At 40.8% G+C, this 61,943-nt stretch overlaps 3 protein-coding genes across 4 annotated transcripts; all 3 read right to left on the bottom strand.

The window, feature by feature from the left end:
- Nucleotides 1–1,203: 1,203 nt before the first annotated feature.
- Nucleotides 1,204–28,969, bottom strand: sntb1 (syntrophin, basic 1). 2 transcript variants are annotated; one of them, XM_037453890.2, is made up of 8 exons: nt 28,231–28,969; nt 19,713–19,968; nt 14,061–14,178; nt 13,840–13,929; nt 12,678–12,814; nt 11,599–11,795; nt 4,527–4,756; nt 1,204–2,485 (listed from the first exon to the last, which is right to left on the bottom strand). In XM_037453890.2, the coding sequence occupies exons 1-8, from the start codon at nt 28,775–28,777 to the stop codon at nt 2,393–2,395; spliced, it is 1,668 nt and encodes a 555-aa protein (XP_037309787.1). In that variant the 5' UTR covers nt 28,778–28,969; the 3' UTR covers nt 1,204–2,392. The 2 variants fall into 2 exon arrangements, with proteins under 2 accessions (XP_037309787.1, XP_037309788.1); XM_037453891.2 differs by having other exon boundaries at nt 13,840–13,926.
- A 3,513-nt stretch (nt 28,970–32,482) lies between these two features.
- Nucleotides 32,483–35,411, bottom strand: LOC119197749 (CCN family member 3-like). The gene is made up of 5 exons (XM_037454333.2): nt 35,251–35,411; nt 34,723–34,951; nt 34,328–34,582; nt 33,781–34,004; nt 32,483–33,613 (listed from the first exon to the last, which is right to left on the bottom strand). The coding sequence occupies exons 1-5, from the start codon at nt 35,296–35,298 to the stop codon at nt 33,320–33,322; spliced, it is 1,050 nt and encodes a 349-aa protein (XP_037310230.1). The 5' UTR covers nt 35,299–35,411; the 3' UTR covers nt 32,483–33,319.
- An 8,280-nt stretch (nt 35,412–43,691) lies between these two features.
- Nucleotides 43,692–55,076, bottom strand: LOC119198223 (secretagogin-like). The gene is made up of 11 exons (XM_037455170.2): nt 54,922–55,076; nt 54,620–54,690; nt 52,790–52,882; nt 50,694–50,783; nt 49,972–50,028; nt 49,688–49,765; nt 48,523–48,578; nt 48,134–48,179; nt 47,952–48,011; nt 46,210–46,278; nt 43,692–45,775 (listed from the first exon to the last, which is right to left on the bottom strand). Exons 1-11 carry the CDS (start codon nt 54,989–54,991, stop codon nt 45,644–45,646), a joined length of 822 nt encoding a protein of 273 aa, XP_037311067.1. The 5' UTR covers nt 54,992–55,076; the 3' UTR covers nt 43,692–45,643.
- Between the last annotated feature and the right edge of the window lie 6,867 nt (nt 55,077–61,943).

Below are 61,943 nucleotides of genomic sequence, written 5' to 3'. Positions count from 1 at the left end.
TTTCTGTCCATCTCAGTGGGAAAGGTGACCTGGAGAGTGCGGTATGTGTGTTTTTCTTTCACATGACGCAACAATTGCTATCATTAAGTGTCCTACAGAGACTCAAAAGAAAATAATTCTGCTAGTAAAAAATGTCAACTGGTGGACAATCTCAAGTGTGTGTGTGTGTGTGTGTGTGCGTGCCAGCTCACATTACCTCGGAGCCAAGTAAACAATGCCAAAGAGTTACGATTGTGTTGAGCGCTGCCTACAACTCAATTATTCTCAGGGTCTCAAAGACACATGAATTCTTCCTGCTGAGCAGATCAATAAAACACTTCCCAAATCAGCTCACTAATAGGCAGTATATTAGTATACCACCTCTCCTCCTCACTGTCCCAGGATACAGCGCTGAGGTGTTTACAACAGGGTTCATTTGAATTATTTTATGAAAGTTAAAGAAAGGGATTAGCACAATATCCTACTACTAAAAACAAGTGTTGGAAAACACTTTAGAATTTACATTTTAATGGGGTTTGTGTGAAATTTCAACATTTTCCAGACTTCTCTTGGTTTCTGTATGAATTTCTCAGCAACAGCAATCAACTGAAGACAATAAAAACAAACTCATATTGCTTTTGTTAAATTCATGATTTATGTGCACAGTTTGAGTTAAAAACTAGGCTTCATCATTCTGAGTGGCAGTAAAGTAGCTGCCAAAGGCATCAGAGTATTCTACATATCAAAGCAACCTTCACTCAAAGAGCTTCTCTTCACTTGCGGTTATCAGTAAGTGCTGCCAACACAAAAGTGTTACGACGATTTTAGTATCAACAAAACAAAGGATGTGTCTTCTTGAGAGTGCTGCAATTACAGTGTGTAAATCATTGTTCACAGTGAGTTTTTTTTTTATTATACATGGTCATTTGAAATGTGTCTTTATTCCGAACAAGAGTAAACACAAAATATCTGCTATTTAAGTATTTTTGTGCTCATAACCATGATAGAAGTAACCCTTGATCCATCCGTTGACCTTAATCTTACTTTCCTTTCAAATAGAAATGTCTTCGTCTTCATCATCTCAAGGCACTAGGAAAGACCCAGCAGCCGGCGATGTGCAGTGTATAGATTTCAATCTGCTGCCAAACATCCTGTACGTGCTGCTCCAGAATCTAAAAAGGACTGAAGACTCCTATCATGTTTCTACGGCTATAATTAAAAACAAATAATACTTGATGTGAATATCGTAGCATCTTTTGATTAAGTTTCAGGCTACGAAATGAGTATTATAAGTACTCATGGCAAAGAAGATCTGTTCCCTTAGATTTTAACGATTCCACTTGATTGATCAGATATAATTAATCTCAATCCACTATGAAATAAATGAGAAAGGATTAAGACTGCAGCCCCTTTGAGGAATAGTTTTGGGAAATAGATCAGTAGATAAATATCTCTCTCATATCTGTCAATTAAATATACTGTAAGGCCATAAGCAGGAGCTTGAGATCTTATCTTACAGGAAACAAACAGTGTCCAAAGGGGAAGTAACAAAATCCACCCTCTAGCACCTCTAAAGCGTTCTGATTAACGAGCTAGCTTATAGCGAGTGGTTTTCAACCCCGCCATTCAAGAAGAAACTGGCTGCAGCTCATCAAACTCTTGGCGAGAAAGTGAAAAGGCTTATTTTCCTAAAAAGAACAAACATACATTTACCAGAGTATTCAGCACATTATCTTATCGTTTGGTTATGAAACTATTTGGGGGCAAATTACATGCATCTATATGTCTTTATAAGAATGCGGGTATATTTTGAATTTGATTCAGTTGTGACATTGTTGGACTGTGCAGGCGTTCGTCCCAACCAGTTTAAATGATTAATGATGACATCGCTAACAAGACCAATCAGTGGACGCTAACAAAGACAAATGCCTGACGTTTTTTCCAAGTGTTTGGTGAAGAAAAATGACAGAGTGAAATGAGTGTCCTTTTAGAGCTAATGGTGAATAAATTATATATTTGGTAAATGGAAGGCCATTCGCTATAACATTTTGATTGAATTAAAAGGGAATTCATCTCAATAGTGTCCAATCCTCCTAATCCTGGACGTGACAGTGATGCTGTGTCCATCCGTCTGTATACACAATCCCGCTCCCTCCAGTCCATGGTTTCTTCTGTGGTTCTTCAAGGGAGGGCTTATCCCCCCAAAAACAGTCACTCAAAGCAAGTCCTACCTGGATTGGGTTCTCCAGTGTTTCATTAACTTTGAGTTGGAGGTCCAGAAAGAGGCTACATTCAACTCCGCTTCAGTACTCGACCGGAGTTTGACGCGGTGTACTACTGCTGCAGGCGGGCTGGAGAAACAAGGTGGGTTTCTTTTTCTAAAAAAACCCCCCAAAATGTCCCTTTAGAGCGCTCAGGCCACCAGACCCAGACGGTAGATCTTAGCAGAGAGGAAGGAGTGGAGGATGAAGACAATCGGCTTTGGACAAGAGTGGAGGTCCAGTTGCTGGAAGAAGATGGAAAAAAGAACAGAGTTTAAAAACAAAAACAGACTAATGCAAATATCACTAAAGGGGAGAGAACACAATTAAAATATGTTGGGGGGAGGGGAGGGGTTTGTAAAGCACATAGAAGTATATTCAGAACTATCTACACAGGCAACAGTCCCCTAAAGGCAAGTATCATACAGACTGGAATTGAGCACCGCTCACAGATGCCACATCACTGCCAACAAAGCTTTGTTCACAGCCTGAATTAACGGCACTGCAATGAATCGCATCCTGGTCCTCAGGCCTAACAGGAGCTTTCACCTATAAATTCACACTTAGACTAGTGCTTCGGTATTCATATTCAACACTGAACATTTAAATGGCAATGCCATTCAGCATCTCAAGGAATGAAATATGAGTAGACCATCATCATCATCACTGGACCACAGCAATGCGGCGTTTTAGCATAGTTTCTTAGGAACAATTTGGTGGTGGAAATGTAGTGGAGGCCCAGCTCACAGTCATAGTTAACATGTGGTTAAAAATGTTGATTCAAACTAAAAAGTTGTAGGTTTCGCCAACAAAAACATCTATAAATAAAGTTTGATATAAATAGGCCCTGCCAAAAGTGACGAAAAAGGAAAAAATAATGGCTGATTCTACCTTCAAATGTTGAGCAAATGAGCTGCGAGCCACATCCGTAAATGCCTTGTTTGGTTTTTTATAAGCCTTGTGTAAGACTGTGTCGGGATTTAGAAATGCAACAGACACCAAAATCTGTTCATCTAATGTTGCCAACGGAGGGTTTTTGAATCAAAGCTCCAATTTCTTTGCTTATTTTCCTTCCAGCAGTATCTGAGCCGTGAAACATGAGTGCATCTGACAGAAGTTTTATACGGCGCTGTATGTGGAATGTTGTTTGGCACATTGAAATCTAATCAATTTCACATTGTTTAATCCCGAAAACTTTAAGTGACTTTACATTCTAGCATAAATCTTCCAAGAGCTCATCCTCCTGACACAAACATTAATAATAATTATATTGGCATTGTCAAATAACATCCAGGAAGTTAACAACCGAAAAACAGAAGTAATAAATATATTGAGTAGTGATGCATGTGTACTTTAAGGTACACACACATCAATAACTTTGAAGGTGGCTACTGAATCACAACATAGGGAGCTGTCAAGTGATGTAAACAGATTAAAACTCTAACAGTTGGTGGCGGGGAGGCTATTTTTACAAGGAAAAGACCCACATATGTGTGAGCTTCTTTATTTTACGTTGAAGTGCTGCAATCAACTCTCAGCTGCACCACTTTCACTCAACCGGTCTCGTCTACTCGTTGCTGTTGTTATTTAGCTTCATTTTTCAGAAGGCCTCCTTCAACCCCCCCCAGAGTAGCAACCTAGGTATCAAAGTCTGCTGGATATTGAAGATCATTTTTAGCTGCGACCAGCCGTTTAAGAGTTAATTTGGTGGGTTCAGAAAAAGGAGCCCACCCACGCATTTCACTGAAATTGACATGGCTGCCATTCTGATACAAAGAGTTTGCATGTGGCAAAATATTTAATTATCCATCTGTAACAATGTGTTCAAATAGAAATTTCTGACCCGTTGAATCCTATTTGCTCCGTCACTAAATTAAGCTGATGCACTTGTTTCAAAAGTATAATGGATAAAACTGGCAAGCCATGCTAAAGGGACAAACATGACAATTAAACTGCCTAAGATAAGATTTTACACAATAGGCCGTGAATGTTTGAAACAAAGCGATGGTCTATTTTAGGTTTAGGATTGGCGCAACGTGGGTTCAAATAAATTCAAACCACAAACTTACATTCTGGCCTTTTGAAGAGACTGAACAATCAGCCTAATCTCTGCTGGTTCCCCCCCCCCCCCCCTTTACTTCACACCATTTCACATCACCAGTCTGACTATTTATACATAAGACTAAATGGAGTTTCAGTAGAACGTCAACAAAGGAGTTCCTATTGGACCACATTTTGCACACAGTGTCTGTCGAAACACAACGCTTTAAAAACAGAAACACTCACAATCTCCCCTTCCTCGCCTCCAAAGTCGAGGAAGAGCATGCGAACGCCATCATCCGAGGACATCTTTAGTTGTTCGTAGGGGTAGGACAGGAGCACCTGAGGCCTGGTGGGTGTGTGAGCCCCTCCCTCCTCCCTATTTTCACCTTCTCCCAGTTTGGGGTCAGCCAGCACGGAGAATCCCTGCTCGTAGTGAATCACCAGCCGGCACTCCTGGCTCTGGTATAGACAACCTGGAATATTAAATAGATACAATATGTTTAACGTTTTATGGTTAGCTAACAAGATGTTCACAGAAAATAAATCATCTCATTTTCCTTGTATCAATAATGTTTGGATTACAGAAATAAAAGTCAGAATTTGAATCCCTTAGTAGAAGGATTCATTACTATGAGAGGCAAAAGGTGGTAGCAATATATGTTTAAATTGATATTGCAGAGTTCATATTTCATTGGAAAACACTCTCCACAAGTTTTATTGGGTAATGACTTGTGTTTAGTGTTGGTTTGTATTGGCAGGGAAATTCAGCATGATTAATGTGTTAGTATGTTACTCAGTTGGATTTTAGTACAAGATGTTAATTGACTATTCATATAAAAGAAAAGATGAATGACATCAATACATTCTCGTTTTCAGCTAATTCAAGTGACATTCAGCTCTTCTCAGGAAAAACAAAGTCAATTACTTGTTTTATTCCATTTTAAATTAAAGTTTGCTCAAAAGCATGCAGCATGCATTTTGAAACATATGATGCATCATGATGCATACATGGTGAATATCGACAGCCCTATTATTACTACTATCATTAATACTGTCTCACTTTTTCCATTGAAAATGCTTAAAAGAACAACAGTTACTGTTATTGTGATGGTTTTTAGCTACATTTCCCTTGCTGTTACAGTTCAGAAGGCATTTACTTTATCTTTTTCGTTTAGCTAGCTGATCTGGTATCTGGGTGTAGATTTAGGCCTTTTGTATTAAAATATATTGGAGAGCTTTGTCAAGTTGTCAAAGCCGGACTCAGGTTTACCAAAATTTACGTGATAGACTAGTCTCTTCTTTACGTGTTACGACCTACTTGCTGATGCACAACATTTCTCCTCACCGTCTTTCCTTCTTCGCAGCATGTGTCCGGCTGAAAGCGTCTATGTAAATTTACTCTCACAATTTAAGTATCACTTTTCTCTGCTTCAAAGACAATCCTGTCACGTCTCCACACAGTGTGATCTAGCTGCATTTAGCACACCCCCCCCCCTCCCTCCCCCAATCTATCAGGTGCCGTTTGTGTGACAAAGAGGCGGGCGGAGTTGATATCTTTCCATTGTTTGCTGACAGCCTGTGCAGGATGTGTGTGTGTATGTGTGAGAGAGAACGTGTTCCAAGTGCAGAGAAGTGTGTATGTGTTTGCACTTGTGTAAATATGTGACAGTGAGTGTGTGAAATGCCTCTAAGCTGGTGATCTCTCCGCGGTGTGGATGAGACATGGAGATGCACATATGAGTGGGTCTCGTTTCTCACTGTTGGTAATAGAATGGCTTTGCATGTGTGTCACATATATATATGTGCACTCTCTGTGGCTTGTGTCAGCCTCTTTTGTCCACTTGTCGGATCCTGTGATTACTTAACCAAGTTGTCAGTCAAGTTCCCCCCCCCCACCCTGTCTCTTTAGCTAAAGGGGATTATGAAACCAAGGTTGGCAAATATGTACACGGTAACACACACACCAGACTATGAAAGGTATGAAACAGTATTGTGAGCTTAATTTATCCTGCACAGAGTAGCAGTTTGGGTTATAATGCAGAATGATGGAACCAAGCCTTAAGATTTTTTGCTAAATTCAGGTTTTTTGTTTTAGTTGGCATCTCGATAGGTTCTGCACAAATGCAGACACATTACCTGGTCATAGGAGTCATTTCCACTCTATGAGAGTTTAAAATACAATACAAGACCCCTGGTATAGAGTCAGATAACAAACTATAGGTGCAATGATGAAATAAAACTGCAGATATATTAATTTGGTCAACTCATGGTTGTGGCAGAGCACTGAAGCAATCAGCGGCTTATGAAGCTGACTAGTAATGTCCAATCATATTCATGCAGTGCAGCCATTACACTTAGAGGGCACTTTATTAGTTACAATATAGTAAAATCAAGTACAAATTTTTATTGCCCATAATGCTCAGTTTGTATCACACGGTCAAAGATGTGTTCATTAAAATGGATGCTCAGGATTGAGATTATAGTTGGTGGTGATTTCTTTGGGACGTCATACTATTGAGAGCCGTTTTCTAATATAAATGGGTTTCATTTAGATAAAAACAGAGGCCAAAAAACTAGAATCGCTGCTCAATATAATGTAGTTCAATACAATATTCAAGAAACTACAATTTCAATGATAACCATATTGTAGTGCTTTGATTTTGCAGAGTTTACAGCGCATGCTATATTACTGCAAAGTAACACGTTTCATTCCAGAGTTGTGACCTCTGTGGCATGTCATACCGCTTTCTCTTTCCCAAATTCTATTCTCGGTCTCTAAAACTGTTTAATGGAAGGCAAAACGCTCTCTAAAAAGATGTATTTACAAGCACTTTTTGTATTTTCACATCTCCAAAAATGTCTACATAAACGTAACATTCAAAACTCTGCAAGGTACAATTCATTAAAGGGCTGCTGAATCGAATTGCATTAGACTGCACAGGTGTATACACTGATGACTTTTAATTTAATGCAAACACATCTTACTCTGCCACCACTACTGTCACTTAGAGAGTGTGCTAGAGTTTTGATTTAATTTTAGTCTATCTGATAAGTAAGTAGGGGATTAAGGGCCTTCATATAATGGGTGCACTTTATCCAATAGTTTATATACATTGGAACAGCTTTACTTGAAAGTGGAGTGGAAAATCTTTCTATTGTGATATAGAATATTCTTCATATTTATAGATAGTAATACCACAGCAGCAATGTTGACTGATCAGGTGAGGTGAAGGAACACAGTGAACAACAAAGGTGCCTTAATTACAACCTCAGAAAGCACTGTTGATAAAGATACTGTGATTCAAATAGAAAAATGAGGCACACACACAAATAAGCACAGACTAATAAACCGTAATACCTCCAGAACCCTGAAGATATCCCATTCATGATGAAAAATTAGTGTCATAATGTGTAACATTATTCTAATGGTGAATAAATAATCTGAATGGTACAACGGTTTTAAATGGGGCAAAGAGTGCCTGGTCTCTAGTGTGTCGGTGTGTTCAGGAGTGGAAATTAGACCTGAAACTCTACTCTCTAACCTGAGAGCCTTGATCCTCGAGGCAAGCAGGGTTTCCCACCCACACACACATTCAGGCTGAAACAAAAGCCTTTCTTGTGACTGGAGAAGAGGGGCAGTAAATGATAACACAGACACAAAGAGTTCGGTGCACATAGTTAAGGAGCTTTAGGAAGGCAGATTTAGTTACTTTTGGATGGAGCCAGGCCAGCAGTTTCTCTGTTTACAGTCTTTATTGAGAGACAAGGAAAGGTGCTAAGATAAGTCTCTCAGTTACGTATGTGACCTTCGTTCCCTGAAGGGAACGAGGCGCTGCGTAAAAACGCTGTGGGAACACCTCTGCATGAAGCATGTGTGAAATCTAACCAATGGCGAGCTGGTACGTCATAGGCGGGGGACGCCGGGACCAGGGCGCTATAAAGGGACCTGAAGGGCAGGACCATTCATCTCTGAAAGGCCGAATCGAATCGAACGAAGGTTACATATGTAACCGAGAGACGTTCCCTCTCAGGGAACTCGAGCTGCGTAAAAACGCTGTGGGAACCCAATACCCACTCACCATATGAGCAAGTGACCGTGGTGCGAAGTTGACGCACACTTAGACCAGCACTTGTGCTCCAGGTGTAGCGTTAAGGCCAAGGTGGTAAGGGCTAGGCCGAACGAAGAGCCCAATATTGGTAAGCTTTGTCCCCAAAAGCGAACCTCAGGAACTTCCTGTCGTGGGAGGATGGAAAATAAGCGTCCTGGAGATCTACCGTGACAAACCAGTCCTCGGACCTGATCTGTGCCGCGATCTGTTTGAGAGTGAGCATCTTGAAGCTCAACTCCGCAACAGCGGTGGAGATCTAGTATCTCTTCTCCCTTTCGGACGCAAACCCCCATCCTCCTTTGGAACGGTGAAGTAGCGGCTGTAGTAGCCAGACTCTCTGTCTGTCTGAAGGGAGAACTCGTTCCGAGGCTCCCATCCGCAGCATGGTCTGTACTTCTCGCTCCGATATCCGCGCCTGCTGGGGGTCTACCAAAGTGGGTAGTGCCCTGCGAAATCGAGGGTGACGCCCTAGCCCCTCCGGTGGGGATACTCTCCGGGCCCTGACTCCTTAAGGCGTCAGGGCCTGCCGACACCTCAGCGTGGACGTCCGGGAAGAAAGGCAAGCACCGGCGCGGAGGTACTCTACGGGAAGGCAGAAACCGTTCATGCAGCTTACCGGAAGCAGCAGGCTGTTGTTTACCCGCCGGCCAGCTGATATGGAACCTGTCAGCGGCTCGGTGAGGACCTCCAGCAGTTCTTCTTCTTTTCTTTTCCTTCGGCGGCAGCGGGGGAATGAGTCGCCTCGGCGTCAGCCTCCGCTGCCTCTACGCTCACCACGTCCAGCTCCTCGGAGCCGGAAGAACGTGAGAGTTGCGTCTTGTCCGGGGTGGAGGAAGCCGCGGAGCGTGCCTCCGACGCCGAGCGTCTGGATCCCGCGGTGAAGGGCCGGGAAAAGGCCTCATCCGTCCCGGAATCCTCCGCGAGATCCATTGGTGATCCCCATGAAGACATCCGGCGCTCTGCCTCGGCACAAGCTGGACCGGAGCCGCGGGGAGCACGCCTCATCAAGCCGCTCCTCAGTGAAGAGAGCTCGACGGGAAAGACGAGATTGCCCCTCAAGGGGCTAGCTGAGCGTGCTCCACGCCTAGGCAGACAACACACAAGGCGTGCGAGTCACTTCCCGTAATAAAACGGGTGCAAGGGGGGACACACTGGACAAACCGCTCAGCCATTACTAGGTGGAAAAACTTCACTACTGCACTAGATGAAGGCACAGAGATGAATGGTCCTGCCCTTCGGGTCCCTTTATAGCGCCCTGGTCCCGGCGTCCCCCGCCTATGACGCACCAGCTTGCCATTGGTTAGATTTCACACATGCTTCATGACGCGGTCACGCAGAGGCGTTCCCACAGCGTTTTTATGCAGCACGAGTTCCCTGAGAGGGAACAAAGCTGGTTATAGCTTCATGTTCATGTGCAGAGGTAAAAGTGACACCTATCCTCTCATTTTATTCTCTGTAGGAAAGCTAATTGGAGTTTTCAAAATGCAAACCTTTTAAAAAGATTTACGGACATGCATTTGCATGTCCTTAAATTAAGGGCCTTTATATTAAGGGTGTACTTCAAGTATTGACAACTGGACAAACTTTCTGATAGATTACGATGCTCTGCACAGGATTGTCATTGTTGATTCCTCGTGGGTTGATTAAGACTCAGACAGTGAAGACCAGCAACAGAAGAACCGTGGGACTACATAATAGGCAGTGCCTTACCCTGCTAATTTCTCAAAATAGCCATATAACCTCTGAAAAGTCTTAAAAGTCACCTTGGAGCCGGACAAATTAATTTCTTCTTTAAAGTCGCTCTGCTCATCAAGTGATGGAGAGTTAATCTATCCAGCCTTGACGGTGGATAAACCATCACAATGATTTATCAGAATGTAACAGTTGAAAAGCTGATAAGGTCAGCGCGATGACTCCTCAGGTGGCAACTGCTGAAAAATGAGCCAATGCACTTTGTATGTATCATCACACTGCTTCTTGGGGATGTGTAAATTACTTTTCTTGCGTAACAAGAAAGAGAGGGCTTGGCGGTAACATCAATCTGTTCCAGAAAAGTTATGGGATCCATTTCAGATAGAAATTCAATGGAGAACAATACAGATTTAAAGTTTTTTTTTGTCTTTTGGCCTAGGTCTCCAACCCGCATCCTAAATCGGTATTGCCCTTCTACATTTCAGCCAATAAATATTTTCACCCAATTGTACCGGCAGTAAATCAGTTAATTTCTATTTATCCAGCTGATTAGACATCTGCTCAGGTGGAAGGTTGGCAGAGAACAACATGCGGTCAGAGTATGCGACGCGCTGAGGTGAATAGGGAAGATGTTAATCAAACAGTGTAAAACCCAAAACACACTCCTGGGAAGAGCCATGTCATCCTAGGCGAAATCATCCATGTATTGTTCTGTATCTGTTAATTTAAGCTACAGCACGTCAATACTGACAGCTTCTTTTAGTCTAGACAGCTCTTTGTTATAGGATTGGATAAGATGTCCATTTTAACGAAACGCAAAATGCGATTATTTTTTAAACTAAGGAATTTGAATTGAGCTTCGCAGGCAAGCAAGCAGTGCGGTGTGAATCATGGCGCGATACCTGCATCAGTGGGTGAAGACAATTTTAACAATGACGGGGTGTTGAGGTCTTGTATCATTTGCTGCTGGAAACAAGCCGTTTCATAAATGAGTCTGAAGTGAAACTTCATTTGGCATAGCGTTCATAAACTCAGAGTGGAGGGGGACCCAGGGGAGAAGTGGAGTTCCCAGGACATTTTGTGCTTTGAAAGGAGGGGAGGCAAAGAGAGGGGAGGGGGAGGGGGATGTGTATTTTTTTGGATTTTCCTGGTTGGCCCAAGCCAAATGCCGAATAGTGCACACAGCATTCTTTGCTATAAATAGCAAATGCTTTGTCCACATCTTCCATATGGCTGTCACAAAAATCAAAAGCCCTCCCACTGTATGGGTGAACTTTTAGTCTGTGTTTACATTTTTCTTCATGCACTGGATTTACGGAGTGTATTTCAGGCTCTGAAGCCCTCCGGCAGCTGAGACTCTCTGGATACGTTTTGTTGCAGCGTGCCTGAACACGTCGGAAGATCCAGCACAGCGACCTGTGTTCCACTTCCGTCTCTAAATCTAATTTATCGATTACTTTCTTACTTTAAGTTGCCTCAAACTAAATTTTCACGTCTTGCATATCGGTACTCACTTGTCGTGACTTCTTTGATCATCTCAGCTGACGCGTGACATCCGTTGACTAGTTGTCTGGTCCACAGGGACAGATCCTTGGAGGTCTCCGCCCGGAACAGATGAGTCTCGATGCCGAGTCTTGTGCCAGTCCGAGTGGCAAAGAAAAGCTCTGTGCCGGAGTGTGGCGACCCCCGGTCAGGGCCTGAGTGGACCAAACTGGAGGAACACATAAACTATCATGTTGTATAATGAAGGAAGAAGGCATTTTCATTCTTATGGAACCTTGTGGTGAATCTGATCAGATGTTATTTTCGATTTAGATAGAATACAGCTCTCAAATTAGTTTCAATGATATTGATGTATTGTTTAGTGAAACATTCTTTAAGACTGGGTTAAGTGGTGAGAAGATTGTAAGTGGGCCGCCACAGTCACATGATATTGCGGACTCTGGTCACAGAGTGGCAGCATTGAGTAATAATATTATTATCCCACCCAGAGCATCGCGTCTTTTACAAATAACGTAAAGTACGATATGTGTCAAAATGTGACAGAATGACTTGATTTAGTTACTACTGGAACTTTGGGGACTAGTCGTAGGCTGATGTTAGCATGCGTAAAGCTAAACAGTGCTGTTGGACTTTGAAACTGAACAGGTTTGACATTGATTTTAACTCTCAACACGTGTATGTGAGTTGTGCAACGTCTGGCAGCGAAGGTCAGGTGAAGCTTGTTGGAATGCAACAGGGAGTGAGAGAGGACAACCGAGGGCTGTGATTCTAGTTTAATTTGTGATAATTTGGTTAAATTCATTGCCACGTGCCATTTTGCCGTTTTCCATGCTACTGCTCTCATATTTGTTTTCTCTGCGTCCAGGCTTTTGTAGAAGTTAAAATAACGTTAAAATAACTTTCCAGAGCTCCAGTTTGCATGCTAGCTTCACTGTGGGCGATTAACGCTTGCATGGCTGTAGACTCACTCTTGTTGTGCTTAATAATTAACATTGTAGGTTAGCGCGTTAAGATTATTTGCAATAATTCAATTGGTAAACAGCACAAGGTGGAATAAAATAATATCTGCAGAAATTTGGGGTGGACATACCGGGTTGCTAAAAGTGGATACTGGTGTGCAGGGCTCTGCCATGCTTCCTTGCCTCGTGGTAGACTCTCATACAGCAGTAGGTCTTTCTCTGTCACCACCACCAGCAGCGGCTTCCAGCATTGCTTCTCACTCTCTGTCTGCAGCACAATAAACCAGGAGACAGGAAAGATTGTATCCATCATCTCTTTTGGGGATTTATTGTATTTAGTTGAATAACATTTAAACAAAAAGGCTGAATTATCTGGAGTATTACAATATTTTGTTAAGTGCATTAATTGCTGTGCACTTATTACTAAGGTACTAACTAAGGTAATAACCTTAAAATGATTATCGAATTTGCAGCAGCAAATGTTTCATTTATGTAAAAAATAAATATTGGCAGTTGTTCCAATGTCCTCTTAAATTTGTGACAAATACTGAATGATAAAAGCAGGTATTTCATTCTTAATATCAATGGTTGTTTGGAGAATTAGCTATAAATAAAAAAGGTGGCTGCAGGTGCTCTCTTGTCTTTGCTCTGCCCCCACGCCTACCAATCCCTCCTAAAACGTACTGCTTTACCCTTCAGAACACACTGTTAATCTCTTCACTTAGAGCGTGCACACACAGCCCCGTGTTTCATTTCACAATGTTCCATGACTATTCTCATTATGAGCGCTTATCTGCAGCCCAGCCATGGAATCCTAAACTGCTCTTTCATGTTCTGCCTCAGCCAACCATATTGTGAGATTTAAAGGGTCATGGCTCAGCTTTTTAACAAAATGAAAATGTTGCTAAGTAACAGTATTGTTGTGAAGCATTTGAAGGATCAACTATCGGCAAATTCATGAGGAATAAATTATCGATGCATATGTGTTTCTGTGCGTTTTGGTGTGGATATGTCTGCATTGGTAATGGTGCCTTTGTGTGAGAGAGTGAAGCTCTATCTGCTTATGAATTTCAAAGAGATCTGCACATGTGTCAACATTAATGGAAAAAATATAAATGCAAACACAGATATTTCTAATTTCTAAATTTTCAAAAAAGCGTCCATCCTTTTGAGAGGTAAAATGCAAACTGGTCCTCTCAAAGATAGAAGTACAGACACCCACATATAGTCACAAAAAGGTAATAAGAGAAAATTGACTCCGTTAAAATGTGTACATCTAGAAGAATGGGCTACCTTCCCTGCCAGCCATCCCAGGTGCCGTATCTCTTTGCTGCCAGCTACATCCGTCCTGGTTGTGCTGTGGATGACCTCTGATAGTGCCTGCTGGGGTGGGATGATGATGATTCAGGGCACAATAAATTCAAAGCAGCTCTGAGGAGCCACATCGCAGCCACAGTATGGAATTTTGAACTATCTCGTTAGAAACTACTGGTAAAATGAAATCGAATACAGACCTTTGCCAGTTTGGATGTGACAGAATGCATGGCAGAGAACCAGGATAGGGCAGACGGCTGGTCCGGGCACCTCAGCACCACGGTGTGCCTGGCGTCTGGGGAGTGCAGCTCCAGTTGTCTGGGGGTGAAGATAAGAAAAGTTTCAACAGATCTAACCTTTCTGTGATCGTTCAACGGGTTCTAAGTCTTTTATTCACATCCCCTGATGAATAAATTCCCTTTCATTATATCTTATCCGGCAGACCCGATTGGACTTGATCTTAATTTTAGAAACCAAATGCAATCCATTTAGGCTGCAGCTTCAATGGATGCTTGTTTGTCTCATCCATTTGAAAATGGGCACTCACAACAATGGAATGAAGTGCATTGAAATTTGAGTGTATTCAAGTCAATTTAAATTATAAAACAGGCATTGCTCATGCTTCCTCTGTGGGCCATATGACAGTGCTGTCTGAATTTCCATAGCTAATCTCCTTGAATCATATGGGAGTATTTCGGGCCTCCAGAAAAACTAAGATGCTTCTCCATCTTGTGGAACAACATTGCAGCCTGTATAAATACAGATAGTGTTCATCTCTCTTAAGCAAAGGAGGACCAAGCATGGTAAACAACTCTCCGTTGCCGGCCTCATGCTGGGATTTGGAGTTTACCACCTAGTCTGAATCTATCTAACGTCTCCATTCACACAGCACTCCACTGTCCAGGTGCTACCTGTGGTTTAAAATAGAAAACTACTTAAAAACCAGTGTGGTGCCATCTCTGCAAACATGCTTTCTTTGCAGCTTTTCTTGTTCATAACAGTACACACCGTGGACCCGGAAAAAGTCCCAGAAAATGTGATGAATCTGCTCATCCATTAAATCTCAGAGAAGCGGGAGAGACCACCCAGATCAGCTGTAGGTGTTAAAACTAGAAACGCTGCCTGTAGAAGGCAAGTTGATTAAGGACTGGGGGGAGGAAGTGGAGAGACTCCAGGGCCAGATGTGCAATCAAAAGAGGAAGTTCTTTAAAGATGGTGTTTATTTAATGCCAATTTCTGGCCAAGATGTGGGGTGGCTTTGGGGCTGAATTACCCATCTGTTTCATGCATGACTAAATTAATTAACATGGGGAATCACTTGAAGGACAGCAGATAGATCAGATGACCCGTAGATGGACTTGAGTGTTTGGATTTATATAGGTCCTGACTGAATGAAGATCAATGTCTCACTTGACCAAAGGATAGTTGTTCACACAGGGCAAAATATATAGCAAATATGTATTCAAGCTCAGTACTGTAGGTTCCTACTTTTACATCTCTGAGGTTCTAAAATCATTAGAATTGTGTGGTTGTCCGATTTTTTCAAAATATCCTCCCACCAGTTTTATGTTTTAAGTGCTTAGTTCGTAGTAACCTTGGGTTATTAGGTACACCTGTCCAACTGCTCGTTAACACTTAATTTCTAAGCAGCCAATCACATGGCGGCAACTCAGTGCATTTAGCCATGTAGACATTGTCAAGACAATCTCCTGCAGTTCAAACCGAGCATCAGTATGGGGAAGAAAGGTGATTTGAGTGACTTTGAACGTGGCATGATTGTTGGTGCCAGAAGGGCTGGTCTGAGTATTTCAGAAACTGCTAATCTACTGGGATTTTCACGCACAACCATCTCTAGGGTTTACAGAGAATGGTCCGAAAAAGAAAAAACATCCAGTGAGCGGCAGTTCTGTGGGCGGAAATGCCTTGTTGATGCCAGAGGTCAGAGGAGAATGGCCTGACTGGTTCGAGCTGATAGAAGGGCAACAGTGACTCAAATAACCACCCGTTACAACCAAGGTGGGCATAAGAGCATCTCTGAACGCACAGTACGTCGAACTTTGAGGCAGATGGGCTACAGCAGCAGAAGACCACACCGGGTGCCACTCCTTTCAGCTAAGAACAGGAAACTGAGGCTACAATTTACACAAGCTCATCGAAATTGGACAATAGAAGATTGGAAAAACGTTGCCTGGTCTGATGAGTCTCGATTTCTGCTGCGACATTCGGATGGTAGGGTCAGAATTTGGCGTCTACAACATGAAAGCATGGATCCATCCTGCCTTGTATCAACGGTTCAGGCTGGTGGTGGTGGTGTCATGGTGTGGGGAATATTTTCTTGGCACTCTTTGGGCCCCTTGGTACCAATTGAGCATCGTTGCAACGCCACAGCCTACCTGAGTATTGTTGCTGACCATGTCCATCCCTTTATAACCACAATGTACCCAACTTCTGATGGCTACTTTCAGCAGGATAATGCGGCATGTCATAAAGCTGGAATCATCTCAGACTGGTTTCTTGAACATGACAATGAGTTCGCTGTACTCAAATGGCCTCCACAATCACCAGATCTCAATCCAATAGAGCATCTTTGGGATGTGGTGGAACGGGAGATTCGCATCATGGATGTGCAGCCGACAAATCTGCGGCAACTGTGTGATGCCATCATGTCAATATGGACCAAACTCCCTGAGGAATGCTTCCAGCACCTTGTTGAATCTATGCCACGAAGAATTGAGGCAGTTCTGAAGGCAAAAGGGGGTCCAACCCGTTACTAGCATGGGGTACCTAATAAAGTGGCCGGTGAGTATTTCTGTGGTTTAAAGGAATCTGCAGCCTTGTTCTTTGACATTTATACACTCATTGCTCGAATGCTGCTCTTCAGTCGGTCCTGCAGCTCTGATTCAGAATGTCTCAGTTTCATTTAGATGTTTTTGAATCGCCTACATAGTTTCCCTTTACAGATCTTGCATGTGCCTTCCTTCGCTTAAGCTGCTATTAAAGCCTGCAAATGACCTGATACGATGTGGATAAATGCTGCATGGACAGGGCCAACAGGTGAACTTACTCTTGGCTGCTTGAAGTGCAGGATGTTGAGGTAAATTATAAAGTAATATATGGAATATGAATTTGGCTTTAAACCAATGATACTAGAGAAAGCTTAAGAGATCAGTAGAACGGATGTGAGCTGTGAGGAACTGTGTTGGGTCTGCCAGAAGTTATTTCCTCACTTTATACGGCCATTCTTTTGAATATTAGTCTCTTGCATTAACACTGAAGGGTTTTCTAGTATGTTGTCTCAGTAATAACACAAATTATTAATGAAATGAAAAAAAGAGTCACATAACATATTAATCCACAGTGAATAAGTAATTTGTTTTATTTAGGGCTGTCAAATGATTAAAAATTTTAATCAAATTAATCAGAATTTTCAGTGGATTAATCAGGATTGATCACTATTTGCAATTACACCTGAATCCTAACCATTTTTTCTTTCTGAAATGCATACCAAAGATAAATAACAGGACACACAATAATTATCATTATTATTTTTTACATAAATACATGTTATTGATATTTGACTTGGTTTAATTCATTCCAGAAAATAATCAATCAATGTTATTTGAAGTTACAGACTGATTTCCCAGACTGCAGTTTATCCCACTCTTCTGCGGTCGGCAAAACGAGTTTGTGCTCCTGATGGTCCAGGGCTGCGATGACCAGACATGTCAACCCTCCGATATTTCCAGGAGACTCCCGAATTTCAAAGCCCCTCCCGAAAGTTACACCATATCCTTCCCTCTTGTCTGTCCAAGCTTATACACAGTTTAAACAGCATCTGCTGAAATGAAGAGCGAAACCCTCAATGCAGTCTCGTATAAAATAAAGATAACCCAGACTTCTCTGTCACTTAATACAAAGCCTTTTAAACTATTTTATCCCTGAACCCACAATATGAAAAACAGAATAGGATTCAATATTGCCATGCAATCTTTATCTGATTGAATACCACATTAAACTTTTCAGTTTAAACGTGGATTTTATGAAAAAAAGAAACCATATTCATCCTTGTTTCCCCCCACATTTAAACATTTACTTGTGAATCAAGGGGGAATTTACCCTGGATGTTAGAATAAGAAAGTACCTTCATGCAAAAAAACAAGCTGGTCAAAGTAAATTTGTCAAGCTTTTACAAAACACCGTTATCTGTGGACGGCAAAAACTCAACTTGTCACTAAGAGTCATTGACCCCAAATCCTGGCTGACCAATAAAGTCTGACTCATGACCAACAGTCAATGTTCAACTCTAGTGTGCTCTTAAAAGTTTAATACTTAAACCGAGATATGTACAAGTTGAGCAGAAATTGTCACTGGATGGTGGGTCCTCCTTCGCTACCTGACCAAATCGAGCTCACAACAAGTAGTTTGACATTTTGAGGATTTTCACTTATTTTATTATCATAAAAGGTTGGAATAGAAGAGACCCAGCTACGAGCAGCAGCAGCTGGACCTGCTCATCCATTCCATCTACTATTTGTACAGGCTCATTACATAAACAGCACATTTTGATCAGGAATCTCAAACTCCAAGAGTCACTATAGTGCTTATGCTGCCACAGAAAAAGGCTCATGGATACAAATCTCTGAGGAAGAGACACAGTCCCAGTGTGTACATGACAACTACATTTCCTTAAATACACATCTTATTATATACAGTGGCCAGCCAACAGAGAACCATCAGTAGAAGGTGCTCTCATTTTTTGTTTAATTTAGGGGGATTTTCTTTTTATTGATTTGACATGTTCCAGTCGCAGCGTTGAGGTGCCTAACAACGTCTATACAGACAGAGGAAAGTCACTGCTCACTGCTAGGACTTGACCTTAATGATGCCTCAATTGTCTGAGGCTTTGAAGTTCAGTGAGGTTTAACCATGTTATATTTTTAAAGCCACAGAGGGTTTTGGTTCGATGGAGAAACAATGAGCGCTGTCAAGCCAGAAAAAAGCAAATAAATCAAGAGAGACAATACCTGGAAGTGGAAGGAGATAGAAGGGCAGAATTGATTACAGATAACGGAGGCAGTCGGAGCGAGATTGTGACAATAAAGAAAGGTAGAAAGCACAGAAAAAACGAAACAAGTAGGAAAGAGTGATGAGAGAGTGGCACAACAAACAAAAAGACAAGCAGCAGAAAAACATGGTTAGAAGAGACAAATGGAGGGAGAGACAAAAAGCGCACATGCTGTTTGATTGGGCCTTTGTCATATAACTAACCAATTAACTAACGACACCGCCTACCAGAACAACCCCCCCCCCCCCCCCCCCGGCTGACACACCGAAATATCAAAGTTCTGCTACAAATGTCTGTTTTGAAGAAGACAGAAAGCCGAGACTAGAGTATTGGATAATCCCTTCATGAAGGCGCCTATTCTTTTTCTGTCAAACTGTTAAGCAAAGGGGAGCAGAAGGACTGAATAACCTTCGGTTCATTAAGGTAATCATCTTTTGGGGGTGTGAAAGTTGAACTTTGGAGCATTTGCGAGTGACAACATTGAAGCAAAGCCTCTGTGTGGAGCACATCCTTGTCATAGTAGCTGTGGGAATTATATATTAACGGATACACCAAGGATACAGCACGTTGGTTGCCATGAAGACACCTGAGCTGGATTGCTGAACTGTGTGAACTGATTAACTAACTATTAGTCACTAGTTAGTGTATCTAAAGCCCAAGAGGAGCAGACGGATCATATTTTAAAAAGATGCATAAAATGGCAGTAACTACAGAGAACTGCCTTCAGCACAAGAATGAGGATGCAGGCATTTTCGATGGTGTGTGTTTGTGTGTGTGTTTCACTTACCTGTTCTCAGGGTCTGGTGTGGTCATGGCTCGAGTTACACAACACATCTTGAGTGGTATGCACCTCCTGTCCCCCTGGAGGGACAGAGAGGGCATGGAAGGAGAGCTGGGAGAGTCAGATGGGCAGAAGGAGGAGGAAGAGGAGAAGATGGTCGGGCTGCCGAGGCGAGGAGACTCCGGAGGTGGGGTTTCCCAGCCGATCTCTGACACTGGGGAGCCTTTTTTGACGTATGGCGTGGCCTCACGCATGTACTTCACTGGGCAGGAAAGGAAGAGAGATGATTCCAGTAAACTGTGAGATATGTTACAGACGGTTTAACTAGGAAACTGAAGTAGAACATTTTGAGATTTAAATGCTGTGGAGATCAAACTGGGGAATTCATCTCAAAAGGTAAAGAGCAAGTTTTCCCAGGCACTACACCTGTATGACACAAATTACCCCAAAGAAGTTCAAAATTCTACATAATGCTGCTTTACTTGACCCTGAAGTCACTTGGGGATACCAAGGTTTAGATAGAAGACATAACATTTAATTGCGGAACAAGTTTTAAAGAATGTCACAGGGAATCAGATAGAAAGAAAACTTTTGGCAATATATTGTGCATAAATTATGCTATAACTAAGAAAATGTCTAGGAACTGTTGTCTATAATGGAACTGTTCCATGGCTTGTTCAGGTTTTGCATGAAAGGGTGGAATTTCTTCAAAGTAGATCTAGATCCATATTTTGAATATGAAAATAAATTGGTGTGAAACTTGTTATTCTACCATGCAAATAAGACTGGTTCTTCCTTGTTGCACAGACAGCGGCAAGCTCAGTTGGACAAAAAATTACCTCCAAATGAGCTGACACAGTTGGCCCTCTCTGCTGTCAATTTGAAATGAAACAGCAAATGTTGAATTTCTGATAGCCAAAGCAGACTCAGGTGTTATGTATTCACGCCGTTAACTGAACTTATGATTCACACCTGCTGTCCCTCCAAAGCCGCCAATACTCCCTGATAGGTCAGTAACGATGTATGCACCAAATAGAAGAAACCTTAAACATAGAGCCTAATGGAACAGTAAAACTTTAAAAAACGTTTTTAACTTTTTAGAGTTTTTCAGGTTTTTGAGAAGGGGAGAAGAAAAAAGAAGACAGGACACATGTTTCAGTGGAGAAAAGAAATACTCAGATATAAAATTGGTGCCAACTACGCTTTCTTTGCCCTGAATGTTCTTGACATGCCCTGGATGTTTAATTGGCACGTCGTACTGTACGTGCCGCTTATAATTGGCATATGGCTGGTGGCATTTGTAATCCAGCAAAGTGAACTATTTTTGTAAGAAGCACTGTGGACCCTGTGAGACGGTGTAACAAGACTAACTGCCGACCTGTGGAGGAGAGACGACAGGCTGACACATGAATCAGAGGAGACTGTGCGACGATGTCACAAATTTAACATTTACATTTTTAAAATGTAGGTAATAGATCAAAGATACACATACTAACGCAAATGCCTCATTGTCTTTGTGCGTCTGCTGGGCTTTGGAAATGACTTACACACACAGTCACTTCTAGGCATTTAATTAGACTCAGTCTCTGTCATTTTGTGACAGTGGCAAACTGTAGTCAAGTGAGCGACCTTGTGCCTAAATGTTGATTGAGCTTAATTGAGATTTGTATAGTGATCATTAATGTTTGGAAAAATAATTAATTATGACACAACCTTACAGTCTGGTCATTTACAGTCCACTTTCTGAGCTGACTTAATTAAAACAAATCTAATTCACCTTTAAAGCAGACATAATGTTAAGTGGGTGATTAGTCTTAACATTTACAACGGCAGTCTGGAGTAAAGATACATGAACTCATGGGCCAGCATCCCGAGGCCAGGAATAGAGCTGTAACCGTTTCCAGGGGAGGGGAAAACAAATGGGGTGGAGTCCATGTGATCTTTACACTGGAAGTGTTTGAATGTGTGTGCACTCCCCTGGGATGTGTTTCTATTTCATATCAGCACCAACACAGCCAACTCAGCACAACAACCTCAGTCGCAAGATAAGAAAATCCAAACGTCTGATTTTAGTTTCCATTCTCCTGGCTTGTGCTTTAGTCAAAGTGAGAGCAGGAACATACACACACATGAGAATATCTTTTGCAGTATGACTCCTACTCTCCACTTCATTTGGAAACAATAGCTGGCTGTTTCAGGAGTCGTGATGCAGATGTGTGAAATGGCGATGCTTTACGAGACCAGCTGCCCAATCCTCCATTAAAAAAAAGCCACTTCCACTTATGATATTTAAATGTCATTCACTTAATTCTATAACCGCACTCAACCCCATTCCCTTAAACACACACACACACAGGTTTAATTATTATGCCAGCCTCACTGTGTTTTTTTCCATTTAATGTTCCTTAACAGTATTGAATGGGGTCCCAAGTCATTGGACTTTATTCCATATGCTTCATTTTTTTCTTTTTCATTTGAGAAACTTTGCCAAAGGACAAAGAACCCTCCTCTCATTAAGCCCGTGGGAGAGTAAGTCGGTTCAACACTGGTAGGAGCTGCAGGGAGAACCGCACGTGGCAAAGAAGTGGAGTAGAGGATAAAAGGCTCCTTCTCCTTGTCGGCAGCAGGTAGCTGGAGACCACAGTGGCACAAAAGGCCTTTACAAATCCACCAGCAAGACTTTCCCTAAAATTTGGACCCATATCTTTAAGAGTTGAACTGAGCAATGAACAGTAACAGAGTTGGAGTGCACCATTTTGAAAGGCAGAATTAGTAACTGACATTGAACTCTGAACTTGAAATCAAACTGTAACAATTTGGAGGAACACATCGGTCAAAATGTATTCTCAAATGCCTCTTCTGGTTTAAATTACCTTGAAAACTAGGTACTTGAAGTAAAGTGAAACAATCTAGTTCTACACGTTGTCGCTGAACTCCAGACTCCAAACTTGCATCTCAATTTACGAAAGGGGCTGTAAACAATAAGCAGCACACAAGGAAGGATCGGCCCAGATCTCTGCTGGCTACGCCAAAACCCCGGAAATACAGGCCCCCTGAGGACCATGTGTCATTAGACTGATAGCTGATGGGTTGAGAGATTATGAGATGGCACATTATTTTGGAACTAAAGTAGATTAAAGTCCCAAATCCCAAGTCGTGTGTATGAAAAGTTGATCATACTATTGACCTTCATTCTGGAAGGAACTAACTATCCTAAGTATGGCATTTATTATGGGAATGTGGAAATTTGAGTGACAGAAGAACAGTGAATTCTGTACACAGACAGTTGAGAGAAGCAACGGTGGTGATCGAGAGCCCATTTACAAAAAGTGAAGCAGATACGAATACAGTAGAAAGAAAGGACGCATTATGTGTGACATCTCCATCTACTATATAACAATAATCTTACTATTTAATGAGAATATAGTATGAATAAATATCTGTTAAATCACAGTAAACTTGTGTTATGTGCCGTACGGGCTCACTTTATGCTTATTTACTGCATTTGATCTCGAAGGACTCATGCGCTACGTTCCATGTCTCAAAAGACGTCAGGCCTCAAAAGCGTTAAGTGCGTCATCTATATTTAACCTTTAAACCACTCTATCAAGGAATTTCCTATAAACGTTGGCTCACCGGAAGCAAAATGCGCAGTGGCAACTACATGCCTAATGCAACAACAATAAAAACTATTTAAAAGTGAGATTTCACTGTACATTATATTTATCAACAGCTTCAAACAATAAAGCTGTATATTACAGGTTACATGGTTTCTGTAGTTGGCAACACAAGTGCAAACATTGTGGTTACTCACAACCACAACCACAGAAAGTGTGAACATATGGGGGTGGGAACAGCAGGCTGCTGCCTGGTCTTCATGTGATGACGATTCAACAGAAGTCTGTAAAAGCTCAATATCAAGTCCTTATTATGGGTCGTTTTTGGTCACAATCTTAAATGTCTTTCAAACTCTCAATTTAAGTCAAGTATTAAGCCACGCTGGAGGTTACTTCTATGACGACAATAGCGAGAAAGCCGGAACAAAAACAAGCAAAATATTGGCAACAGAAACAGCCTGCTTACTACGGGAGGGAAAAGGACTCAGCTTTTGTTTTGGCTGCACAAACGTTCACAGGAGGACTGAATGATTCCATCTATCGTCGTTGTCCCAACGTTAATGCGGGGTTGTTATCATCATCACCATCGCCTGCTCTGAGTCGGATTCCAGAGACAACAGAGGAGATGAGAGTTTGTCTCATGACATAAACAGGCAGCTATACCTGCATATTTTGCACACTCAACCAACTATATCGACTGGAGCATCAGACCAGACAAGACATCAGGCGCTGATGACAAAACTAGATTACACACATGCATGTAGACAAGTTGCTACTCACACTGCTGACAGCAGCACACATAAACACACTCACAGAACAACCCCTCCAGATGTGAGGAGATGACAGCTACAGCGTGTAAGGAGTTTACAGGATACTGACTCATGTTGTGTCTGCTAAATTGTGCAAGGTGTTCTTTATTGGTTTCTGACTTTTTACTTCCTCATTTATTTTGCATTTATGTTTCACGCTCTATGGAGTTATCTTGATGTTTACAAATAAGACTAAGAGTCGAGGCGGTGTGCCTGCACTGAAAAATTCCCGATATATTTTCTTGTAATGAGGAACTTAAAATTGTCACACAGTAGCTTAGCAACCGTACCTCTGGATTCCTGCACATGTAGATGAATACTCATAATTCTGGAGGGTTGTGTCTTTTTAATTAGCCTCCATAAACCAAAACAGCAGCAATGCAACCAATTGATTAAAAAATGTTAACCTTGCAGGTTTATTTCCTATGTTGATAACTTATGATTTTTTTTATGGTTATGCTTGTTATATGCTATAGCTATTTTAGCATAGCCACCTTGTGCAAATTACCTCTTTTACATGGTTTATCTTTTTTTAAGTTGGAAACAAATCTATTTAGACTCTAGTAAGTCAACCATGGAAAGTGTTTGTTCCATTTGACTAGACAACTAATCACCCAGGAACAATTGGCATAACATAAATGTTCCGTAATAAATTGTGGGAAATCTCCTTGTGTGGGCTAATCTTTCTGGCACTAAAACACTTTGTAATCGAAATATTGAAATATCTTTTATAATGCGAGATGATCCAGTTTTAATTATATACACAAGTGAATTGAGCTGAACAATCCTCTAAAGGAAATTCTCATCTCAAACTACTCGTTTGTAGTTTAATCAAATTGCTCTTTGTGCCAAGTGGAAAACAAACTTAACTCCTACATGGTTGGACTTTGAATAATCAATGCGTAAAACAACAATTGAAAAAATTAAAAACGGTGGAAGAAAAATAAAACGAGGTAAACAGGAAGACAGCTGTGAACATTTAAGAGTAGCGATCCTCGTATGAGCGCCTCTTGTCTGACCCTTGTAAAGCGCTCTCATACCTCCACCAGGGACTTATGAAGCCGTTTACCACCAGAAGGTAAAGGGGTCGTGATGTTGCCACCCACAGCATCTCACCGATTACCTTGGCAAGTGAATCTGCTGGCTGAACAGCGCCTTTTTGAGAGAGAGAAGTCCAAATCTCCAAATCAAAGTTCAAATCATCTGCGCCTTTTCTGACAAGTAAAAATGTCTGCTGTGAAAAAGGCCAATAAATGATACTTTTCAGTTTGGAAAAGATGTATGCACCCGCTTCTAATTGTAACATCATAAAAGTATCTCATTTATTTTGAACCGTTCTGAGATGAATTCCAGCCATTTTTATTTTCATTACCTACACCACTGCTTTTTCAATCGTGACAGGTCACAATGTCTTCTGTGAAAAAAGGCCTATTTGCCACACAATCACCTACCAATGGTGTGACATGGCCACTATTCAAGGCTTCAGAGAGGCCGCACTGAGTGGTCACTGCCTATTCTAGCAGAATTTGTTTTCCATCTTCCTAATGAGTTTCCAAGATGGCTTGGAGTAGCACTACAGTTAAAAAGTCTCTTGCATGCACACTGAACAAAATCCGTACATGTTTATCTGTGTCTACAAAGACACACACTCATCTCCCATGAGACGTGTACCATCTCTCTTAAGAACGAATCCAATGTTTCCTCCCAATTTCCTTTCTCGTGTAACACACTCTTAGTCTTTCATATCTTAGACAGAGGTTGACTTATACTCGGAATAAAAAAGGGAATAGATGACAGATTTTTTACTTTTTGTTTCTCATTTTAAATGAAAGTTAACATGTTGGGCGATGCGTTTCACACCCTAAGAGATATCTGAACCCCTCAAAAACGCTTCTTTTTATGTTTCACGGCTTTGATAATTGCAGATTATCTCTCTTAAATTGCAGTGAGGAGAATTTCGTTCTCTCTTAAATTAACCCTCAGTGTCGTCTTTAAAATGAGCCTCTTAGCCTCCCTCGTTAGCCCTCCTTCTGTTCCATCTCTCTCCCTCGCAGCACTTTTGTCATTAAATTCACATTTCAGCCCCGACCGCCCCCCCCCCCCCCCCCCCCAGCTCTCTCTTTCCCCGGTCTTTAATGCCTGCTCCATTCCTTCTCTCCTTCTCTTATCTTCTTAAGTTTTCAGCTGGGACCTGATTTCTCCTCTACAATATAGCTCCTGTGTCCCCTTGGGAAGTACCGTCACCGTGCTCACAGGTATGTGCGTGAGTGTGTGTATACATGTGGAAAAAAAGGGAGTGTGTGTGTGTGTGTGTGTGTGTGTGTGTGTGTGTGTGTGTGTGTGTGAGCAAGCGAGAAAATGTGCAAGAGAGGGAGAGCGAGAGACACTTTGTTCGTACGGTCTCGGGTCTAAGAGTGCTAACAGAAACAGGAATAAAATACTCGCCACTTGTGTGCAACATGCTCCGTTGTGAATGTGTGTGTGTTTCTGTGGTTGCAAACTTGTGTGTGAGCATAATAGTGTGTGTGTGTGAGATAAGGGGGTAAAATCATGTTTGTCCTCAAGAGTGGAATCCACCTGCCCCTCAGCCTCATTTTCATTTGAACCTTTGTCTAAAAACAACAACACAACACACTCAGATGCACTGCTCATGTAAACGAGGTTGAAGTGTACCTCCACACACCTGTGTGTGTGTGTGTGTGTGTGTGTGGACGGGGCCATCATAATCTCTTGTGGCACTTTCGGACATGTTCGGCACGTTCGGACTGGTCAACCGTTCATTTTTCTCAAAAGGGCTGGGAAAGCAGTGGGAATAAACCTAGGACCGCCTGCAAAGTTGCGCTCCGTAATGTAGCAGACCAAAGCTGCCGATTTGTTTCTCCTACCTGACCTAACAAATAAAGAAGGTAGGGCCAGGAACAGATTGAAGACACCTGGTGGAAAAGGTAAATGACAGAGGCCGCATGTGAAGAGGAGTGAGAGAAGAAAGCACAGAAACCTTGGAAGACTGCTGGTTGCTGGACCTCGAGGGTCCTAATAGGACTCTACAAAAAGATCCTACTTGACACGGACCGAGGAAGGGAACCGGCTGGAGAACTTGTGGACTGCCCTGGACCATGGTGGGCTACAGAGCCGTGGTCGATCAGGACTGAGAAGCCAGGCTGAACTCCTCCTGACTCCCCCAAGCTAAGCTAAGCACACACACACACACACACACACGCTACTGGACCTGAACATTCTCTCTACCCGGACGCCTACCCAGAGACTTTACTAAAAAAGACAGTCCCTGTGATCTCCAGTGTTAAAATACTGTGATTCTTTTGTAGAGCTGTACCTTGTGTTTTGATTGGGATATATTTTTCTGTTTGAATACAACCGTTTCCCCTAACTAGATGGTCTTCCTTGTTTTTGTATGTATATGAATTTACACTTTTGTAGGGGGGGAGGGTACAATATTGTGATCTTTACCAGACGATAAAAATATAAATTGACAGCGAATAACAGGGGTTATTTGTCTGTCTGGCGACAGACGACCAACGTCGTGTTCTGAGTAGAGACACCCCCAACGCTACACAAATAGGTGGAGGGCTGCAAAGAAAAGTTTAACTTACGTTTTTTTGGCCTGGGAGACTGTTAGCAGAGACAGATTTTGAACTGGAAAACCAGTTTGATGAAATGAGATATGGATAAAAAACTTTCTTTGCTCTTGCTATATCCAGTAACTCAACTCTTCAATTTGAATGTAGATCACATATTACAGCAGAGGTTTTCAATCCCAGGCTTCAGCACTCAGAACCCTGCTGCTTTCCTATAATCACTCAGTGATTTGTACCTGCAGCGCCAAGGGAATGCAATCAACTGGACAGACAACTTGCAATGCTTTTTGTGCGGTGGACCAACAACCTACTGGATGCTAGGCATAAAATAACACACAAGGGATGAGACACACAGCCTTTTCTACAGAATGTCCCTAAATGATGGGGCCCAATGCACGACAAGGTCGATAGATGGATCGATAGAAACACTTTGAGGCCTAATGCGCCCGATCTTGTTGGTTCATAAAGTGAGTTGGGTCAGGGACGCATTATTCCTACCTACCTTCCAGTGTCACCTCTTTCCCGGCCCGTTTCAGCGCCTGCACAGCCTCGTCGTGGGTCGCGTCCCGCAGGTTCACACTGTTCACGGACAGAATGGCGTCTCCGACGTACAGAGCCTGGGTCTGGTCCGCCGCGAGTCCCTTGAATATCTTGCTGATGAGGATGGGCATTTTATTCTCCTTCCCACCTTTGATGCTGACGCCGAGTCCCCCGATCTCTTGCTTGGTCACCTTAACGCAGCGCTTTCGGTTGGCGATGGCCTCTGGCACTCGCTCCGGGAGGTCCGTGAACGCAGTGCGCGCGGCTTGGGGGCCGTTGTTGGAGTTGGCGTTATTGTTGCCAAGGTAAGACCCGTTGGTGAGACCGTTGGAGGTGACGCTGTCGTCCGCGTCGTCTGGATCGCAGCCCTCCTCGCAGCTTAACGTGAGCGCTTCCTCGTTTAAGTTGACCAAAACTTTGTGCCAATGTTCCCGCACCAAAACATCAAGAAATCCACTTTTTTGTACTCCGGAGACACCTGAAACTCCCGTCGTTATTACCACCGCCATCTTCGGAGCATTTCTTTAAGCATACACGTGATTTTGTTCCCGGATACCCTCTCACACATTAACTCCCCCTCGCAGTTCGGCTGGACTTTGCCCCCCCTCTGAAGTTTTCAGAGGGACTCGTCATGCGTCCCGACCGACCAGCCCGAGCCCTTTGGCGCAAGCTGCTCCCCGCTCCGCCCGCCGTAGATTCTATCCGCTGGGTGGAGTTTGCGGCGCGCCCCCCTCCACCCACTCCCCACCTCCCCCTTTGGCGTCAGTCGATCTGATCTTCAGATCCCGCACGCGCACGAGTGTGTTCATCATTTCCTTTGAACGCTTGAGACGTGACAGTTTATGCACCACAAAAACAAAAAGTGAAACACCACAGAACAACACGTTGTATGTTTACAAAATAAAATTGTTGCCATTAACACGAAGGAACTCACTAATAGTAATATTAAATATACTATGCTGCTTAACTATTATATACAGTGAAGTCAAAAATGACTACAACTTTGCTGTTGTCAAATTCCTTACGAGACGCACGTTGCAGACGTGACACCGGCTATGGGCGTGCAGGAATGCTCCTGTGTTTTTCAGACAGAAAAAGCTCGTTCTGCGCGCTGTGGAACCACCCCTTGAAATGAATTCACATGACAGAATGTACAGCTTTTTGGATGTAACCACAACTTAATGAACCTGTGTTTTCTGTCGGTCCTGAGCACGCCATCGTGCTTTCAGAATCTCAGCCGCGATGCTGCTGCGCCACCTACCGGTGACTCCGAGTGGATGTTGGCAAGTGTTGACATTCCTGGCATTAAAGTGAAACCTCTACATGTAAACAATTACAAACACGGGTCTTTGGAAATGTTCAAAGATAATTCATTTCATTCACTGGGGCGAACAGTGAGGAGCCAAGGTATGAATGCTTTGTTTGTCCCTTATGAGCTACTCCTTAATGCATGGGTGATTTAAGTAAGTGAATAATTTGTTATTGGTTTATAAAAATGAATTAAATTAAAAAAATATCCCCACTGTTGTTTTACAGTATTTTAAAGGAAATGTGTAAATTATATAATAAATAAGGGAATCATATCATGATTTTATCATTTGTTTTTCGGTGTGTTGTCAAATTAATTATATTGTGTTGTCCCTGGGACATACATAGGCATGCTGTGAAGTAGACACACTTCCAGCTGCCCGCCTTCTAACCTACAATGGATCATTACTACTGAGCACCAAAGAGAGGATTTATTTTAAGAAAGAGGCTGAAACACAAATACTTAGAATTCTTTGGCTTAATGAGGTGTTGGAGCTGCAATTGTTTTTTTGCTTTTATATGGAAATGAGCCATCAGATGAAATGTTCCTTCTTTGTTCTGGTAATAACCTTCAAAAGCAAACTTATTAAAGGTAATGGTATGTAAAGGTTGTTGAGCACAAAACCACACAATTGTTATTTCAATGCAGCAGGGATTTTTTGCACATTATATTCACAACACAAGCAAACAAAACAAACGTTCTAATATCATTTAATGTTTCTTGCAATATGTGACTCCTTCAGGTAAAAAAAAAATCCCATTTAGCGCATTTGCTTCATCATAAGGATAATTTGAAAAGCTGAATTTGTTTGCATACTTTACCCCTTGTTAACTTGCATCCGGTCTTCTCTTGCACTTTATTACCTTTGTTGGTTAATTGCTTCTCTTCTTTTGTGTGCCATCGTGTACGATCACATCTTTGTTTTTCGGGTTAGGGGTATTTTCATATTTTAATTCGACTTTCTGTAATTTTACTAATCACAATGGAACAGAAGTGTATTTCTACCCATGCCCAGGAGGAAGCAGTGCAGCGCTATGGTTTCACCTTGGGACTCCGCACTGTGTCTGTGCACTTGCAGCTTCTCTATGGCTTGAACAGATAAATCAAAGACATGGGAATGTAATGGAGATGTGGATTTGGATCACTGTGTGTTTTGTGTGGGTACTGTATATGTTTTTGTCCAAGACCGTTAAATACAATTCATGCAACTCATTCTGTTCTGTACTTTAACTTTATAACCGAGGAGCTTGAACAGATGTGAAATGAGAGAATGTCTCATAATTTTTCCTGTTTCTGTCGGGATCATCACTGAAGAAGTGTTTTGCAATGGTCTCTCTTTGACATGACCGGTTCATGACAGCATGAAGACTGTGGGCAGGTTATCGGTTTGCTTTATATTATAAGACCAAATGTCTTACTACACATTGTTGTAGCAGTAGGGATCGTATTTGACTGACTATATCAAACCATGTATTTATTGGTAATATGGGAGAAACAAGAGGATTTCACAGCAGGAATTGCTCATGTGAATGGAGCCTTGATTGTATTTTTACATCACAATTCTTTTATGAATTTCCCTTCTTTGCCTTCTCATTTAACACAGCAGCAACAGCCTTTGTTGGAAAGAGCAGCGTAAAAAAAATGAACAAACAGTCGGCAGTACTTTGTCAAGACTTACGTAGAGAAGGCTGATTTATACGTCTCGCCTGTCAACAACGGAGAGGAAAATGCATCATAGTCAGCATCCAGACCATCTTTAACTGAGATGACATATTCACTCACACGGTGCGACGCCGTCAAGGGAAATCTGAGCACCTCTGGAATGTAAGCGAGCTGTTTGTGTAACTTGTTTGTACATGGTTTTCCGTTTCAAGGCTAATGAAAACGGAGTGAAAACAAACGCTCCATCTTTTTATGTTTACATTGTTTAGCTCGCTCTTTACTCTTAAGTTGTATTCGGAAGGAATGCAACACTAGGACACACTTAAAATCCTCCATGAGGAGACATAACCAACATGTGGCAATGCAGACACCATAAGGTAGCTGGGACCAGATGTGTCGACCACAGTGTCAGTCCACTTGATTCAGCTAGTAGTGAGTTAAAGTTTCCAATGCAGAGCTATTTTAGGAAGCAGCAGCAGTCCAACGGGGTTTAACAGGGTTTTCCACTGTGACCCTCAAGGGTGAGGTTCAGGAAGAAAGGTCAAAGAATCACCACCCACTGCGAGTGGGGTTCTAGTGGTTTGGTATCTTCTGGGTCTCTCGTAATGGCTTGAACATCCTGCACTGGTAAAGGAGAATCCAGATGAAGAGGTATACCCAAAATGCAATGTGTGAACACTTTCATGTGTTAAGGAATTGTGGTGTATATATGGGAGAAGATAAATCAGTATTATATTCTTATCTGCTTAATTATGTTTTATCAGCTTACATTGTTTTGCTGTTATTTAAGGGTTCAAGGTTCATTTGTTGTCATTATGCACACAGGGTTCCACCACAAAATGCAATTGTAGCCCATTGACTATCTAAGAATAACAAAACAAAGACAGTAGGACATTCCTGAGGATTAGCAATAGTTTTATAGCAATGTGGAGCAGCCACGCCATTAGTGTGAAGTAACAATTGAGATGTATTTGACACCTACTTAATAATAATTTTTTATGTAACGGTTGGAAGTAGTGTAATTACAAACCTCAAACAACATGAGACTAATAAAGACTACTTAGTTTGGGATCCTATCTATTCGTAAAATATACAGTATACACTTTCTGTATTCTTCTAATATACTTGATTTCCTTCATCTAACCAATTAAACCCAATGATTGACGCTAAGAGAATTATGATTTTAAAGTTTAATGAAAGACATCAAAACTTTGATGCAAAAAGACACATTTATTTTCAAATGTTCAGTTTTGAAATATATTTGAGCAACAAGTAAAGTGAAGTATATTTCAAGTAGTAAGAAAAACAATAACATAACAATATATACAATTCATGTTTACATTTTCACAAAATAAAGCTGTGTATTTGATACACTGCAAACAAGCTATTCTGCAAGTATTTACAAATCTTCTGTCATTATAAAAAAATCTGTTCTTTCTGTGTACTACATTTACCTAAAAGAAAATACTTGGAAAAAAAGAACTAGAATTTCATTTATTGAAGGGATCGTCAACATTATACAACAGGGGTCAGACTTCTTGCACATGTTACAAATTACACTAAGTCCCTACAGTGACCTTCCTTTGGGCCAGGTCAGAGCACACAGTCTAGTCATTTCAAAAATGCACTTCCATGGCAGGGATGCCACCTTCTCCTTTAAGTTGCAGAGCTTTCCTTGATTTCATGCGCTTTGTCTAAAAATCTGAAACCGAAAATCCTGATCGGCCAATCCGTCAACTATGTCCTCAATACCCTGTAACTTTACACCTTCATAGGTTAACAGTCACAATGTAAGAGCACCCACCAACCACCGTCCAGCTGAAGTCTGTTGTGAATGGTTGGACGTATAACCCACCTGATGTATCACACGGTTTAAGTGCTTTGCTTCTACAACAGTGAAAGATTACACTTATTTGTCCACTGGACTTGAATACAATACAAGTCTGAGTTTGTCCATAATAACCGGATCTAATCTTATTTTTACTGTTGATATATCACAGACTTGTTTTAATGTAACATTTAGAGTTAATGCAACTCATGCTTTGAGTGAATAAAAGCTATTCTACCATCAACAATGGTTTTATGACCTATAACTGCTGTATCCCATCTCCGATGGCTGCCACACAGCGTTGTTGCTGGGGCAGTGGCTGTGGCAGACACATGTCAGGATCACCATGACTGGTCTCCGGGTCATTTTACCTTTGGCGCACTGGAACACCACCAGGGCGGTTTTGGTCCTGTGTGGAGTACAGCAGCGACCGTCCGTGCAGGAGCCACAGTAGCGAGGCTTGTAGGCCTGGACGCTGGTGCAGTTCTTATAAGAGAGGTGGACGGCTGCGTCGCTCCTCACCATCCTCTGACACTTACTGCCTCTCTGCAGGGAGAAAATGAGCCAGTCACTGAATGAATTTGCGCTGGATCCCCCTCATGATATTTTGTTATTCCATTTTTAAACAGAGTGTAAGGTGGCCTATGTAATCTCATGCTACTGGCTTCACTGTAGAGCAGAAACCTCCTAATTAAGTCACGCCAAAAAAGTACCTTCTGTGCAAGTTGTGTCAGCCGTGTCTGCTGGTTGTCACAGGGTCTGATCGTACACAGTCGGCTCTGCTTCACCATCTCACACATTCGGTTCTTGTTGCTGACCCTGGTGGATACTCCCATGCCGCAGGTTTGAGAGCAGGCCCCCCACTCTGTGGTCTGTTCAATGCAGTTAAGGCTGGGGTCCCAGCCATCAAAGCTCACAGTTTCCTCCTTACGAAAAGCTGAGAAACACACAGGCGGACTGTGAGTTCAAGAAAGAAAACGTCAAAGCAGACTGAGGTGTAGAAAACATACACGGAACATAATGCTTGATTGCATTCAACTGAGTGCAGTGATGGATCACATTGGAGACTTAAGTGACAAACGCTGTTTCTTTCCTTTCTGTTTCCTCCTCACTTCTCTGCTCTCACTCTATTTTCATCCTCCCTTCCTTGATTCGCCGCTCCCCAAACCCTAAACTGGTCAGAGGCATGTACATAACCTTTAACCTCTGTCTCACACTGCAGTGACACTGACATTCTCAGCCTACTTCCAGTCTACTCACCCGCCATGGCAAAGCCGCCCAGTGCACTGGCCTCGGCCTGCGGCTCACACACCCACTTCTCGCAGCACTCTCCGGGCACTTGGACCCTTTGAGGCATGGGGCAGTCTGGTCCAGGCAGCATCACGTCCAAGTTACAGCGAGGCACGCAGGCAATCTGCCCATCACGGCACACACACTGGTATTTGCAGCTGGGGAAGAACGTCTGGCCATTCTGATACACGGAACCCTCCAGAACACACACTTCTCCTTTGTGGACTGAAAGACAACAAAAAGGGAAACACGTCCTTTATTGTGGCTATATTTAGTTTTATTTTCCTTCTTTTTTGCAACATAGAGCATAACTAACATGAGAGTGAACAGATCAAAGACAGCGTATGGACCTCCTGCCCACTTACCGGCACAGATACCAGTCCTCCTGTTGACCTCGACGGTGTATTCACACTGCAGGCCTTTCCGTGTGTCGCAGGGGTGCATGTCAGAGCAGACCTGTCCTCTCTGACGGGCACACACCAGGCAGCACGCGCAGTCGTCCAGGATCAGAGGCACCCCCGGGAGACACATGGGGGGCTCCTTCGGGCACTGGCATCTCCGAGGGCACACCTGGGACCAGGCTATTGTCAGCACCTGGGTGGGAGACAAAATTATGTTTTAAACAAAAGTAAAACTTAATTTTTCTAATCTAAAAGAAGTTGTTCTGTATTTTGTAGGGTAATTACTTTGACATTCGGGGAATTGCAAACAATGACTTAAGTAAACTTGCACTGTGCAAATCAATAGTTAATGGATCTTTGAAACAAACTGGTACTGTTGATAAATAAGGCAGTAACCAATTCATCAATTAAGGGAAATTTACAACAGCGTTAAATCCATCCATCCATCCTCACAATTTAAAATGGTCTAAATTTTACTGTTGTAATATCTACCTGTGCTGCAAAGAAGACAAAAAGAGCTCTCTCTGACAGGTGGGTCATCTTTCTGTGAGACAGTTAAAAACATCTACAGTCTAAAAGGGTTTAGTTGTCCTTATTGGAGCTGCAGTTGACTTGTTCCTCCTCTATGGCAGTAGTGTAGCAGAAGGTTGGGATCTCTTTGTCGTTCTGGCTCAGGGCTTTGGAGAGGAGGACCTTATATAGCGGAGCTGTCCCACTGGCACCATGACGACAAACAGGAAGGAATGTCGGAGAGATCGCCCAGGGTGTTGGACGAAAGTCAGAGTTACATTTTCTTATGAGATCTTTTCAAAGATACCACCAACATACAGAGATCCATTTAATGATCTGCTTTTTATTTATCAACAAAAGTTTGGACAAACCTTGAACTCATGAAACCAAACTTTTGACTGCTACCGTATATAGTTTTTAATTTATAACTTATAGGTGAAAAAATGATATACTGCATTACTGTATTTGATCTGGTATCAAATGATTTGGTATGAGTCGCTTATTGCACTCTTTAGTTTTTCCCTTTGAAGTTTCCATGTGTGGTATTCCCTTTCCTCTCCGGGATGTTCCTGTCGTGATGTCATTGGGGTTCCCTTACTTTGGTCCTACTGACATTGGGTGGTGACACTTTGACCTCTCTCGCTGATCCCAACCTGAGCGGTCACAGTGGAAAACCCTATTATTCCCTGTAGGATTTCTACTGCCTCCTAAAATAGCTACAGAGTGGAAACTTAGGTTCATCATTAGTATGGAGGACTGACATGTGGTCGAAACATCTGGTCAGAAATATGTTATGGGATCTTCCAAGAATATGCACTTGGGTGGACTTGGGAGTAAAGCAGACTGGATCCCTGAAGAGAAGGGGGTTGGAAATGAAATGTGTATGGGAGTTGGATTGAAGTATGATTGAAGTGTGACAATGAAGGAACATGTGAATGTACATTCATGTTTTATTTGTGGGAGTGGTATCCATGTTTCATTTCGGTCGGTTGAACATGAATATATTTTGTTACATGGCATTAGATGGAAGGCATGATGTAATTGCTCCCCTAATTTTGCTAAGATATTATAAAGAAAACATACTACTAAAGGCAATATGTTTAAAATGTGTTCACGTCTTAACTTGGCACCTTCCAATGGTAGTGTTGATAAAACATTCATGAGAACAAGATCAGAGTTGGAGGACACCAGTGGCAGAAAGGACACGTTTATCTGATAAAATAATCCAATAAACCAAATAATCACTAAAAACCACAGCAGCAACAAGACTTCATGAGAATCTGCAGTTGTTTTTCGCTTTGGGCATCTGCTATTTCAGTTAATGTTACTCTTGGCATGAGTTTCATGAGTTCAAGGTTTGTTTCCTCTGTGTGATGGCCCATTTTGTGTTTTAAAGGTTTTGAAGTGGGATATTGACATTTCTGAGGCGAAGAGGTCAGCTGAGGTTTGTGAGATTTTTTTTGTAGTTGTGTTTAAAATCACGTCTTTCTACTACACGGCACAGTGAGCACTTACTGTATGAATGAATATTTCAACGTGTTCAAGGTAATTCCAATTCCTTTTAGAGAGAATTACAAAGATATGTGTTTATTGTCCAACATTTTTTATTCAATAGACTTGACATTCAACATTTAGTTACACCCTCTACAAACATTTCGTTTATTGCAGTCTTTGTCATCTATTGTATAGCAACATGTTGTTCTCAGCAAGGTATATCTAAAATATGAGCCGCAGAAAATACTAACAACCACCACATTTGGACAGCAGAGATTTGTATGCAGGTTCCTCCCAACTTCCATCAATGGACGATGCTGGGTCCGGATCTACTAACTGTCACCCAGTTAATAAAAAAAAACACACAAATTGAGGTCCAAATCTGCTTTCTACATAACTTGTGATTCCGTCCGGTTGTCCAAAATCGTTCAAATCATTTTCCCAAGAAGCTGAAGATATTTTGTTGGATGGTTGTGTTTGCCGACTGTGTGTGGATTTCTGCTCCTTTATTGCTTCTGTTTTGTATTTTGCTGAAGGGTCAAATATAATAAGAGATGGTGCTGTACCACAGACATGTTTCAATTGATTTCAATCTCTCAGAACAATGCTTTTATTCGATGGAGAGCTTTCTTCTCTTATGCATCCAAGACTTTCTCCCAGGACAGCCTTATCTTTTTTTTTTGCGGTCCCCTATTTACCGTGTGACCACTTGGCCCTTTGTGGCAAAGTGTGATATCTCCCAAGAATGAGTTGGGAAGCTTGCATACGCAGATTCATGGTATCTGTGAAATATTTCCACTCCTAGAAAGGAACATATGGAGGATAACAGACAGGGGCACAGGCATCGAGGAATGAGAGTCAAGCTGCTGGCCTCAAATGGAGAAAGATGGAGTACAGAGAGAAGGAAGAATGGCAGGACTACCCTCCATTAGCTGAGCAGCCGATCCTCTGTTTCCCCTGCTTGTCTATTTCCTTCATCCAGAGGGGGTCTGTGGTAGGACCAGTGGCTATTAGGATTTTCAAATACCCCCCATGCTCCAGTGTTTAAGGACCCACTTTAAACTAAGGTTTGACGCAGTCTTTCTTTTTAAACAAAGACAGTTAGAGACTTGCTCACAGCCGACCTGTTGGCCTGTCAGTGGCTTTTGGGTATCAAACCTTTTGCCAGGTGGTCAGGCCACACAGTCACTGAGAGCTCACCATGAGTTTACACTAACGGTCCAACATCCTTTAATGTTCTTGTAACATAATGTGGTCAACAACCTGTGTGGCGCAGTGGACGGAGGACCTTCTGCGACCCTTTCTTGAGATGTCTGCTGTTCCCAGCAAGCAGCTGAAATGACATTTTGAGAGAAAAACATCACCTATTTATTTTTTACTATACTCATGTCAAAAGCTTCTTTATTTTTTAACTAAATCATTCCTATTCCAATTGAATTGCATGTAGTTGTATTTATATTGATTATTTTAGATTTTTTTCTCCTGAAACCGCTGGAAAATGTATTCATGAATCCATGCAGCCAATTCAGGAACAGATGAAGTAAAATATTCAGTAAAAAAAATACGGAATTATATTACGAACGATCAAGTTATCCTTTCATTTACAAATAAAAAATGTGAGTTTCTCTCTCCAACCAGGCTTATTATGAATTAAAACATAAACAGGTGTAATAGATTGTCCCTCTCTCATATGTCCCTCCTTCCGCTGGGACAATCTGGGCCGAGTCATATTTGGAACCAAACAATCATGAAGTGCACTTCAATTTTGGCAAACTGATTATTGTAAGGCTGCATTTACAGACACAGATTGGTTGTAATAACTATGTCTGAACATTGGATACACAGCATGATTGAAATGCTACTTTTTTTGTACATGACATCATATTTTCCTTCAGTGGCTAAAAATAACAAAAGTAGACCTATCAAGTTCTGTATGTGTAAGCAATGTGGTATGTTTTCTTTATGCATACTGCAGACTGAATCACATGTAATCTAAAGTGCTTAAATTGGGGATTGGAATGCATTTAAAAGTGGCTTTTCCTAAGGAAACCCAGACAAATAGCTTGAATAACTCCACACGGCCTAAGCAGCATATCCTTTGTAGAAATATTATTTTTGTGTCAGATCATTGCACATTGACTCTGCAGAGCACCATTACTGTCTTAATGTCCATATGATATCTACTGAAAGGAATTTTAATGGCCGTTGTTCCGTCTGTGTCGGCTGTGGAAATGTCAGCTTTGATGGGATATTCAGCCGGTGAGTTAAAGTATTGCAGATGTTACTGTGGAGTCTATGTGAGGCTCTGGTTGTGATTTGAAAGAGTTTACATGATCTGCTGGTCTTTTCCTTTGTATTTCTCCCTCTAACCCATCTCTTTACCTTACTTTCTACCATGCACATCATTGGTTTACATCACTTCCTCCACACATTATATATGAGGTGCTCCCCATATTTTCAATTTGCTCACCAAGTGGAAGTCAGACAGCGTGTTCAGCAGCTTGGGAGGCCACCGCAAATCTCTCACTCTGGGTTTATTTGCTGCACGCCACCATACATGAGCTGAGACTCTGGCCTGGAGGCAGATGTGCCTTAGGGTGGGAGGCCGTGGATGGATGCCACACTTGTTTTATTATTTGAAGCTCAATATGGAAAAACTCTGTATTTCATGAGGATGTCAAAGACATAACGGATACCTTTTTGTAAGCCTCGGGTGTTGATGAACAGGCACAAGTGGGAGTTATTCTAGAATCACAGGACCTCTGTATGAGAGAAACACTCTATTTAGTGCTCCTGTTGTAAAGTATTTAAACATAATAATTGATCACTCTTGAAATCCACTACATTGACTATATTGAGGTTTATCGGCTCATTGCAGATACACGGGCATCCATGCAATCAGAAGGTGGTGTCCTGTGGTCTCTTTTTATATTTGTGTATAATTGTGCTGTATTGTCTGTGGAAACATACAGTATATGTTGGAGAGAGGGTTATTGCTGTCAGTGGTCACATGGTCCACGCTCGGACAGGACGCCCTGTTGAGTGTTCACAGTGTTGGTCAGGGCCGGCGCTAGCCATTTGGGTGCCCTAAGCACAAATGCTTGGTGGTGCCCCCCCCCCCAACCAACGAACCAACCAACCACCACCACCAAAGGAATAACAACCATTCAGAATGTCTTAGTTAGGTTCTCTTTATTCCCCAAATAACTTCTAAACATAAATAATTTACATAAACAAACATGAAAAGAAATAAATTATATAAAAGATAAAATTATAAATTATAAATACCAAATACCACCACAATTACTAAAAACACAGATTTGGAAGTGAACATTGTAAACGCAGAAAGTATATAAAGTATATAACCGTGTAAGTAATAAAGTGCACATTTCTTCAGTAAATAATATACATAAGTACAAATAATAATAATAAAGTGCAAACTGCACAGTAGAATTTACTTTACCATCTCTATAAAAGAGACCATTCTGCTATCCGATAGAACTATATTACAAACATTTTCATAACCATCAGTTGTCAAAGGCCCTACAGAGGCACATGCCTGCATTTCCTAGCTGCAAAATCAGCTCTCAGGTCATATGACAGTTTCTGAGCCACGTCCCCATTGATGCTGATGACAGCCGGACCTCTTAAACGTTCCTGCCCCATTGATGAGCGCAGGTACGTTTGGATTAGTTTGAGCTTTGAAAAGCTTCGCTCAGCAGAGGTAACTGTGACAGGGAGAGTCAGTGCAATACGAAGCAATCCATAGATTGGGATATGCCTCTTGAAGCCGATTGTTATGCAAAAACGTTAATGATAACATAAAAGACAAATGATAACAGAAACGGTAACGGTAACAGAAACTTGGGGCGGCCCGGTGACCGCTAGTAACGGTCCTCACGAGACAAAGTTCGGGGACCCCTGATTTAAAACATTGTCTTAGCTGAGAGCGACGCGCGAGCATCATCCCGCTGTCTCTTCTTTCTTCTTTTTTCCGCCCCCGACTCTTGATGCCTTTTCGAAGCCGTTTCAAAGCTGTCTGTCACATTTGAGATTTGAGGCATAATGGAACAGACCACTGGGAGGTGGGGGGAGGGGGGGGCCGCACAGGAGGTTCCCCTTTTTCTCCACTAATTTGGTCTAGGCCTATTACTTTTTGACTTTGTATTGAATTTGCATATTAGCATGCTTTAGACATATTTTATTTGTTATTTATACTAGTAGCCTACTGTGATGATTTTTCCCGTCCCAGATTTTTTGGTGCCCCCCCAGGCACTTGGTGCCCTACGCGCAGCGCGTGATGTGCGTGTGCGGAGCGCCGGCACTGGTGTTGGTGACAGATTGGAGTCGTGGATGGACAGTGATGTTTGTTTGAACTTCCTTTTGGTTGAAAAACTGAGCACATAACTGCCACTTGGGGGAGATGTTTTACAAAAACAAACCCGCACAGAAATTTATGGCCCCATTATCACAGGTATTATTTTTAACAGTGCACAGAGCGCTCCGAAAACAGAGCTTACCCAGGGAGGTCTGAATGGATTGATGAAACCCAAATAGTTCATCCTGGAAGGAGGATCACATTTCAGCTTGAATGTTGGACTTTTGGACATTAACGTTTACATTTTTACATTCATGATTAGCAATGCTGACTGATTTTGAGTTTGCCTGTTGTTGAGTCGTACCATATTTCAAATATGTTACGAAAAGCAGATGTTCACTGTTTGCCAACATGAGACTTCAATTTGTATAGAAAGTGACGCAAGTACAGAGACTTATTACATTATTTACCCAACTGCCCTCTAAATACAGGTCCTTTCTACTGAGTTGAAGTGTTGACGTGCTGTGACGTACGTGAAGTTGAGGTCTTTTACGCGCGGTGACGTACGTGACATGATTGTGACTAAATGTCCGGGACAAAGACATTGTTTGCACCATTAGTCTTCACTCTCTCTAGTAGAACATTTTTTCATTATGCAAGATTTGGCTGCTTATTTATACATTTAAGTATCATTATTATTATATATATTGTTCGACTATCTGTCCTAATGTTTCCAGTTTTTCACTGACAACTGCCTCAATGAATGTATAATCGACAGAGAAAAAAGTGAATTTGTGGCCCAAAAATTTATAAAATGTATTAAAAAATTTCAGCAGAGAAAACGTTTCTGAAAAAAGATCAGTTTTGTGAAAACCTTTGTCTACACAAAGCAAACGAAAACATTCTGTCACGGTTTGGTTCTGCTTCATGTATTATTTTGTAGTTTTCATGTCTCTTGTGTCCCTGGGTAACTTCACTTCCTGCCTTGTCCTGTGATTGCCTGATTGTTTCCACCTGTGTCCAATCACCTGCACCTCCCTAGTGTATTTAAGCCCTGTGTGCCTGTTGTCCCTTGTCGCGTCATTGTCTTTGTTCAGCCTCACCCGTTGCTGGAGCATGGCTCAGTTTTGTTAGTGAATAAAGGGCACCGTTTTTTGAGAATCCTGCGTTTGAGTCCTGCCTCCTTCCGCCTGCACCAGCACCTCTCCTGACACATTCCCGTATGTTACTTTCACTTGATTCAGGCTAAAACGATATAAATTACAAAGATATATATTTTTCCTCTGACTGAATTTCTGTTGTAAAGGTCGTTGAGAAGCTCGTCTGAAACCATGGCAATCAGTGACCTGGCAAATCCATACATTGTGACTTTTGTGTACAATTCAGCTCACAGGTCCCGTGAACTGCATTTAGCACAGGCATTTGGGGAATGTTAGGTTTCTCCAAGGAGTTGGTGAGAAATGCCACCGTAAAGAAGGGGACCCTCAAGGTTTACAATTTACAACCCCATTTCTTATTTGTTGTTTACTTAGTGACAGTGATCTGGAGGCAGAGAAGAAGTTCAAAGTAAATACACGGAAAAGGGAAAGAAAAAATAGAAAAAAAGAAGATATATCAACGCGTTGGTTTCTCAAGCACAGTGACACACTTTGGATCAGTGGTTTGTCCCCCTGAGGAGCCTTGTTCTCAGCTGAGAACAGACAAGCACATTACAGCTTTATGCTCCTCGAGGCTGTAGGCTGTTTACCTGCAGTAATAACTGAGCCTGGTCATTACAAATGAGACGTGGAAACATACAAATGTTCTGTTTTAAGATGAGTAGAAAAACGCTTGTTGACAAAAGAGTATCTTAGAATCAGGAATCGTTAGCTGTTCATCACTAATAGACTGCCAACTTGTTATTATGAGGACCAGCACCCTCTTCTGGGGGTTAAAGGGAAGCTGTCCACCCTCAGTGTAGCGGTGAAGGCAGCTACATTATTATTACAACTTTCTGTTCATTTCAAAGTACGACCGTTGATTTTTCTTTTTTTAAATTCTGCTCTTTTGAGCAGCTAATGTAAGAAAACAGGCTTTTCATAGTCTGTTTTTAAGTCTATGAATGTCTGCAACGTAACAGTTTGACCAGTGGAGAGCAGTATGAACCAATAATATCTTTCAGTAATGCTCTCCAAGTGGGGGTCTTTTTCTTTCTCTCTTTTTCTCACTGTTCATAATAATAATTCATGAACCACTGCCATACAGGACTAAAGACAATGGCCAGTTTCCTTTGGGTTAAGATATCATCTTGGAAGACTGACAATCAGGAAATAACTGAATCCAACATTTAATTATATATATATTGGTATTTTGCAATTGAGAGGAAATACAGCGTTGATTATGCCTACCTTGCAATGCAACTTTGCTTTAACTCTACTTTGACAATATACAGTATATATATATATAAATATATATTAGGGCCGGGACTCGATTAAAAATATTAATCTAATTAATTAGAGGCTTTGTAATTAATTAATCGAAATTAATCGCATATATTATACATACAAATATATGACCTGAGAACAGTGAGAAGTCATTTTTTTCACATGGATTTTTATTTTTATTCAACCAATTCCAGTGTAGCAATAGCATATTTAGAAATATAGTACTTTCAGAAATTCAGGTAGCCTATAGGTAAGTAGACCTTCTGTAAACTATGTTTTTTAAGTAGACCAATACTTTCAAGTACATTCAGAACATTGGTTATTTTTTCAGACGTGGTCTTAGTTACCCTGGTCCTCAAACCAGTCATCTGGTGCAGTGTGGGTTGGGTGTGGGTCCTTGTACCCGGAGTGGGGCTAACGTCCACGCTAGCTGCTAATTGTTTTGCGTTGAGGTGATACTTAAGGCTCGATGTGAATTCCTTGTTGCGTAGCTTGCACACAACCACGCTCTTATCGACGCTTCCATCCGTGTGTTTATTATAATAAGATTTCCCATTCACGGGGCCACCCGACACAGTCTCGTCAGCTTCTTCGTTCCTGTTCACTGTGGTTTGTTGTTGTTTGAAGTCATGAACGCTAGTTGGTGCTCCAGTATAATCGGTCCCCCCGAAACTCATCCAGTGGGAAACGTTCCGCGGTGCAAAAAAAAGTGTAAAAATGCGTAAAAAATGTGTAATGCATTATTTTTATGTGTATTAATTAATCTTAATTCATATTGTAATTAATTAATCACAATTAACGCGCCAAAGTCCCGGCCCTAATGTATATATAATCTATGCACAACAAAAAACGTTCCCCTTCCCAGGGTGATGTGAGGCCTGTCATGAGGGTGGACTGGGGAGCGAGGCTTTCAGCCTAAATTTGTTTTGCAGCAGCACAGATACACAATCATAAGCCCTTCACTATAAAGTACAATACACACAAAACACTTACACACAAGTATCTGTTTACTGTTGATGAACACACTATCTAAAGTCTACAGTTTAAGGTTTGTAGTCGTGTCTCTTTGTTCAATAAGCACACACAGACAGAGTTAGAGACAACTTGAACAGGCAATCAGGGGTTTGAGGTAGAGCAAAGCTTTTAGGTCCGCACCATTAGCTTCCTTTTAATGGCTGGAATGGTTTCTACCCATTTACTGAGCCGCTGTTTGATTTCCAGCTCTGACTTGTTTTGTCAGCTTGTTGGAGCAAACATAAATAGTGTCGCAGTGACCTTGTGTCTGTTGGGAAAGATGGGAAGATGTGTACCTTAGAACAGTTTTTCTTTACAAGATGTTAACATTACTATAATGTTGTATTATAGTGTTTGGTAACGTATATGAAGAATACTCTTCATATAATGACTCATCAATGTCCTGAATTATCTTTAGCATAAATATGTCATAGAGTGAAGAGTATTGGTTAATTTAGATAATTATTTTGCTACAGCATTTCTGCAAGTCACACATATGGCAAATGTTTAAGACTTTGTATAAACATTTATAATTAAAATTAAAATTGTTAATTTTAAAAGATTTTTGCAATTTACCGATATTGGATATTGACTCAACTGGCTGGATCAACTATCTGTGACAATGGGTCCAATATATAAAAGTATATTACATTGTAAATCTAATAATGTAAGTTTACATTTTGACTGAAGTTTATATGATTAATTTTAGCAAGGAAAAAACAAAAAATCTGAATTATTATGCTCATTGCTTTATTTCCTCTGCAATGCATTGTAATTACATTAAAACATAGTGTATTAATTTATTCACTCTACTTTGGCACAGAAACATGCAGATAGCTAAAGAAACAGTATGCTAACAAATACCAGTACCAAACAATGAAAAACTTTGATTCATACACCACAACACAGTCAATTTTGCCTAGAAGACATTGTCATCTCTTTTGTTTCTTTTTTCATGCAGAAGAAGCGTTGATATATACATTTTTTCTTCCCCATTATCAGATTGTGTTTATCATTTCAAGGCTGAACTGATTATGAACATCAACCTTAAAAAGCTAGTAATTAAACCGTTCTGATTCAAAACACATGCAATCAGTTCCATGTATCTAATAATATTACAGCACTCTTAACTAAGTTTAGGTTTAACTCCCAGACACAGAGCCAGCTCATTTTTCTGGATCTTTCCGTCCTTGTTGACGTCACAGTGACCTAGCAGGATGACTTTCAACTTGTCTAGCTCGGGACTCGTGAGATTGGGCTGGAGACGACCGAAGAGAAAAAAAGGGAGAAGGCGAGTGGAAAGGCATTAAGCTTACATCATCTAACTGATGACTGATATATTTGACTAAATAAAAACAAAGTAAAACATTTTTTATCGTATCCCTTAAGAGAAATGTGTGATTCAAATTTCTTTCATTGACTAAATTAGCAAAATGTTGCATTGTAATATTGAATCGCAATACTCAAATAACACCCAAGAATTGTGACGGTACATATTATGTAAAGTTGATGAAGTAAGATAGAACGTTATAGTGATGCAACCGATAACTATTTTTATTTTATTTCATTTTAATGATGATTTATGAGTTTATTTTCTTGACTAATATATAGATACATATTACAACACTTGTATTTAATGTAAAAAACTCTTAAATATCAGTCCATCAGGAAGCATATTGTGTCATGTCCTACCCTGACCAGCTCCATCATGTCTTTGACAAAGCCGTCCACTTCAGGACCCTCCAGTGCTCCTGTCTTACTCTGAACAGGATGGAAAGAAACAGATAAAGAGAATGGAGGAGAAAAAAACAGAAAGGAGAAGTGCAGATTACTTAATCAAATTCTCATCGGACAGCCATTATTCCGTCATCCGTTAGTCTTTCTTTCCTGGGCGTATTCCTTCGGTTCACTTTCCAGCATACATTGAATGTATTTGTAATGTCCACGGACCACAAAACATAAGAGTTAAGCTCTTTAAAGCTGAAATCTGCAACTTTCTGTGTTTTTTTTCTAAAGGAAGCCACTGTGAAACATAACCAACTATTAGTTGACTGTGACCCTAGGACACCCAAGTGTCCTAGGGTCACAGTCAACAGTCAACTAATGCTTCTCAAAACACCAAAGCAAGTATATGCCGAAGAAAAATGTATCACACAAGCCATTAGACCTGGTACATGCACTACTTGACAAAGACAATTTAGGCAAGGTTATTTCACAGAATAAGCAACGCCTATTAGTAAATCCCAGAGGTGGGACAAAGTCATTGTTATGCAAGTCACAAGTAAGTCTCAAGTCGTTGCCCTCGAGTCCCGAGTCAAGTCGAGTCAAAGATGAGGCAAGTCCCAAGTCGAGTCAAAAGTCAAAGCCGACAAGTCTCAAGTCGAGTCCTAAGTCTTACCATTTTAGTTTCGAGTCATTTCAGGTCCTCTTATTATAGTGGGGACGGGGAACCCTGGGTGATGGTGCGCTGCCTCACAGATCTAGACTACGTAGGGAAGGGTAATGGTGGATCGGCTGTGATTGTGTTATAGTACTTTAAAACGGACGTTGACATAATGTTGGCGAGGATTTCCATCGGAGTCTGAATCCGGGTTAAAAAATCCAGATTTTTGTAAGCATGAACGAGCTGTCTCGTTGATACGGTAAAATGGACTGCAGTGATTGGATGTCCTGCAGGCAGCGCGCGCTCTCTGCATACAGGTGGCGCACATTTTTTTGACAGATGCAGATAAACAGAGCGGCGCGGCCGTGTGAAAATGTTTTCCCCCAGTTTTCATGGGAAGTCTTGAGTCAAAAGGCTTGAGTCCAAGTGAAGTCACGAGTCATTGATGTTAAAGTCCAAGTCGAGTTGCAAGTCTTTGTACGTTTTGTCGAGTCGAGTCTGAAGTCATCAAATTCATGACTCGAGTCTGACTCGAGTCCAAGTCACATGACTCGAGTCCACACCTCTGGTGAATCCTGACAAAGGATATCTAGTCTGGAGATGTACTCTGAATGAGTCTGAGGGTGTTAACTCATCAGCCCAGAGAGTGAGTTGACAATCTAATGGGTGCTTTATTTGATCATATTTCATTATAGAAGCAATGAAGCTATTTGGATTCACTGTTGCTGCCCTCTTCGGGACCCCCACACGCCAAGCACATTTGAGGGTGTGTTGTCATAACAAGAATCACCATTGACTTCCCTTGTGCTATGGAGGAGTATTGTCCTTTAATGACCTTTAAACAGCTATTGGGATGCTTTGGTGGCACTAGGTGCCTCATGTAGGAATAAGTGGAAGGTGATCCTTTCCGTTCTCCTCAATATGAATGGATTCAAACCCTCAACCTTCAGGTCAGAAGCCTGGTGTTTTCATTTTCCGCATTATCGCATGGTTTCCTTCAATGAGTAGAAGTCATCACCGTTTTCTTACAAAGCGCTTTTACTGTACTTACAACATCATAATGGTCAAAGATCTTCTCAAAGTCTTTCTTTCTCTCCTCTTTGCTGCAGGCCTTTGGGTAACCAAGATTATATGTATGGAGAGAAGAATAAAATAATATAACTCTATGTTAACTGTTAAACTTTGTAATTTTATCTGTCAAATATAAAATATGAACATAAAGATTAAACTTACATCCATTTGGAACTGAAGCAGGAAATTCTCCTGTAAGGCCAAGATCCTAATTGAAGAAGAAATACATATTTCCAGAGCAGTCAAGTTATCAAAGAGAATGTTCTTTAAAAGTATTAATATAGATTGGTGCATTGTGTGTTTTATTTATTTTTTTGCTCATTGACCCAGCCCAAGTATGCAGATGTATGCTGTCATGTCTCCCCACCTACACCAAGGCCCATTACACACTTAATACATAAAGTTTTTATAGCATTAAAATATTAATGTTAAATGTTTTCTTTAAAAAAAAGGAACATTTTAGATTTTAAAGATGTTTTATATTCATAAGCTTGTATCTGTGCCGATCCAACGATCCAACATTTGTGAAATGCAAGCTCTTTCAAAAGTACCTGGCCAAGTCATTCAAATCCAAACAGCCATCCTTGTTTTTGTCGAAGATTTTCATCTGCAAAAAAAGAAGATGTACTGAAGAAGACAAAAAGGAATTCAGCAAATGTACATCTCTGAGTGGTTATTTCTTCACACCACCTGTGACTCTAGAGCCAACCTATCATTCGAACCAATCTCCTCCCAATTGAAACAAATTGAAACAGAATGGTGGGAATTATAGCTACTTGGGGAGAAAGGTACTGTAAATACATAATGCAAGCTGCCTTCTGCCTCACTGTATTTTGACAGCAGAAGCGGCACATAAAATCCTCCTTTTTCATTTTATAAGAGCAGGTGTAACCACTTAAGTCTTGTCAGTTTTATACAGCTTTTAAACAGCGTTATGTGAAAATTAACATCAAAAAGGATGTTTTGAGGTAAGATGTTGCATACGCATTTTAATTTTCAACGAAGTCACTGTTAGAAACTACGGTGGCCCTGAAGTGCAAAGCAACATTACAAAGAATGAAACACTTTTACAAAGCTCGAGACAAATTAACATTTTGTAAAACAAATTAACATTTTGTAAAACAAATTAACATTTTATAAAACACATTTACATTTTAGAAAACAAATTTACATTTTAGCAAACAAATTAACAAGAAGCTAAACACTTTTCCCAATCCCGAAACAAATTTACAAATGACAGAATCTTCACGGAAAGGGAATGTACCACATACCGGAAGTGACGGAAGTGTTGAGCACGGTGTTTTTGAATTGTCATTGGTTGTGCAGTTTATGGCGACAAAGACGTTTATGGTGACTGTCCGAACATGGATGTTTTGCCCGTTTTGTGGCAAAAACATGAACAGCTTAACGCGGTTTTGCTTTACGTGTTTATAGTTTTTAAAGGACGCGGACCAGACGGAAACACCAGACGTACTGCATCATTGCGTTCAATATTTTAACGAGGGCCACTCATACGCTGTAATCGTGGACATGATGTCAAGTCTACACGGTGTAAACATCAGCTTGAGGGCTCTTAAAAGTAAACTGAGCGAAGCCGGGTTGTACCGCAGAAAGGATTATTCCTCGCCAAACGCCGTTGTTACGTGCCTCCTGGTACAACTGTTTCAAAGCCAGACAACACAGAGAGAAACTAGGTGGGGAATGTAGTATGATTACCATTGTGTCCGTGTACTCCCCCAGCTTATCAGATGACACTTCCTTCAGATGCTTTTGGAACAGATCTTTCAAGAAAGCCTAAGAACAAAAGTTGATCAAATAATCAGAAAGATAAATAATCATGTGCAATAGGTGAATGGCTATCACAAAAAATGCTTCTTTATCGTGTAGTAAAGGGAGAGGACAAACATCTGTAAGTGTGAATGTCACAACAGGAAATAGTGCCTGAGGGTTACACTCATTCTCTGTTTTGTAATTGGTCTCCTGTCGTGTGTACGACCCACCTTGAGCTCCAGAGCTGATATATAGCCGCTGCAGTCAACATCGTACTTCCTCCATATCTGCAGGGGGGAGGGCCGGGCAAAATTGGCAAATGTTGACAAGTGCACAGGTGAATTTGAACTAGGTGGAAATAATGCAATAACATAAATAGCCTCTCTATAGCTAGTGGTGATAGTCTGTTGGATTTGTAAAACGTAACTCTCACGAGTATAACTGACCCTGCACTGGTTCCTGTCAGGCTAGAAGTCATACTCCTGAGATTGTCCAAGTCATAGATCTACTGGATCTAGTTGTAGAGAAAAATGTATTGCATTTTCCATTGTAATATTCTTACAGTGCATCTCTTGATCTATTTCCTAGTTGCCGTTAACTGCTTAGAATAACCGAACAAATCGAAACTCAACTAAAATGTTTACACCTTTCAAGCCCAAAAATGTGGCACCTATGTACATTTTTGGTCTTATGGCTCATGTGTATGTATCAGAGAATAAGCAGTTTTGTAGCATTGTTGAACACTCAACACTGGTCTCCAGTCAAACAATGAAAAGTCACTTTGTGTATGTGTTAGTCCACTGCCTAACCTTTCTTTAGTTTTTATGGCATTGACAGTGTATTTGATATATTATTTATGGATTGGCCTGTCTCCTCTGTAGAGAGGACAGCATAATATGGAAAATTGCTAATGTTGTTATGTGACATCTTTTGATTTACTTAGTGACCTTACCTTCATGAAGTCTACACTGTTATCCAGAGGAGCTTCTCTACGGAAGATTAACAGGAAGTTCTCATCTTCAGGAAGGATCATATTGGCCAACTGGAAGACAGAGGTCAGAGGTCACAGCAGAGAGCAGTCATTTGATAATGTTAAACTTTTCATCAATATGTCCAAGTTTAAAATCATACATAGAAACTTCTAAATGTTCAATCATGTAATTACACTCAGATCAGAGGTCAGTTTTTATTGTATACATTTTCTGTAGAACAAATAGATCTAATGAAACTATTTTACTGCTTTAGCACTATAACAACCCTACAAAGGAAGCTTCTCCTGGCACCTCTCCATTTGAACTTGAGTAGTATCCTCCATTAGCAGATTAAACTGGCCCCCATATAATCTAATTACTGTTCAAGATGATATTGCGGCCATTGGGTTTACAAAGAACCGCTTGGTCAGATAATCGCAGTGCACCATCAGTGATGTGCAACTCCAGTAAAGCTGTTCAGAAAGAGACGTCGATTAACTCACTTAATCAAATAATTATGTCAGTGTTGGATGTTTTCAGACATTTCTTGGTGGTACTAAGTGGGTGAGAATGCAGCATTTTTGCTCACATTTCCTTCCATTGAGCATTTCATTGATATCTTTGTTTGCTGCTCATCATGGCCACCATCCTTGCCAGGATGAAGGACATTTCCTCTATGTTCGCACTGGATGACATCGGAAGTGATGTCATAGGGGTTGGACCATGGACAGGAGAATTTTTATTTAGGTTTCACATGTTCATGGTGCAAAAGAGATAATGCTGATGTTATGCCCATTTTGAGCAGATGCCCTCTGGATGTTACAGGAGGAAGGAGGAATATTAGTGTGGAGCTATGGGCATGGACGTGTTGAAGTTATGAATAAATTAATCAAAATATTGTTGAAAAAGTCTATTGAAAAATATATAAATACAGAAAGTTCAAGTGTTCTTTGTGAACAGAATGGTACACATAAAGTAGCTGATACATAGAGCATACTGTGCAGTACTGCAGTGTTGTAAATGTATGAATGGTAAATCCTGGATGACATGTTGAAACCTTCATTTTATCAAGTCTCAATCTACTGAAGTGTAATTGTTTAAGTAAGAGTGTTGATCCCATTTTAGGAACAACCCAATTAAATAAATATGTCACAACATATTCACATTATACTGGACATTTGCTCACCCTGCACTAATAGTGGAAAGTGAGTAGTTTACCAGTTCACCATCCCATTGTTGCCTAATTATTTTGTATATATTTAATTTTCTCTTCTCAGTGTGCTATTGTAATCATGTGTGTAAAATATTGCAATATACGACTTTTTGACTGTACACATGGAAATAAATAGCTTGAATCTTGAATAAACATGTGGAAGGGATGTATTGATTTTTTTTCAGCTTCATAAGATAAAGCCCAAACATCAGGGGTGCAATGCATTAAGTAATTGGCCTAAGTGGCTGCATGTTCAGTTGAATTACTGCTGCTGTGCCAGGAGCTGCCTCAGTTACTCAGAGTGGAGGCTGAGAAAGCAGTGGCCTTTTTATGCAGCATGTTTAAATGTCAGTCAAGTTTGATTTATTGAAAGAGTCTCAGAATCTATAATGACTTTTTCTGATAAATGTGTCTTTCACATGTGGTGCATGCTGTGTATACATTATACACAGTAGATATGTATTTAAATAAGGTAAATGCTCTCCCCTGGCTTTCTCTTCATGCATGTCAAGCTAATGAAAGGGGCACTCAGTGGAATCGATAAGTCTGCTTGAGAGACAGTGAAGAGGAAAAAGATTTTGTATAGTCGTAACAGAATAAAGAGGAAGTCGCAGTGAGAAGGTTACATTTTGTGCAGCTGGTAACCGAGAGAAAGAGAGGTGTTTTGAGGAAGGTGACTTGTGTAGTGAGACACTTGAAAGTGCTTAATGTCCTATTGCTGTCACTCTGTATGAACCATAAATATGAAGGACCATTTTTGTTTCTGTGATTCACCTTTACTTAAAGTAACCAAAATACTGTATGAAGGAAATAATTTTCAGGTAAATGAGAGAGGATTTAAGCTAGAGAAAATGAACATTTTACCTCCTGAATCTGTAGTTTCCCGTCAGCTGTGACATCATAGGCGGACATAAACCGTTGTTTCAGATTCTGAACTCTCTCATCTGTCACGTTCTCCTGAATAGACACAACAGCTTGAAAAACAAATGATTTTCTACCTAAAAATGGTGATTAAACTGCACACATATTGATGATAAAATATATGAAGAGTAAAATGGAATACAGTTTATTTAACTACAGTCATAAGGAAAAAATGAACTTGAATGATGACATTAATTTTTACAAGGATACTGAAAAGCATTGTGTTGAAGAACTGGCTGAGTCACAGTTATTTTAAGCAATGTCACCATGGATACTTCTTGGATGTCATTCCTCTGACTCGTTTCTCTCAACCCATTTGATACTTTGTGAAGCATTTATGTAGCTCACTGTACATGTCCTAGATCTACCCGGTCCCTTTGACAGACAGACCTCCATGCCTTAACAAACACACATTTCTAAAAACACAGTGTCATGCTTTATCTAGGCGTTTACCGTTAGTCAAAGACTTGGCTGCGAAAAGCAACTTCCTGCAAATACCTCTGAAATATATGAAAGCTCTAATCTAAACATTCTCATCAGTCGACCACACACTGACTCGTGAAGCTAGATGAACCTCAAAATGTATTGTAGCTCAGGATCGACTGAGTTGTGGTTTTTTGCATGCTTATCTGAGTTAAGAATCACATTTCCGTTTTCTGTGCTAAACAGTTTCTTTCTCAGCCAGAGCTGAAGTTATATAGGAATATTTTTCTGCGAATAAAGTTTCCCCACAGAATATTTAGGAGCTAATCTTTCAATCTTTCTTTGCAAACACCCCCATCAACGTACTGTAACTAAGGAAACCTATTATCTATTATCTACATCGCATGCAGTACAGAGCCCACTGAGTCCAGACTAGCAGGGGCCTAATGCTTGCTCGTTAGAGAAGAGCTTCTGCATCAGCTTTTCATCACGTCCGGCACCAGTTTTGTTGTTGCTAGGCAGATGTTTTTGAAGCATGAATTATATTTTGACTTAATGTCACTACTGACAATATGCAAACCACATGACAAAATATTGTGTTCATGCAATAACTGATACTGATATTAGATGTATACTGCACCACTCTCAAATCCGTATTCACTGTACTGTACATGTTGCCTTAGAGGAAATGTAGACACAAATATGGCTGAATACAATAAAATAGACTGACTGACAGCAGTGCCTTTCACAGGGCATTAATGCTGGAAAGCAAACATCAGAAAGACAAAGTGGCGTGTGGTCGGTGATCTGTTTGTTTTAGTACAACCCAATTAGTATCTGAACCAAACACACACGCAAGCACACAGCGGGATGTGTGCCAACAGTTGTACGCCCATTCGGTTTTCCATTATAACTGGTCAGGAGCATCTCCCATGACATTGACCAGAGCTCTTTAATTGTGTTGTGCTCTACGTCGTTACAGTCACCCCACCCATCAAGGCAAGAGCTTCAGCTTCCCACACAGCAGAGATCATCAAAAACCAAGTGTATTTCCTCTGAGGGGTTTTAGGATTCAATGTCGACAAATGGTGTCTAAAATTGAAAAATAAACCTAAACAGCAGAACATTAAACTCATCTGAATGAATTACCACTAAATGGAAAATGTCATTGTATCTTGAAAACAGTGGTTTAACGAACATTATTTACAATTGTATTCATCATTAGTATTTGCTTACTGTATGTGTTTGTCTGTCTGATGGTTTGTTCATAGCATCACGCAGTGTAAACACTATACTAGACAGCTTTCATCACAAGTTATGGCAAAATAAAGCCAAACAAAGTTGACTTACCTCCGGACCCAGTCTCTTCATCATGTGACGAAAAAAGTCATCTAGCTCATTGCCCTCGATGTAACCGTTATCTGTCAAATAGAAAAGTGCCATAAAAGTCCTTAATATTATAGATCTAGTAGAGCAAATCACATTTTTCCTCAAAATTAAAATAGAATGATTCTTAAGTTACTTCCTTTACTCATGCACTCAAACACAAAACAAGTATTTTTCTCTCTAATGTCTAGTAACAACAGAAGATACATTTTGAAGGAGTGCACTTTTTCTGTATAAGGTAGATAGAGAAAAAACACTGTCTTCACCATCTGCATCAAAGTGTTGCCAGATTTCCAGGAAACCAGCTGCATCCAGGTTATCAAAAGCATTGTCCATTTTAATGAAGAAGGTTAACACCAAGAGGTGACAAACTGTGTGGCACTGAGCCCTCGTCGACTTGGTTGACACAAGCTCTTTCTGAAAAACTCCTCCTCCTCCTGTGTGTGTGTGTGTGTGTGTGCGCGTGCGCGTGCGCGTGCGTGAGAGAGAGAGAGAATGCTTTTGGCACTTTTGCAGTGCATTTGCCATCTGGTGGATGTATTGTTGCACTGAAAATAAAATAAAAATGACAAGCTCCTTTATTCAAGACTGGTCGTCATCACACAGCAGCAGAGTATAGAATGTAGTAGCTTATTTTAAGTCCTAGAGCACTTAGATGAATCATTTTTAAAACAAGTTTTCCAATTCAAAGCACTTAACTCTCATAAGGCTAACAAAGGATTTAAAGTGTTAAAGGTGATGATTGATTACCATTGAGAAAAACACCAAATTGACCCTCCATCTATACCTAATATTGTAGGCTTTGTTGTCTTTTAACTTTGTTGATTTTTATTAATTCACTTTCAGTGGTGCCTATTTCTGGGTCATGAGGCTGGGTCCAGCAGTAAACCTCTGCGCTCAAGAAAAGGGCTTCATACAGACGTTATGGCAGGGATCATCTATAAACTGGACGTGGAGTAGCAAATAGAGCGGAGAGGAAATCCTGCCGAAGTATTTTATTAAAGACATTTAAATCATTTAACAAATCATTATGGTCCTTATTTGGAGCTTTACTGCATCAGGATGTTGTAGCAGACCTCCACCACTAGAGGGCACAGGAGTACAGAGAAAACACTAACCAAAAGGATTAAGAGCATATTCTAATAGTTAGTGAAAGAAAGAACCCTTTAAAGATGTGTCTGCAGCCCTGATGGCTGATTGTAATAAATCCAATTTCTTCTCAATTTTTTTATACAAACAGCTGCTGTTTGAAGTCCCGTGTTTGGTTGGTGTTTCTTTAGGACCGTCTGGAATTCGGTCCTTGAGGGGGGGGGGGGGGGGGTTCTGTCACGGTTCATGGTTCTGTTTCCTGTTTTATTTTGTAGTTTCACGTCTCTTGTGTCCCTGGGTTTGCTTCACTTCCTGCCTTGTCCTGTGATTGCCTGATTGTTTCCACCTGTGCCCAATCACCTGCACCTCCCTAGTGTATTTAAGCCCTGTGTGCGCCTGTTGCGTCATTATCTATGTCTACCCGTCGTTGGTGCATGTCTCCTGCCTTTGTTTGGAATAAATAGCATTCTTTTGGATACTTTGAAGACCCTGCATTTTAGTCCTGCTTCCGACCTGCACTAGCAGCACAGCCCCTGACAGCAGTATTGGATGAACAAAGCAATAGTGATGGCAAAGTGAAGCTTTCTGAACCAGTGAAGCTTTCCAGCCAATTGTATCGGAAAAAGGTTCATTCATTCAATGCATCGCAAACTCTATGATGACCTCTGCTGTTGGATACGTGTAGTGCATGTTTCAAATACACTACCAGTATATTTTGGCCCAGTCTCTGTGGGTTGAACATGATTATGAAAGGTTGAACCAATAAATCATTAATAAATACATGGATTCCTATATGAATACAACTATTGTTATTCAGGTTTGAATTGTGTCCTTGTTTGTGTTTTTCAATTCTTTGTACATTGGAAAGAAGTGGAACAAATACTTATTTGTGTCTTTCTGCACCTTTGTGCATGTATGTTTGTGATCATACTAGCAGTAGAATTAATAGAAGATATATATATATATATATATATATAGTATAGTTATATGTAAGCAATATAATTTAAAATACCAGCAAGTGCTTCCTACTGCATGTGCACTTCATGGCAGTCATAGGGGACTTATCTGGAATGTGGGAAGTGATTTACAGAGGAAAGCTCAGTGGGGCAGTGATTGTACAGGTTTGTTATGACTGGACATTGAGGTGCTTGTGGACACATGGGATGGGGCATGAAATTATTGATTTTTATTGAGATATAATAAACATCCATAACTGATTAATAATCACACAATACAAAGGACAGACTTGGCCTTCTTATTGCTAACCTTGTAAGAGGAAATCAAAGTGCTCCCACATCTCGGAGCGACCTCTCTTTGCCAAAAGGTTCCATTGTAAATTTTCTCTTTGCTACTCACAACAACACTGACTTTGACTATCAGACAGCCAAGCCCGATACCTGTTTCGTATGGGGCGCCGTTTGTAAAATGTAGCACGTTCTAAAATCCTGCACCATTTTCATACATTTAGCATCATCATATGTATAAAAAAGCAGGACAATATTCACATGTCGCTTTTTCAAACATTTGGAGTCAAAATCATGTAAATACATAAAATATGTAAAGCATTTTACAAACGGCGCCCCATAGTTTCGCACCCATTTGAATCAAATCGAAGCGGTCACGTGACTGTGCGCCGGAACGAAGCTTCGGACGTCAATGATCACGTGATAAGCTGCGTACGAACCACGCACCGATACATTTGCTTCACCTTGCACTGGTTCATATTTCGACACAAGCTTCGTCCCCTGAGAGTCGGAGGTAACAACACTACAAAGCAAGGTTTAATTAAAAAAGGCCTGAGTTTGCCACGTTCAATGACAAGCCTGAACCACATACAAGGAAGACCTGTGCTGGGGTTGTGGAAAGATCAGGCAGAAGCCATTGAATGATGCTGAATAATGTGCTTCTTCTGGGACCGGACCTTAATAGCTGTCTCTTAGCGGTCCTCCTCTGTTTCTTGTTCAAATGTTTGACTTGTTGTCAAAAAGGAGGACAGAAACGTTGATTTACCTGGTACGAAGACCTCAGCAATGATGTGGTACACTACTGCATGAGAGTTTGTGTTTTTGGTAACCTTCTGCAGCTGTAGCAACCTTCGGACTGAGAAGGGCACCAAGGAAAAAGCAAAAGGCAGTATGGTAGTGAGTGCAGTTTGTAGAAACTGTTATAAGCACTTTCCAGCCTTGTTTCTCGGCACCCTAAGGTCCTAGAGCAGCAATGGACTCAGGATTCAGAGGGACCTTGGCTTTCTTCTAACGTTGGAATCATCCCGATAGCTCAAACGGTCCGGGAGATATGACCCAATGAAATTCTTCCACATTTCCACATCCAGAGAGATTGGACGCCTGGAAGGTATTTATCACTTCCCAGCCTCATATCTCAGCACCAGAAGGTCACAGAGTGACACCGGACCCCTCCTTGGATTCGTTTGACCGTTGGATTCATCCTGATAGCTCAAAGGGTCTGGGGGATATGACCAAAATAAGTGCTTCCACATTTTGATTTACGAGCACTTCCAAGCTTGGAAAGAATTTTCAAAATGTGGAATCACTTCCCAGCCTCATATCTCAGCACCAGCTCATACGGTCTTGGTCTTGACCCAAAATCCGAATCATTTCCTGGTTTGTGGTCGTTTACCCCCCCACACACACACACACACACACACGCACAGGCCTGCATGGATTGCTGCACTCTGCAAACTCCACACACAGGGTCAGCGCCGCCACAGGAAGAGCAAGCGCACCTGCACACACACACACACTGGGGGCCTGTGTCGCAGAGCGTCTCACCAGACCTGGACCCCGAAACGAGGAGCTACGATCCTGGTACTAACCTATTTTGTAGTGCCGTTGGGCCCACGCGCCTAGCCCCTTGCGTTCCGGAGAAATCACACTCTAAAGGAAAAAGGTCGGGAGGTCAAATTCCAGATTTATATCTACCAAAATGAGCCTTGAGGCCCACGTTAAAAGATGGTATAATGGATTAAGTATAGTTTTGAAACCTGGTTCACTCAACTACGTTTTGAGCATTTTTGTTACTTTTTAAAGCTTTTGCAGAAGGCAAAAACCACTAAAACGGACTGTTTAAAGAATGCTTTAGATTACACTGTTTGTATCAAGCAAATGACCTGTTTTCATCATTATCATTATGGTATAATGGATTAAGTATAGTTTTGAAACCTGATTCACTCAACTACGTTTTGACCATTTTTGGTACTTTGTAAAGCTTTTGCGGAAGGAGAAAACAGCTAAAACGGACTGTATGAAGAATGCTTTAGCTTACACTGTTTCTAACAAGCAAATGACCTGTTTTCATCATTATCATTATGGTTTAATGGATTAGGTATAGTTTTGGAACCTGATTCACTCAACTACGTTTTGACCATTTTTGTTACTTTTTAAAGCTTTTGCAGAAAAAGAAAACAGCTAAAACGGACGGTAAGAGGAATGCTTTAGCCTACACTGTTTCTTTTAAGCAAATGACCTGTTTTCATCATCATCATTAGGGTTTAATCGATTAGGTATAGTTTTGGAACCTGATTCACTCAACTACGTTTTGACCATTATTGTTACTTTTTAAAGCTTTTGCAGAAAAAGAAAACAGCTAAAACGGACGGTAAGAGGAATGCTTTAGCCTACACTGTTTCTTTTAAGCAAAGACCTGTTTTCATCATCATCATTAGGGTTTAATCGATTAGGTATAGTTTTGGAACCTGATTCACTCAACTACGTTTTGACCATTATTGTTACTTTGTAAAGCTTTTGCAGAAGGCAAAAACCACTAAAACGGACGGTAAGAGGAATGCTTTTGCTTACACTTTTTCTTTTAAGCAAATGACCTGTTTTCATCATTATCGCTATGGTATGAAGGATTAGGTATAGTTTTGGAACCTGATTCACTCAACTAGGTTTTGACCATTTTTGTTACTTTTTAAAGCTTTTGCAGAGGGCAAAAACCACTAAAACGGACGGTAAGAGGAATGCTTTAGCTTACACTGTTTCTTTTAAGCAAATGACCTGTTTTCATCACTATCATTATGGTATAATGGATTAAGTATAGTTTTAAAACCTGGTTCACTCAACTACGTTTTGAGCATTTTTGTTACTTTTTAAAGCTTTTGCAGAAGGAGAAAACCACTAAAACGGACTGTTTGAAGAATGCTTTAGATTACACTGTTTCTTTTAAGCAAATGACCTGTTTTCATCATTATCATTATGGTATAATGGATTAAGTATAGTTTTGAAACCTGATTCACTCAACTACGTTTTGACCATTTTTGTTACTTTTTAAAGCTTTTGCAGAAGGCAAAAACCACTAAAACGGACGGTAAGAGGAATGCTTTTGCTTACACTTTTTCTTTTAAGCAAATGACCTGTTTTCATCATTATCGCTATGGTATGAAGGATTAGGTATAGTTTTGGAACCTGATTCACTCAACTAGGTTTTGACCATTTTTGTTACTTTTTAAAACTTTTACAGAGGGCAAAAACCACTAAAACGGACGGTAAGAGGAATGCTTTAGCTTACACTGTTTCTTTTAAGCAAATGACCTGTTTTCATCATCATCATTATGGTTTAATGGATTAGGTATAGTTTTGGAACCTGATTCACTCAACTACGTTTTGAGCATTTTTGTTACTTTTTAAAGCTTTTGCAGAAGGAGAAAACCACTAAAACGGACTGTTTGAAGAATGCTTTAGATTACACTGTTTCTTTTAAGCAAATGACCTGTTTTCATCATTATCATTATGGTATAATGGATTAAGTATAGTTTTGAAACCTGATTCACTCAACTACGTTTTGACCATTTTTGTTACTTTTTAAAGCTTTTGCAGAAGGCAAAAACCACTAAAACGGACGGTAAGAGGAATGCTTTTGCTTACACTTTTTCTTTTAAGCAAATAGACTGTTTTCATCATTATCGCTATGGTATGAAGGATTAGGTATAGTTTTGGAACCTGATTCACTCAACTAGGTTTTGACCATTTTTGTTACTTTTTAAAACTTTTACAGAGGGCAAAAACCACTGAAACGGACGGTAAGAGGAATGCTTTAGCTTACACTGTTTCTTTTAAGCAAATGACCTGTTTTCATCATCATCATTATGGTTTAATGGATTAGGTATAGTTTTGGAACCTGATTCACTCAACTACGTTTTGACCATTTTTGTTACTTTTTAAAGCTTTTGCAGAAGGAGAAAACCACTAAAACGGACGGTAAGAGGAATGCTTTAGCTTACACTGTTTCTAACAGGCAAATGACCTGTTTTCATCATTATCATTATGGTATAATGGATTAAGTATAGTTTTGAAACCTGATTCACTCAACTACGTTTTGACCATTTTTTTTACTTTTTAAAGCTTTTGCAGAAGGCAAAAACCACTAAAACGGACGGTAAGAGGAATGCTTTAGCTTACACTGTTTCTTTTAAGCAAATGACCTGTTTTCATCATCATCATTATGGTTTAATGGATTAGGTATAGTTTTGGAACCTGATTCACTCAACTACGTTTTGACCATTTTTGTTACTTTTTAAAGCTTTTGCAGAAGGAGAAAACCACTAAAACGGACTGTTTGAAGAATGCTTTAGCTTACACTGTTTCTAACAGGCAAATGACCTGTTTTCATCACTATCATTATGGTATAATGGATTAAGTATAGTTTTAAAACCTGGTTCACTCAACTACGTTTTGAGCATTTTTGTTACTTTTTAAAGCTTTTGCAGAAGGAGAAAACCACTAAAACGGACTGTTTGAAGAATGCTTTAGATTACACTGTTTCTTTTAAGCAAATGACCTGTTTTCATCATTATCATTATGGTATAATGGATTAAGTATAGTTTTGAAACCTGATTCACTCAACTACGTTTTGACCATTTTTGTTACTTTTTAAAGCTTTTGCAGAAGGCAAAAACCACTAAAACGGACGGTAAGAGGAATGCTTTTGCTTACACTTTTTCTTTTAAGCAAATGACCTGTTTTCATCATTATCGCTATGGTATGAAGGATTAGGTATAGTTTTGGAACCTGATTCACTCAACTAGGTTTTGACCATTTTTGTTACTTTTTAAAACTTTTACAGAGGGCAAAAACCACTAAAACGGACGGTAAGAGGAATGCTTTAGCTTACACTGTTTCTTTTAAGCAAATGACCTGTTTTCATCATCATCATTATGGTTTAATGGATTAGGTATAGTTTT

The sequence above is a fragment of the Pungitius pungitius genome, chromosome 11, assembly GCF_949316345.1.
Source record: "Pungitius pungitius chromosome 11, fPunPun2.1, whole genome shotgun sequence".
NCBI classification, from domain to species: Eukaryota; Metazoa; Chordata; class Actinopteri; order Perciformes; family Gasterosteidae; genus Pungitius; species Pungitius pungitius.
The sequence above is the reverse complement of the archived record's forward strand: the minus strand, read 5'-3'. Positions and strand labels throughout refer to the sequence as shown.

Coding starts and splice junctions, on each gene's coding strand:
- sntb1 (XM_037453890.2), bottom strand. CDS start 28,777: ATGGCGGTGGTAATAACGACGGGAGTTTCAGGTGTCTCCGGAGTACAA. Junction 4,757..11,598: donor GATCAAAGAAGTCACGACAA/GTGAGTACCGAT, acceptor TTAATATTCCAG/GTTGTCTATACCAGAGCCAG. Junction 2,486..4,526: donor GAGGCGAGGAAGGGGAGATT/GTGAGTGTTTCT, acceptor ATCTTCTTCCAG/CAACTGGACCTCCACTCTTG.
- LOC119197749 (XM_037454333.2), bottom strand. CDS start 35,298: ATGACCCACCTGTCAGAGAGAGCTCTTTTTGTCTTCTTTGCAGCACAG. Junction 34,005..34,327: donor GGGCGGCTTTGCCATGGCGG/GTGAGTAGACTG, acceptor TGTGTTTCTCAG/CTTTTCGTAAGGAGGAAACT. Junction 33,614..33,780: donor TGACACAACTTGCACAGAAG/GTACTTTTTTGG, acceptor TTCTCCCTGCAG/AGAGGCAGTAAGTGTCAGAG.
- LOC119198223 (XM_037455170.2), bottom strand. CDS start 54,991: ATGGACAATGCTTTTGATAACCTGGATGCAGCTGGTTTCCTGGAAATC. Junction 48,579..49,687: donor GGGAGTACACGGACACAATG/GTAATCATACTA, acceptor CTTTTTTTGCAG/ATGAAAATCTTCGACAAAAA. Junction 48,180..48,522: donor GATTTGAATGACTTGGCCAG/GTACTTTTGAAA, acceptor TTCTTCAATTAG/GATCTTGGCCTTACAGGAGA.